Here is a 71,126-nt window from a genome sequence, read left to right as displayed (position 1 = left end):
TGGTAGCGGCGTTCAAAGTCCAGTATATCCTGGTGGAAGCGCTCACCTTGCTCCTCCGAGTACGCTCCCATGTTCTCCTTGAATGTATCAAGATGAGCATCAAGGATATGGACTTTGAGGGACATCCTACAGCCCATTGTACCGTAGTTCTTCACCAGAGTCTCAACCAGCTCCACATAGTTCTCGACCTTGTGATTGCCCAGGAAGCCACGAACCACTGTGACAAAGCTGTCCCAAGCCGCGTTCTCCTTACTAGTGAGCTTCTTGGGGAATTCATTGCACTCCAGGATCTTCTTTATCTGTGGTCCGACGAAGACACCGGCTTTGATCTTTGCCTCAGACAGCTTAGAGAAGTAGTCTTGAAGGTACTTGAAGGCTGCCGACTCCTTATCTACAGCTCTGACAAATTGTTTCCTAAGGCCCAATTTGATGTGCAGTGCTGGCATCAGCGTAGGCCTGAGTATCTATGCTGGATAGGGGCACCCATACTCGTCAGGTACTCGGCAAGAGGTGAGACGACATTGGTTCTTTTCACCAACCTGCACTGACCAGCCTGGTGAAGTATGGTCAAATACTACCACCCCCTCATCTACAGTAGCCCCGGAACAAGCAGCTGTGGCATCAGCTGAATAAGTGAAGGAGAAGGAGAGGCTTATATAATCACTGGGTGCGAACAGGACACTTTCTGGATCTCCGTATAGAAAATTAAACCTTCATAATAAAGCCTACTTGTTAAACTGACAATTCAACCTTGTTGAACTAGAAACATAATTGGAAAAAATGTACTTGAATATATTCATAATAAAGGTTTTGATACCAACTACTTGAATATAGTTGGTATCAGCGAGGCGAGAAGGAAAGGCTAACAAATGCCATACATAAAATAATTACCAACTCTTTCTATAATATAGGAGAGTGTGGTGTCGTGTCTCTCAACCTCAGTTTTTAAGTATATAAACTTCAAAAACAAGCCAGTATCAGTGATATATCTAATTTGGTGTGTTATTAATAATACTTTATCTTTTTAGTCATTTATATTGGTTTGATACAACTGATAAAGGAATCAAACATGACGTCAATAAAATCATAATCCCAGAGGAAATACATTGACATTTCATGACTGCTCTCTCACCCCTCCCCCAACTTCCTTGGGAAGTTTCTAGATCTGCTCTGACCACGAAGTAGCTAAATGTATAAATATACTAAGCAACTGATAAGTGAGGATTTAATTAATTTCAACATCATTATTGGTGACTTAAATAAAAAAAATTCAGTAAGAAGGTACAGAGATGAGAATAACAAAACATTAGCACATTTCACATGGGAGTGAGCGAAGAGAGTCATGATAATCTACTGCTAGATTTCAAAGCCAACAACGCCAAATGGTGAAACTGCGAACGAGATGGACATGATTGTCAGAGGTATCGTGTCCTCAATAAATTTAACACAGGAAGCCACCACAGAATAATACACTGTATGTTTCACTTCAACATAGCCAAAGAGAGGGGAATATAATTTCTGACAAAAGCAAGGTTTCTACATCATTGGACCTCCTTTGCCAGTACCAAAATATCATAATAGGGTTTTTCCCCTTTTTTCTGGCAACAAAACTGAAGCCTTTTTTTACGAGGATTCATGTCTGCATTAACCACAATACTTGCAGTCAAAATGCATATATTATCAGTGTGTGCTGAGTTAAGTACTGCTGAGGAGGTCTTGCCACTGAAAGGTAGCAAGGTATCTGACAGAAAACGTGCTAGCTTATAGGTAGGGGAGTTTATCATGGATACGATGGGTCGTAGTGGAGTGCCTTCTTTATGAATCTTGGGGAGACCATAGAATCTAGGGGGTCTTGCAGCAGAAGGTTTTAAGGAGGGACGTTTAGTTGGTTCGATTAGGGAGGTCTAACTTGTTATGATCTTGTTGGTTTTCATAGTTAGGCTATTAGTAGGGTCATTTTAATTTTTTGAGTAACTTCCATCGTTGAGTAGCTTCTGGATTTTGTTGTACGAATCTATATCCATAATTACAGTAGCGTTGCCTTTGTCGGCTGAGAGGATGGCTATATCACTTTTTATCACTTTTTTAATTCGCGAGTTCAGAGCGTTCAATTTTGCTGATGTTGATAATGGGTTTCTTAGCATTCTTAAGAATAGTGGCTATTTCAGCTCTCGCAACGTCTGCTTGGATGTGTCCTATGCCTTTAAGGGCCACATCGACCTGAGAGATGATATCATCTACAGGAATATGTTTGGGGGTGACAGCAAAATTTCGCCCTCTAGCCAGTACTGTTTTCAGATTGTCCGAAATCGGGGTGCTACTCTGATTAATGACGATTTTGTTAACGTCTAGTTTTGTTATATGTGGGACTGGGTTCTTCTTCGATAGGTGGTTGAATTTAGAAATCAGGTTAGCTTTGTATTTGACTGAAAGTGAATCGGCAGAAGAAGCAGTCATGTTGTCTACGTGGTTCAAATCAGAAGGTGACATTTTTTTGTGTTAGCGTTAAATGAGCTTGTAGGAGAGTCCTATCTAAAATATCGAGTTCAAAACGGAGTAGTCTTATCCTCTCTGAGATTAAAGATAGGCTGGCCTTAAACAGAATCTGTTTAGAATTCGGTGAGGATAGAGCAGCAGATGTGAGTGTGAAAGCGATGGGTATTACCTTGTCGCGGTATCTTTTGAGGAAGGTCAGCGTCTCGATGAGCTTTGACTTCTTGTCCCGTTTTCTGTTGAAAGCTCTAACAGATAGGTGAAAGCCCTCCCCGTAGAGGTTATCAATTCTAGATTTGAAGCTTTCGTGACTGCAAGGATCCATACTCTTTGGTTCTATTCGGTAAAGTCACGTGATTGTTTGTTGCATGCACTGTGCGCATGGATCCTGGTCAATGACTGGTGTCTGAATTGGATGGATACAATACTCGATCTAGAATCGGTTTCTGTCAACAGAATACTAGACGCAGATTAGTTCTAGCAGAATCTATTGTTCCCCTATCCATGAAGTGTATAGATGTAGGGTCATCCTCGCAGACCTGTCAACCCATACGGTTTATCCGTATTCTTGTGCAGGGAAATTGAGTTTTCAGGTCCACATGGTATACAGCAGTTTAAATAGGGGCAATGTTTTTGTCTATTTGTTTGTGTTTCTCCCTTAGGATGGGACTTTGTAGGATGAACGTCGAAATGTATGTGTACGGGTGACTAATAAGGTCTGAATTGGTCTGTAATAATGTTTGCACTGGTAAGGGGTTGCCAGGTTTGTTACTCGTCATGGGCGTCGTTGGGAATATAAATCTCAATATAACTCTGTTGTATATGTGGGTGTTATGAAAATTGCTGAAAATAATGAAAATTAAATGAAATTTGAAATTCGCATAATCAATCCGAAATTATGTTAATTTGCGTAATTATGCGTATAATTATGCGAATTCGAGAGGTAGTCGTATTAATTTATATGAGTGGGTGTGGTTATGTTAATGATAGCCTTTATGATAATCAGGCTCCGCCTCGTTGATGAGTTGGGGTTATCAATCGGGATAATGCAATCAATCGTATGCAGTTATGCTAGTGTCAACTCAGCTTCGTTGTCTCCCCTTGTATTATCGATCAGTGTAATGCAATTATTCTCGATTTAACATTTATTGAGTATGGATTAGTGTGTTTATATTTTAGGTCCCCAGGTTCATATAATTCTCGCTTTAACATTTACTGAGTATGGATTAGTGTGTTTATGTTTTAGGTCCCCAGATTCAGATCTCAACGCAGAACAATTCTTATGCCTAGATTTCAAGAAAGAATCACGCAATCGCTTCTGTATTAATCCATTTTATTTCCCAACTAAACATTAACTTATAATTTGTTAAAACAAGCAAATGCTATGCTAAACAAAAGCTTATACATTTTAATATGAACGATTATTATGCTTGAAATCGTCAGCACAGTATCACAGGCGATTGATTAACATGCAACGGTATTCATATAAAAAGACGATTAAACAATTATTATTTCCAAAGGCATAAATGTAACATCAGATCCACCGGACAGATTATAGGATTACCGAAATAGCTTAGTGTGAGGGTGTACGGTGGGACGTGCTATCTCACGGGAGATTAATTAATTCGTGAACAAGATTGTATGATCAGAAAATCGGTTTAGCACGATTCCTCCCCGGGAGCGTAGCTCCGTGGCGAAGGTGCCAAGGATTAATTCGTATTGATGGATCGGTTGGTAACTTATGCGATTAGAAGTACAGCCCAAAACAAAATATTAAAGAGGAAAATTATGAATATACTTATAAACGACGGAGTGTTCACCCCTGTTTGCTGTCGTGCCCTCACGGCAACTGATGATCTACGGACTTGAATATTGGCTTTTTGGTCGAGGACCCGTGTATGCGTAAGTGATATGAATTGTTACTCTTTGGTTCTATTCGGTAAAGTCACGTAACAAACAACAACAAATTAAAATAAAAAATTTACGACGTTTCGGCCACAACACAAGCGGCCTTGATCAGGTGAAGGGACCGTGCTGTCATGAGGACAGCGTTGGAGTGAAAACAGCCAAGCCCAGGTCGCGTCCTTTAAGCTGTGTGGGAGGAAGCAAAGCGCTTGACAAAGGAATTAGTATAGAAATGAGCACGATATACGTAGGAGGTGTATGGGCCATGACGGACCACGAGCGGGTGGGGACCAAAACGGACCAGCAGCAGGGGGGGGGGGGGGGTAGAGTGAGTGAGTGGAGTGGAGTGAGTGGAGTGGAGTGAGTGGAGTGAGTGAGTGAGTGGAGTGAGTGAGTGGAGTGAGTGAGTGAGTGGAGTGAGTGGAGTGAGTGAGTGGAGTGAGTGAGTGGAGTGAGTGAGTGGAGTGAGTGAGTGGAGTGAGTGAGTGGAGTGAGTGAGTGGAGTTAGTGGAGTGAGTGAGTGGAGTGATTAAGTGGAGTGAGTGAGTGGAGTGAGTGGGTGGAGTGAGTGAGTGAGTGGAGTGAGTGAGTGGAGTGAGTGAGTGAGTGGAGTGAGTGAGTGGAGTGAGTGAGTGGAGTGAGTGGAGTGAGTGAGTGGAGTGAGTGGAGTGAGTAGAGTGAGTGAAGGGGACAAGACTGTCCAGAGGACAGCGCTGGAGTGCACACAGTCAAGCTCAGACCGCGATCTCTAAGCTGTGTGAGAAGAAGCCGAGCGCCCTGACAAAGGAATAAGCATAAAAGTTAGCATTTCATTGGCGGACTTAGAATGAAGGACGATGTACTGGGGAGCATGGGCAGACAGGCGAGGGGAAGAGGGGGGAGCCCACATATTGATGGTGTGAAAAGGGAATTTAAGCAGCTGCGAAAGTTTGGGATACCACTGCTTAAAAATATATTGTACCATTGAAAATTAGCTTAATGTTTGGTTTGATTCAGAACATATTTCCAATTGTTGCTTAATTGATGGACCAGGAGCGGGTGGGGACCATGACGGACCAGCAGCGGGGGGGGAGTAGAGTGAGTGCTGGTCCGTCATGGTCCCCACCCGCTCCTGGTCCATCAATTAAGCAACAATTGGAAAGATGTTCTGAATCAAACCAAACATTAAGCTAATTTTCAATGGTACAGTATATTTTTTAAGCAGTGGTATCCCAAACTTTCGCAGCTGCTTAAATTCCCTTTTCACACCATCAATATGTGAGCTCCCCCCTCTCCCCCTCGCCTGTCTGCACATGCTCCCCAGTACATCGTCCTTCATTCTAAGTCCGCCAATGAAATGCTAACTTTTATGCTAATTCCTTTGTCAGGGCGCTCGGCTTCTTCTCACACAGCTTAGAGGTCGCGGTCTGAGCTTGACTGTGTGCACTCCAGCGCTGTCCTCTGGACAGTCTTGTCCCCTTCACTCTACTCACTCCACTCACTCACTCACTCCACTCACTCCACTCACACCACTCACTCCACTCACTCACTCACTCCACTCACTCACTTCACTCACTCACTCCACCCACTCACTCCACTCACTCACTCCACTTACTCACTCTACTCACTCACTCCACTCACTCCACTCACTCACTCACTCCACTCACTCCACTCACTCCACTCACTCACTCCACTCACTCACTCACTCCACTCACTCACTCACTCCACTCACTCCACTCACTCACTCCACTCACACCACTCACTCCACTCACTCCACTCACTCCACTCACTCACTCCACTCACTCCACTCACTCCACTCACTCCACTCACTCCACTCTACTCACTCCACTCACTCACTCACTCCACTCACTCCACTCACTCCACCCACTCACTCTACTCACTCACTCCACTAACTCCACTCACTCACTCACTCCACTCACTCACTCCACTCACTCCACTCACTCCACTCACTCACTCACTCACTCCACTCACTCACTCACTCCACTCACTCACTCACTCCACTCACTCACTCCACTCACTCACTCACACCACTCACTCCACTCACTCCACTCACTCCACTCACTCACTCCACTCACTCCACTCACTCCACTCACTCACTCCACTCACTCCACTCACTCCACTCACTCCACTCACTCACTCCACTCACTCCACTCACTCACTCTACTCACTCCACTCACTCACTCCACTCACTCCACTCACTCCACTCACTCCACTCACTCCACTCACTCACTCTACTCACTCCACTCACTCAATCTACTCCCCCCCCCCCCCCCCTGCTGCTGGTCCGTTATGGTCCCCACCCGCTCCTAGTCCATCATGGCCCATACATCTCCTACGTTTATCGTGCTCATTTCTATACTAATTCCTTTGTCAAGCGCTTTGCTTCCTCCCACACAGCTTAAAGGACGCGACCTGGGCTTGGCTATTTTCACTCCAATGCTGTCCTCATGACAGCATGGTCCCTTCACCTGATGAAGGCCGCTTGTGTTGTGGCCGAAACGTCGTGAATTTTTTATTTTTATTTGTTGTTGTTTGTTACGTGACTTTACCGAATAGAACCAAAGAGTATGGATCCTTGCAGTCACGAAAGCTTTAAATCTAGGATATGAATTGTCTTGGGGCGTCAGTGTTCGGAATTAATTCCTATGTCAATGCAGACACCTAATTTGTCGTGTAGTGGGGGGCAATGTGCGTCATACGTATACGTTGATTTTTCGATTTAAAGCTTTCGTGACTGCAATGATTTATCTTCTTTGGTTCTTTCGGTAAAGTCACGTAGAATGAGAATAAAATAATAAATTGATAAAATAAAATAACACAATAATATTCTCACGACGTTTCGGCCACAACACACGCGGCCTTCGTCAGGTGAAGGGACGAGACTGTCTGGTAGGACAGCGCTGGAGTGAAAGAGCCATGTTCAGATCACGACCTTTAAGCCTCAACTTTAGCACCACGGATAGCTACGGGCCCCGTTCAGACGTTGATTCTTTCAAGGTAGTCGGTTCGGTTCGGCCCACACACAGGTTGACAGGTTGACGAGCTGACACAGGTTGACAAGTTGACACAGGTTGAAAAGTTGACACGTTGTTGTAGTTGCGAGTTTATGTCGGTAGATGGCGCTCACAGCACGCTCGTAGCGGCGCGGCTGAGCGCTGGCGATACACGTTGTAGTTGCGAGTTTATGTCGGTAGATGGTGATCACAGCACGCTCGTAGCGGGCGCGGCTGACGGCGCTCTGTGGTTGACGGCGCTCTGTGGCTGACGGCGCGGTCTGCCCTGCTGGCAGATGCCGAGCTAGTAGAAGCCCCTCTGGGCTGATGAGCCGAGCTGCTCTTAGCCCTTGCTGATGATGAGGTCGTAGCAGAGCCGAGCTGACCCCTCGGTCGCAGCTCGCTCCTCAGCCGACCCGCAGGTCGAACTTTCTGATGAGCCGACCCAACGGTCGAACTGAATTCGCTTGTTGGAGCGTCTCACTTTATGTCAAAATCTCTCCCCTTGGGTCCCCCCACAAGGTGGGGCTTCTTTTGTGACGGCAAAATGTAGCCCTCTTGCCAGTACTGTTTTCAGATTGTCCGAAATCGGGGTGTTACTCTGATTAATGACGATTTTATTAACGTATAGTTTTGTTATATGTGGGACTGGGTTCTTCTTCGATAGGTGGTTGAATTTAGAAATCAGGTTAGCTTTGCATTTGACTGAAAGTAAATCGGCAGAAGAAGCAGTCATGTTGTCTACGTAGTTCCAAACAGAAGGTGACATTTTTTGTGCTAACGTTAAATGAGCTTCTAGGAGAGTCCTGTCTAAAGTATCGAATTCAAAACGGAGTAGTCTCATCCTCTCTGAGATTAAAGATAGGCTGGCCTTAATATGTCACCCCGAAACATATTCCTGTAGATGATATCATCTCTCAGGTCGATGTGGCCCTTAAAGGCATAGGACACATTCAAGCAGACGTTGCGAGAACTGAGATAGCCACTATTATTAAGAATGCTAAGAAACCCATTAGCAACATCAGCAAAAATGAACGCTCTGAACTCGCGAATTTAAAAAAACAGAAGTGATTTAGTCATCCTCTCAGCCGACAAAGGCAACGCTACTGTAATTATGGATATAGATTCGTACAACAACAAAATCCAGAACCTACTCAACGATGGAAGTTACTAAAAAATTAAAAATGACCCTACTAATAGCCAAACTATAAAAACCAACAAGATCATCACAAGTTCGACCTCCCTAATCGAACCAACTAAACGTCCCTCCTGAAAACCTTCTGCTGCAAGACCCCCTAGATTCTGTAGTCTCCCCAAGATTCACAAAGAAGCCACTCCACTATGGTCCATCATATCCACGATCAACTCCCCTATCTATAAGCTAGCACGTTTTCTGTCAGACACCTTGCTACCTTTCACTGGCAAGACCTCCTCAGCAGTACTTAACTCAGCCCAATTGGTCTCTATGGTCAAAGACGTTGTACTGTCCCCTGACGATAATCCTTGTCAGCTTCGATGTGGTCTCCCTGTTCACCAAGGTCCCGGTACCTGATACCATTGAAATAATTGAAAATTTGGTACAACATGGACTAGACCCCGATAAAACCTGCGCTGGTTAGACACTGCCTCACCAATACCTACTTTACTTGGAATGGCACCTTCTACAAACAAAATGAGGGTACCCCCATGGGTTCTCCCTTATCACCAGTGATAACCAATGTTTTCATGGAGAAATTTGAATCAGACGCCATCCAGACTTCCACACTCAGACCTTCCCTGTGGAAGAGATATGTGGATGACACTTTCGTCATTTGGCCACATGGCCTCCCAGCTTTGAACCTTTTCCTACACCACATCAATTCCAGACATCCCGCCATCAAATTCACCATGGAAGTGGAGAAAGATGGCAAGCTACCATTCTCAGATGTTCTGTTTGAGAGGAGACCTGATGGCTCACTGGGGCATTCTGTCTACAGGAAACCCACTCACACAGATTCCTACTTGAAACCTGATTCCCACCACCACCCAGCTCAAAAGAATTCTCTCATCAAACGTTATACCACGGGGCACATTGCATTTCGGATCAACACCACCTGACCAGTGAATTAAAACATGTACACCTGGCCCTCAAGAGAAACGGATACTCTGACCGTACCATCCGCAAAGCTGTTACTCCCTCCATACAGAAACAACCACTTGATACTCCGGTCAAAACCATCACACTACCATATATAGCAGGCATTACTAAAAAGATCTCCAAAATTCTAAACAAACACACGATCCTGGTCCGGTTCAATACAGTACACAAAATCCGTGACCTGATCCCATCCGTGAAGGATGTCGTTCCTGACTTACAGTACCTCGGGGTTTACAAATTGAGCTGCACTTGTGGTGATTGCTATATCGGGGAGACGAAGCAACATGTCTCTGACAGAATTCGCGAGCACAAATCAGATTTGAAACACGGCAGAACGAATTCTTCTGCCGTAGCTGATCACTGTTACAACACTGTGGGTGATCACAACATAGTTTTCTCCGATACCAAGGTTCTCTGCAAACCCACGGGTTTTTATCAGAGATTTGTCCACGAGGCAATTCAGATTTACAAACACAGACACAATTTCAACCGAGAGGATGGTTTCAAATTAAGCAATCATTGGAAAGATGTTCTAAATCAAACCAAACATTAAACTCATTTTCAATGGTACAGTATATTTTTTTAAGTAGTGGTATCCCAAACTTTCACAGCTGCTTATTTCTCTCCACACCAACATTATGTAAACTCCCCCCCCCACCCCCCGCGCCTGGTCCATCATGGTCCCCCCGCGCCTGGTCCTTCATGGTCCATCATGTACCTCCTACGTACATTATGCTCATTTTTATGCTCATTCCTTTGTCAAAGCGTTTTGTTTCCTCCCACACAGCTTAAAGGACGCGACCTGGGCTTGGCTGTTTTCACTCCAACGCTGTCCTCATGACAGCACGGTCCCTTCACCTGATGAAGGCCACTTGTGTTGTAGCCGAAACGTCGTGATTTTTGTTGTTTCATTTTTTACCTACGTGACTTTACCAAATAGAACCAAAGAGTATGGATCCTTGCAGTCACGAAAGCTTCAAATCTAGAATTGTCAGAAACCTGTGGAGAGTTTAATGACAATAACAACAACAATACAATGTCATTGTCACGTAGCGCATTTCGTTGAAAGATGTGAATAAATGCTGCTGAAATTATGCACTGCCAGAAGGAAGGCCGTGGGATTTGATGGGATGCGTACAACACATTGTGTTCTTATGTGGAGCAGCAGAAGATGTGGAGAATAGGGGAATTACTCTTTGGTTCTTTCGGTAAAGTCACATAGAAAGAAAATAAATTAAATAATAGAATACGACGTTTCGATTTACAACACAAGCAGTCGTCATTAGATAGAACTACATTTGAGAGACAAAACACAAACACGGAGACACACAGACAGACACACAAGCAGAGAGAGACAACACAGAGACACACAGAGAGAGACACACAACATAGACACAGAGACCCAATGCCTCTGTGTCGTGGCCTTCAATAGAAAGAGAGGGGGGGGTGGCAGAGAGAGAGAGGTGGAGTAGAGAAATTAGCATGTCTGCGGAGGGAGCTGGTAGGAACGTTGGGTTGCTCGGTCAATGGCCAGGGTCAACGGCGGCACCACGTGGTGTATTCCGCAAATATGCCCGACTGTGAGGGCGGGCACAAGCCGGCGTGAGTAGGTTAAACGTTGAGTTTTATAAGGGCACCACGGGGTGACCAGCCCCTCCCCACCTAGTCCCACCCCTCCCACCCCCCACCAAGCCCCACCCTCCCCAGCCAGCCCCTCCCCACCCTCCCGACCCTCCGCACCCAGCCCCTCCCCACACTCTCCCACCCAGCCCCTCCCCACCCTCCCCTCCCCACCCAGCCCCTCCCTCCCCACCCAGCCCCTCCCCAACCTCCCCTCTCCACCCAGCCCCACCCCTCCCATTTTTGGATGTACGACGGACGGACGGACACAATAATCCCCTGTGGGCTGGTGTAACCAGGAGGTTCCTACCAGTATTAGCATGTCATTGAGAGAGTTGTGTGGAAATCCACCCCGCGGCGGCAGGGGGAGAGAAAGAGCGAATGGACCTATGAGTGTCTGGTCAATATTAGAGAGAGAAATAGGCAGTTTGAGAAAACAAACTGAGCAAATTTTTCCACACAACTCTCTCATTGACATGCTAATTTCTCTGCTCCAGCAGACCCACCTCTCTCTCTGCCCCCCTTCTCTCTATTGAAGGCCACGACACAGAGGCAGTGGGTCTCTGTGTGTCTCTCTGTTGTCTCTCTCTGCTTGTGTATCTGGTGACTGTGTCTCCGTGTTTGTGTTTTGTCTCTCAAATTTAGTTATACCTGATGACGACTGCTTGTATTGCAATCGAAACGTCGTATTCTATGATTTAATTTATTTTCTTTCTACGTGACTTTACCGAAAGAACCAAACAGTGAGTAGTACTCTTTGGTTCTATTCGGTAAAGTCACGTAGGTAAAAAATAAAACAACAAAAATCACGACGTTTCAGCCACAACACAAGTGGCCTTCATAAGGTGAAGGGGACCGTACTGTCACGCAGACAGCGTTGGAGTGAAGACAGTCCAGCCCAGGTCGCGTCCTTTTAAGCTGTGTGGGAGGAAACAAAACGCTTTGACAAAGGAATTAGCATAAAATGACTATAAAGCACAAGAGGACCGGCACGGAGGGGGGGAGGGGGTGTGAAGTAGAACATAGAGGACCGGCACGGGGGGGGGGAGTTTACAAATGTAGGTGTGAAGTGAAATAAGCTTCTATGAAAGTTTGGTATCTCACTACTTGGATAAATATACTGTACCATTGAAAATTAGTTTAATGTTTGGTATGATTTAGATTATCTTTCCAATGGTTGCTTAATTTGAAACCATCTTCTCAGTTGAAATTGTGTCTGTGTTTGTAAATCTGAATTTCCTCGTGGATAAATCTCTGATGAAAACCCGTGGGTTTACAAAGGACCTTGGTATCGAGTAGTAGTAATTCCTTCTGTCACGAAAGCTTCAAATCGCACAGGGAATCGGGAATCGATCGTAGAGCGAGAATCGAATACGAAGGTAATATTACGAATCGATTCTTATGAGAGCGTATGTTCGTGTTAGAATCTATTAGGGATGTCACTACACGGATCGATTTCGCAACGTCACTTGCCAGGGGTGTGACGCGTAACATCGTGCGGACTCTACCAACACTGATCTCGTGCGGTAGTGGGGGTGGGCGATATTTAATAACAACTCAAACTCCTTTAACCCGGATTTTTACAAAATTGCATCAAGTAATTCCGCATATTGCTAAATAAAATATTACCTATATAAATTACTTCAGACGTGGGATTATAAAACTGCGCTGTTGGTAATAGGAATAGCGAGTGTGAGTCCCCGCCGGGATTGGTTTGGTCTCATTGTGGTGTAAAGCCGCCGCCATTTCGAGCAGAGGAGACCAGCGGACGAACTCGCGGCCCTCAGAGGCAAGAGGCTCTGGAAGAAGAGACACGGGGAGCTACGAGACGACGGGGGAGACACCGAGACAATGGCAGACACGGTAACGATGGCAGACACGGTGAGACGAGCGAGAGGCTATCTCCTTCGTTTGTGGTGACGCGGGGCCGTGACCGCGCGCGCCTCGGCGCCGCTTCTGCCGCGCGGCCTTGACTTCTTTGCCTTGCGCCGCCGCTCGCTGTTGTTGTTCGTGCTGTGTGAAAATTTTGCCGCACTTTTTTGCGTGCAACAAACATTGTCGCGAGCGTTGGGGCAACTTAGGTAAGGCGCGGCCTTTGATGTTCTCGTCGTCATCCAGCAGCGGATGGGTCGTGGCAGCTGCTGATAAGTGATTATCGGGCAAGCTCATTATACAAGTGCCATATTTAAAAAAAATCGTGCGGATGGTTCCGATGTTTGACCATACTTCACGCTGGTTATAGCGTGGTGGTGGTGGGTGGTGAAACGGGTTCAGATGTGTCTGCCCTTTCGTTCGTCGTCGCTTACGTGGGCCGGGCTTATTTCACCGCTCCACCGCCTTCATAGTAATTAGCATGGCGACAGGAGAAGTCCACGTAATGCGGCCATATCCCTATTAGCTACGGGTTTCCGCGATGTTTTTACTTAAGGAAATGTGCCGAGATAAAAACCAGGTACATTGGGCGACACTTGCTACGGAGACAACAGACAGCACTATCGAAGTTTCTTGAATTGAGTAAGGATATGTGAAGAGCTTGAGGGAGGAGAGGGGGAGAGACGGTGGAAGGGAATTCCACAATGGAAGTGTTGAGGAAAGAGGCAGAAAAAATTAGTGTTGTGACCTGCAGCGTGTTTTGGGTGGGTGAGAGCGATGGTGACGTGCAGTGAGGGTGGTAGGTGGTTGCACGTAATGGGGATGAGCTGATAACAAATCCTCAACACGGGAGGAGAGCATGAATCGACGAGTGAAGTTCACGGTGAAAGTGACCATAGTAGCAATGGAAGAGTACAATAATGTAGGTGGCTGACCACCAGTTGAGTGAGTAACTGGAGTTATTTGGTGAGTGCTGGATTAATTACACTAACAAAAATGTTCCTGGGTAGTAAGTGTTATTTCATAATTGCTTATGCTTCAAAAGTACAGAAAATGGCTTATTTTTTGACTTAAAGCTTTCGTGACTGCAGGAATTCATATTCTTTGGGTCTTTTGGTAAGGTCACGTAGATAGAAATAAAAATATTGCGACGTTTCGATCGCAATGCAAGCAATCGTCATCAGGTGGAAGAAAGAGGAGGGAAGCTGCTGATGTAGGCTGATTTTAAAGGTTAGAAATGGGCGTAGACCCAGAGTCACAAAGGACGTGGGCGGGGCTAGTGATGTTAAAGTGATAAATTTGCATGTAAATGTCAATGTGACGACGCGCTGCGAGCTTACATTGACCTGCTAATCACATTACACAGTACATTTACATGCAAATTTCTCACTTTAACATCACTAGCCCCGTCCACTTCGTTTATGACTCTGGGGCTACGCCCATTTCTAACCTTTAAAAGCAGCCTGCATCAGCAGCTTCCCTCTTCCGCCTGATGACGATTGCTTGCGTTGCGATCAAAACGTGATATTTTTATTTCTATCTACGTGACTTTACCGAAAGGCCCAAAGAAAATGGCTATTATTCCCCACGAACTTAGCTTTTGTGATCAGGACAGTGATATTTAGAAATTTACCTATTTTCAATGAGAAAACGTGGTGTGCATTTGTGTCTTTTGCTCACAAAGTCCTGGTCACAAAAGCAAACGTTCGTGGGGAATAATTGCCATTTTATATACTTTTTAGGCATAAGCAATTAAACAATAACACTTAGTACCCAAGAACAAAAATAGTGTTACATAGTGTTATCAACCCCTCCACCCTCGACTACTGGTTTAGGAACTTGGTGCTCCAGCCCAGATTTCCAGATTTGTATGACAGCAGCAGGATTCCAGCTTCGGCCTCATTTGTGTTTTGTTTAGCCGCAGTAGTAATGTTCATTGTGGCAGAACCCTACTGAAAGGCTTGAGATTCAACATTGCTTCCCTAGGTAAATGGTATCCGTAAAACATCCCATAACTCAAACATTAACGTCGGTGTTGTAAACAACATAGCAGCCATTTTACTTAACGACGTTAACGCCATTACGAACATCGTATTGAATGTAAATCTTCACATTTGTACACGTCACATTTATCAACGTAAACAACGTCTCCGTTACAACTCGCAGTTATCAGCGCGGCAACATCACACTCGTTATCATCAGCTCCCGTCATCAATCGCCAAACTGTAGGTCATGCTCACGCCCACTCACAAATTCACTGGCCCACTTGCACCCATTCACTCACTCGCCCGCTCACCCACCCACGAGTTCACCCACCGACTCGCCCACCACACCGAAGGTCACAGTACTGCTCTTCCTGCATGTCTGCACTGCTCCACTTTGGAAATCCCTGCCATTGTCTCTATAAAAGCCCTGACAAGGACTTTGCTCAATTCAAGCAAGGTGTTACACTTCGCTATTACAATTTATTTCTGATTGCCGGAATTTTTTGGCCTTGTTCCGCAGTCGTGCTGTGATGGTTACGATGTATAGAATTTTGTGTACTGGTCAAACCATTGCCTTGTTCAATTTTTTTTAAATATATACTACAGAAATGTCTTCAACGTGACACCCCCCCCCCCCCCCATATGTGTTATGATGATTTTCAATTTTGGCTAAGGTTGCATAATGTGCAGAACTACATGATGCTGCCAAGTCGCATAGGGGTTGCGGTTATCAAACAAACTGTTCCTTCAGTTTAACACGTAGGCTTTCGCGACCAATATTATTCATAATAAAGGTTTTTGGGTTAGATTGGTGCTCGTTACTGAACGTGTATGAATGCATCGTGATGTGAATCTTTATCTACTCTCTCCCGGCCTGACGGTTCAGTCCCTGTGCCACAAGCAGTAGGGCTCCATCTATTTGTGTCACAGATGAGCAGTTTGGTTTGCCCCCATGTCAGTAATTTATTTGCTTATTGGCACACAGACATAGACATTCACAATAACAACAGCCGCCATGCACCACTGAGTGGTGGTGCTGTCACCATGGCACTCTGAGGCCTCTTGAAGTGTCGACGGCTCACTGGCAGGAGGTCACGGGACCAACCCAGGTGGCATGGATTGATTGGCTGCGATTCATGCGGCAGAAACCATTCGCCACTAAGTGGTTGTAACATTACCACGGCGTCTATGCCAGGCTAGGTGTACTTTGAGGCCATGTGGAGTGTGCAAGGCTCTTGATGCTGCCAAGCCACAGTATAGACCCAGATGTTTATAGGTTGACTGAGGTGACTGGCAGATGCACCATCTGTGCTCCCCACTGTGCGAACTTTCTGCGTTTAGTCGCCCAGCGCTCTGTTCGTTGTAAGCGTCACTTCTTCGCCCTCCGCTGTTGTTGGAAGGCGACCGTCTCCAACTGCTCAGTGGTATTCCGCACAAGCCTCCTCTATGGAGGCCGATCCAGGCACCTCTGGTACCAGTCATTGGCAAGTCCACTCAGCTCCACATCCTCCTGTACCACATAGGTCCATCTATCTATTCTCTGGCCTATACTGCATCCGTTTAGCCCCCTCTATCTGACTAAACAAGCAGCTTAGGCATGGGGGCTGCATGACCCAGCCAATCGCAGACACAATCACCTACATATACGTCCACAGACGTACAAAGACAGAAACGGACACACCTCTTGTTTCGAAGGAGGCCTCTTGGTGAGTGTGCCAGCAGTGCAATCATCCATCTATTTCTGTCACAGATGGCCTGCTGACATTGCGCCCATGTTGGTCTTGTTTATGAAGATGGCTTCAGCGCCCCCACCATATCTACCACAGATCGTTGCTCTTGCTGGTAACCCATTGCTCCTGCTGGTAGTGTATGTGAATAATCTGCGTTATTTTTGAGGAGAGAAACCCCAGGATGAACGTGTAATTGACCGTGTGCGGTGAACGGGGGGGTTTCCAGATGCCGTGCCCGAAGCAACAGCGGCGGCGGCACCATCGCTCATCCGAACGAGACAGCTGCCGCTTTGAGGTTTCCAGCCCCTCTCGGAGAAACCGGCGCCGGCTCGATGTGGATGAGCGATTGGTGCGTGCTCGCCACCGGGACAGCTACCAGACCCGCTCACGCCTCTCATACAGGTGAACCCCGGCTGCCTCCTGCGCATTGCTAACCCCAAGAGGCTCACTCTCTGGAATGTGCTGCTGGTGTCAACCCATTTAAATCTTTAATTGAAACTCGGGCGACATTTGCAACTGCTTATTCTCGTTTCTTACGTTTGCTATCAAAGTCTATATCCAAGCCAATTAACTACTTATTCATCACAATTTAATTATCTTGGCTCGGCCTTCTCACTCCACAGTTTGTTTGTTGTGAGAAACAGTTCTCGACAAGGGGCAGCTGTCTGCTGGGCAGCTCCACGGTAGTCGCACGCAGTAGGAATGGCACACAAATCGACACGGTGCTAAGACGCCCAGAGCCACACTCTGACCTGTTGAGCCTGGGCTCGTATGGTGTGGATAGCTTTTTGTCTGGTGCCCAATGTGAACGTGTGGCAGACGGGCAGTGGAGGTGTAATGCAGTTCGATCTTAATCCCAGGCATTCTGCCACCACTCGGTAGGGAACTGACTGAACGAGCTCCTACGATGAGCAGCAGCCGAGGAGATGATTCCACAGATATAAGCCAGGTGAACCGTGAGCTGTTGTCACAAAGGTGCAGCCTCAACTTCGGCCTTGTTCACACTGGCGGCGCCGTGGCAATCGCAAGTGTTTATGCCGATTGGTGGGATTGGCACTGCATGGGTATCTGCAGCTGTTACAGTTTAGAGTACGTGCTGTATGAACTGCGGTGTGTACTACGTAGCCAATGGCTGATAAGGTGTAGCAACGGCAAGAGTTGAGTAAACATTACGGCGACCCCCAGCGAACCACATCTCATTGGTATTGGCACGGAACAGGGAGGTAGAGAGGGTGGCATTGAGAGAGAGGGTGGGGCAGAGAGATTTGGAAGAGAGGGGGGCAGGGGGGGGATATTGAGTGAAGAGGCTATATAGGGAGGCAGATATATTTTCAAATGGTGTTCTTCAGAGCAGCAGCAGTGTTATATTTCACCATCTGATGCCGTTGTTTTGCCATTGGTCTCCACAGCTCGGAGCGGTTGTGTCGCGCGTACGACGCGCCGGAACCCAGGAGGCGGAGGGAGGAGCGAGCCGCCGCTGCCGGCGCTTTCTGCTGCGAGCGGAGCAAGCGACCCTGCTGCAGCCGATGCTCGCGTTCACGCTGGCACTCACGCTCACGCCGGCGTACCCGCTCGCGCCGGCGCTCACGTCGCTGCCACGCGAGGGAGGGCAGCTGCTCGCCCGGCAGCTACGAACGGCGTCAAAAGAAGCGGAGGCGGCGGCAGCAGCGGTCGCGGAACCGGAGTGCATCGGTGAGTACCGGGGGGAGGGGCTGTCGTGGCGGCTGTGGTGGCGGCTGTGGTGGCGGCGCTGTTGGTGTTTGTTTGCCTGCCCACGCCGCGTAGTGCTAACGGCAACTGGCGTGCCATGTGAGATCTTGGAGAGCGGCAGGGTCGATCGTTAAATTAATTTCTGAAATGATTTGCCTTGTTTACCGTGCGTGTGTACGCATCGTGTGTATGAACTGAAAGTTTGATGTTTTTTCTGTGGTAGGGAGTTGATAGTGTGTAAAATTTACGATGAAGTTCTTGATTTTGTTTTCTGTAATGGATTAATGTGTGAGGTATTCATTTTCGTAAAAGTTTGTTTTTAACGTCTGTCATTTTTTTGTTAACTCTTAGCGGTGCTTTTAGGTGTAGCGTTACGTGCCAAAGATTAACTTGTTTACATTCATAAACCCGTTGCAGGTAAGTGTGTTATCGCTAGTGTAGATGATTGCCTATTGGTAGCCAGTGGTAGCCGATTTATTGTACTGTCCTGCATGCACTGACGGGTCGACTTGCCGCAAGTCTGTTTGAAAAAAAAGTGTAAGTTTGAACATATGACCGTGTTGTAGCCGTGCCTGTATCTTCACATGTCCCTTGCGATATCCCTATCGTTTATACATCCCATGTGCCACAAATGCATTGCCGGGCATCGACACAATGCCATTGCCGACCACCCACCACCTGCCGTCGCTGCCGTTGAAACGCGTTTTTGCGGACATCCCCGGGGCACCCTGCTCGCGTGTGCCACTTTGGCTGCCGCCCCCCTTCTGCCGCCGCGGGCGATTTGGCCGGGTCTTTACGGTGTGCCGCTTGACCGCTGGTCCGGGAAACTGGGTGGCGACCACAGAGGAGCAAGGAGAGGCATCAGCGGCGGGCCAAGATTGTTCAAGATGACTCAGACGGCCACCTAATCTATCGGATCGGCGACTGGCTGCAAGCGAGATGTACAGCTCCTTCCGTAACCATTTAGCGCTCTCTAGTGTCAATTTTTTTTTGTCAGAACCTGTCATAGCAGTATTTTTGTGTGTTTCTTCACATGTTTCCTCTCTCGCTCTTATCTGTTACTTACGAGCACCAGTTATTCAGATAACATGTTTTGATGTTACGATGCATTGCATCACAAACGCACAAGCATATAGTTTAACGTAAACCTCACACAGCAAACACCTTGTGCAGATCTGAAAGGCAATATTTACCTTTGCAGTAATTAATAATTGAAAAGTATTTTTGTTTCCGTACAGTTGTCACTGACTTTGTGTTTGTTTTCCTGTTTAGATGAAGTTATTTCCACCTTAGGGGAAGGGACCTTTGGTAAAGTTGTTCGGTGTGCCGACCACCTCGGGTAAGCACAGCGTCACACTGGTACCTCCCCTACTTGTGCGTTTTATATGCTGCATGAATTGCTTTAGTGACCATGTGGCTTGGCGGCAGAGCTAGCGGCTAGTAAACGGAAGGTCACAAGTTCACACCATAGTGGGGGTTGACTTGCTCCCCTCCCCCCTATCATTTTTCCTGAAGGGGTCCAAGTTATGAACTAAGTTTAACGACTACCACTTTGTGGGGAAGATCAACAGTGGTCTTCATGGATAGGCTTGCCCCCCCACCCACCATAAGAATGTGGAATTGCAACCGCTGCCTCCACCCATTTGAGCAGAAATAATTATTGTCTTGTTGCGAATGCAGTTTGCAGGTGACGTGTGTGTTCACGTTTCCTTTTTAATCATAAGTGCCAACTTTCTCGTTCACAGGGGCAAATCTGAGGTGGCTGTAAAAATTATAAAAAATGTGGACAAATACAGAGAAGCCGCAAAGTTAGAAATAAACGTGCTAGAAAAAATCAACGAGAAACATTGCGATGGCAAACAGTGAGTACAACAGCGTCCATCTCGTTTGCACCCCAGTCACTGGTGTCTGTCTGTGTGCGAGTGTCCCCTCCGATAGCTGAGGCATAGCAGTGTGCCCCTGCGTTGCATATGCAGGGTAAAGGAGCAACCCTGCAATTCCTTGTTCATGCCACTGCAGGCAGAGAGCCTCCTCCACTATTGGGGGCTCTGGAGAGCTCCTCTGGGAGGGTATTTTTCGGCCTACTCTTCCACGCTGGCCAGACTCTTTGGGAAGAGGTATAGAGGCATTTATTTATTTAACACATGTTCTGTTACATTTACAATTCGATACGGCTATTGCGAGGTCAGGAATTGGTGCCACTGATGTTGAGTGACAAGACACGAGTTGCTGGATGTGTCTTGACAATGGGCGGTGTAGGGACCTGCACGTACAGTGGTGGTGCCCGCTTAACAACCTCGGCAACTCTACAGCTCCTCGAGCACATCTCATCTTAACTTATGCCATTGCCCCACTGCAATCTAACCAAGGGAGGGACCCCAGTGGCAGCAAGCCCCTGTGCGGCACAAGGCGCACGCAAGCGTAGAGGGAAGTCGCCCTGCTTCGCTGGGCCTGCCGAGTAGATGCCATCGCGTGTGCGCGCCATGACGCCGCTGTGTCCTTGTATGGCAGGCTGTGTGTGCAGATGTACGACTGGTTCGACTACCATGGCCACATTTGCATCGTCTTCCAGCTGCTCGGCCTTAGCACCTTCGATTTCCTCCGGGACAACCTCTACCTGCCCTTCCCTCTCCATCAAGTGCGGCACATGGCCCACCAGCTGTGCCGCGCCGTCAAATGTGAGTGCATGAAGCTCCACCTTCACTACGACTACCGTTGATTGAACATACAAATTTGTAACTCACCACATGGTTCTCTTTCACACATGGAGAGAGTGGTTCGGAGGTGCCGGAAACCACAGGCCAGAATCTGTCAACAATTTCCCAAGCTCTTTGGCCCTCGATTGAGATGTTCGATTTCTGGCTCCGGCACTTTTATGTGTGGAGTTTGTATATTCTTTAAGATGTTCTTTGTTCATGTTTTTGTTTGTTGCGGTTGCACCCGAGTCGAGAGCCGCATGGCTCACAGGGCTTTACCTAATAAATTAGACTTCAACTGTTCTCTGGTTTCCTCCCATAGATAAAACAAACACAGTGTATCTGGTATTGGCCAAAACATCCCAATGCTGAAAATGTACCAGCAAATTACTCAATTTGGGATCATGCATACCAACATCACGCCCTACTGTGCAAACTTTACAGGACCCTTCTGGCTGATGTTATATTGGAATATGGTTCCACAATGAATGCCCGAGATTATTTGGCAATAGATAAGTTAATGTGAATGCTGGTATGGGTGGAGGAACAATGAACCTGGTCGTAGCAATAAAAGAGTGCTGAGGCGACTGACCACCGGTGAGCGAGTGAATGGAGTGAATCGGCGAGGTCTGGATCATTCATCAACAAGAGCGGCGTGGATGTCATAGGCGTGGCTGTCGGTCTGATGTAGCTGAGTGGAGTGGCTGGTGGACGTGCCATCTGCTGGGGGGAGGGTGTGAACAGCGACTCGGAGACGGCGTGCGTGATGGAGCTGTTCTGCCGCGCGAATGACCCCGTGGTGATTGCGCCGTCCCCCTGTTTTGTCTCCGCATCACAGTTTTGCACGACAACAAGCTGACGCACACCGATCTGAAGCCTGAGAACATCTTGTTTGTGAATTCCGACTTTCACGTGAAGTACAACTCCTACAAGGTGCGTCCGGTCACCCGCCCATCTCCCTGCCCACCGCCCCCCAGTGATCCTGATTTCAATCAATGAATCGAAGCACCCTTTCTTGCCTATTTACTAATATAACGGTTATAATAACAAGCGTAGGTTATTTCAAGTCATGATGGATGTCTGGTTGAGTACAATACATTTACAAACACTCATGCGCCCACAGCAAATATACAAAAAAAATCAATCTACGACTTGCACATTATGTATTGGTACAGTGAAAAATATGTACACGTTCACCAAGGATAACATTTTAATTGAAAAAAATTCGGTGCTTGCAACTTGATGGTGAGAACTGGTTCTGATGGCTGCACGGGTATGCGAGCTCGCACTGCAAGTCAGCGCGTGTGCTGGTGACGCGCTGGTGGCACCAGAGGTAACACTGGTGGCACTGGTGACACTGGTGGTGCGATGGTGACGCTGTGGTATGACGGCTCCGGTGCTGTTTTTTTCACAGAGAAGGGACGAACGCACAGTGAAGGACCCGACCCTACAGGTCGTGGATTTCGGCAGCGCGACCTTCGACCATGAGTACCACAGCACGACGGTGTCGACGCGCCACTACCGCTCGCCCGAGGTCATCCTGGGTGAGTGTGCCATGCAGGAGTGGACAACTGAGTTCACCAGGGAAATCCGAGGCTCGTGCACGAGGCTCGGTCACGAGACTCGCTCCTGAAACTCTCCAGCAAGACTCAATCTTGAGATTGACGCAAGAGACACACTCATGAGATTCCCTCCGGATACTACCGAGACTCACGCCAGGCTCTGCATTGGGATGTTTGACCAATCGTTACATTGAGTTTTTTTTTGCTATGGGAAGAAACCGGAGAATCTGGAGGAAACCCATGTAAAACAGGGGTAGAAGGCACATGCCACAGAAATATACCCAGGTTAGGAATAAAACTCAAGGCTCTCCCTGTGAGGCATGAGCGTTGCTTGCACATTACTTATTTGGGAAATACATCGAAGGATTGTTCACCTGACGCTGGGGGGGGGGGGGGGGCGGCAAGCCTTCTCGAGTGCAGCCCCAAACATCTGGAGCCACCAGACATCCGAAATGCGCCGAGCAATCTCTCAATTCCGTGTTCTGTGCGAGATACACCTCAGAATTCCCTTCCCATAATGTCCAGAATGTAAAATAAAAACCGTCTCTTTATTTTTCATTTAATTAAGTTTTATTTGCTACTTAACTTATGCTTTTCTTGGCACACGGCTGCACTTCATTTTTGTGCGTGGTTGCCATTTACTTTGCTCAGTCGGTTTTAGCCACTGAGGGCATGGGGGGTTTCTGTTCTCATTCCTGTTGCTGTATGGCCCCATATCGTTCCCGCTCCGTTGCAATGCGCACTGATGCCTACTTTATTGAGGGCAATGTTGGCACGTAAAATAAAGATCGACTGATTGAGCAACATCGTCTCTTTCTGCGAATACGTAACAACAACCTGTTAAATAATCTTGATACTCGGTACGGCTTTCCTGAGTTAACAAGCGCAGTACAGTAGACTCTGGATTATCTGTACTAATGACGAGGAGAACGATTCGCGGATAATCCAAAAATAAAAATTTTCCATGGATCTCTATGCCAAAAAACACTATTGGTATAAATTAAGAGTGAATACGAACGATCAACCAATCGATGCACATGCTCAGTGATAACACTTTTCTGCTCCCCATGTAGAATACTCCTCCCACTAAGTGGATAGCAGAGCCATGCCAATCAAAATTAATCAAACTGCCCGCTGTTATGAAGACTACTGTAGAGGCGATCACTTGGATTTCAGATTAACTGGAGCACATATGTTCAGGTTAAGCACGTAACTTGTAATAAACATGTCCAAGAATAACAACGTTAAACTGTTTTTAGATTGTTAATTTGGATTTCAGAGAAAAGCCATGAGTTTTGAATCCGCAAATCAGATAAACTGCACGCGGATAAGAGTCTACTGTTATAATAACAGAGACTTATTGCGCTTTGCTATTGGCTCAGGGTCTGGTTGCCATATTGTCCCCCCCCCCAACAGAGCTTGGCTGGTCGCACCCTTGCGACGTGTGGAGCCTCGGGTGCATCTTCTTCGAGTACTACACGGGCTACACACTGTTCCAGGTGAGACACCTGTGAGGTCAGACGGGCGCTGCGATCGGCAAGTGTTCATGCACAGGTCCCCAGGGGAGCGTTATTCAGCTCACGGGAATTGTGTGTGTAAAAGCGTGCGTGCTGTTTGAGTAACACTTGCTGATCCACAGGGCCAAAGGCCCAAAATGTTAAGCTGCCAGCAACAAAACAGAAAATTATAAGTTTTAACGGGTAAAGCGTGTGATGCGTTTCTTCATTTAAGCGGGGTTGTTAAAGTGTTGGGACCTGTGGTATGATGTGTGGGTGGGGGAGTGAGTAACTGCACAAGTAGGTGGTTGAGTGAGAATGGATTGGTGAACAAGTAGTTGGGTGAGTGAGCGAGTGTGCGTGGGTGGGTTAGTGAGTGAGAAGATGGATGAGTTCTTGTGACCATACTCTTTGGTTTTTTCGGTAAAGTCACGTAAGTAAAATAAAATTTAAAATAAAAGAAAACTAAATTAAATCACGAACGTTTCGGAGGCAACACAAGCTTGCGTCTTCATGTGGAAGAGTCACAGCAAGATAGCTGCATCAAGTGGGCAGCTCTGAGACTTGCTCGAGGGTCTCAGAGCTTTGAGTTTTCCACCTGAAGACGGAAGCTTGTGTTGCCTCCGAAACGTCGTGATTTAATTTAGTTTTCTTTTATTTTAAATTTTATTTTACCTACATGACTTTACCGAAAAAAACAAAGAGTATGAATCCTTGCAGTCACGAAAGCTTCAAATCTAGAATTCTTGTGACCAGTTTAGTGGGTGAGTGGGTGGGTAGGTGAGTGTGTTGTCATCTGCAGTGTGGTGGGTGAGTAAGAGTGTGAGGTTCGTGAGTTGTGACTAGCAGTTTAGTGGGTGATTAGGTGGCTGAATGGGTGAGTTGTGTGAACAATGGATGAGACGGGTGGGAGTCTGGACTCGAGACAATCATCAGCGTTCACTCGCTCGCTGCTTTCCCCTTGACAGACCCACGACAATATGGAGCACTTGGCAATGATGGAGAGGATTCTGGGACGGATTCCCTCTGACATGATCAGAGCGACAAGGTGAATGCTGGCTCAAGCCCGTTTTCTTCTCCTATCTGACGGCCTCTTCCCACAAAATGAATAAGCCCCCATGGTTTCTGTTTAGTCTTGAGATGCGGCCACATTATGTAAAACACTACATTAATCCACATTTTGGATAAAAATATCTTGAAAGGCTGATCTCCGTAACGCTTTGTGTCAGTGCCGCTCTGGATGCTGATACTGCATGCCACTACCTGTATTGATTGTCACATTCTCTCTTTAAATATATCCTGCCAATTTTAAAATGTTTAATCCCATATTTAATTTCCAATGCGGCATCAAGTCCTGAGCCAAAGTATTCATTTGGGAACTCGCAGTGCAGCACAACCCCTGTGTATTATCTATATAAAATGCAAAGTTGTAAATGTGTGTCTGTTCAAAATGTTTAGCTTACTTCCCGACATGTAACAAACTTGAAATTTGCCACGTGGGTACTTTCCAGACTGTACACCATGCAAAAATTATAAAAATACACTTGTTTTTTTTAGGGAGGGGAGCTCAATAATGCATATTTTTTTGCACAGCAAGTGAGCTGTGACGTCAAATCTGTCACGTGATCCTCGCATGTGGAAGCGTAACGCATTGTAGTAGTGTAGTGGTTAGCGCGCCGCGCTACGAACCCATCGATCCGAGTTCGATTCCCGCTCATGGCCACCACCGGCGACGATTATTTGAACCGGTCCTGGGCCTCCCCTAGATCGACTCGGCCTCAAACGAGTAACTTGTGGTGTGAACATCGCCACTGGGGAGACAAAGGCGGCCGGGTGTGGTGAATCCAAGTCCCGGGCAAAGCCGGGTAGTACAGCTAGTATATTATATAATGGCTGTCGAAGGTGGATAGCATAGAGCTACCCTCTAGTAGTGGGCAGAAGTTGCCACTCACACTGCCACTGAGAGTAATGCTTGTGATTTCCGTTCTTCTGAATGTTCTGTGTAGGAAGCAGAAGTATTTCCGTCACCGGCGGCTGGACTGGGACGAGGATGGCATGGCCGGCAGGTTCCTGCGTCAAAACTGCAAGCCCCTGAAGGTACCTGCTGACTGGCCAGTCCCCTGTCTTTGTGAATGTTCTTTACATGTATACACACACACAGGAGACGAACCAGGGTAACAACAACATCAAGGAAAATTGTGTTTTGGGTAGAGCCCGCCCTCCTTTATGCTGGGGCATCTTGGCTTCACATGCGTTAAGTGACTTTCATCTCATTGCAAACGTTTGAAAGGGACACCTCCAGTGGGAGTTGTCCCTCTAGCACAAGGTGACTCGGCACATGGCCTGCAGGGGGTAATTAGTCGGCCAATATTGGGCGATGATTGATGCCCATGTGTGATCCCCATTGAGTAATTCGCGGTGTAATTTTTTGGGCATTTGGAAAATTTGGACCATGACACTGGCCCACAATGGCGGACTCTTTTTGAATGACGTCACGGGCTCTTTATCGTCCACCACTGCAGCAAAGGACGTGCGGTGTTTAACAGTTAATAATTCACTCTCTGCATCGCCGTGGATATTTAAAATCCTGTGACGTTCTAAATCGAGTTGTTCTTGCGTTCTGATGTCATGTTCCAACAATGGATTTTCACAAATTACTTGATTGGAAAATCCAATCGCAGCATTGCCCCTTACTGACAGACGCATTCCTACTCACAGGCCGGTGCTGGGTTCACCTCACGCCAGACAAGGGACACCTGGACAGGGAGTCCTCTGGGCTAAACTTCGGCAGGGTAGTGGAATAGTTGAAATTTACAATTTTAAATACAGTGAGGGAAAAAAGTATTTGATCCCCTGCTGATTTTGTACATTTGCCCACTGACAAAAGAAATTATCAGTCTATAATTTTAATGGTAGGTTTATTTGAACAGTGAGAGACAGAATAACAAAAAAATCCAGAAAAACGCATGTCAAAAATGTTATAAATTGATTTGCATTTTAATGAGGGAAATAAGTATTTGACCCCTCTGCAAAACATGACTTAGTACTTGGTGGCGAAACCCTTGTTGGCAATCACAGAGGTCAGACGTTTCTTGTAGTTGGCCACCAGGTTTGCACACATCTCAGGAGGGATTTTGTCCCACTCTTCTTTGCAGATCTTCTCCAAGTCATTCAGGTTTCGAGGCTGACGTTTGGCAACTCGAACCTTCAGCTCCCTCCACAGATTTTCTATGGGATTAAGGTCTGGAGACTGGCTAGGCCACTCCAGGACCTTAATGTGCTTCTTTTTGAGCAAGTCCTTTTTGCCTTGGCCGTGTGTTTTGGGTCATTGTCATGCTGGAATACCCATCCACGACCCATTTTCAATGCCCTGGCTGAGGGAAGGAGGTTCTCACCCAAGATTTGACGGTACATGGCCCCGTCCATCGTCCCTTTGATGCGGTGAAGTTGTCCTGTCCCCTTAGCAGAAAAACACCCCCAAAGCATAATGTTTCCACCTCCATGTTTGACGGTGGGGATGGTGTCCTTGGGGTCATAGGCAACATTCCTCCAAACACGGCGAGTTGAGTTGATGCCAAAGAGCTCCATTTTGGTCTCATCTGACCACAACACTTTCACCCAGTTGTCCTCTGAATCATTCAGATATTCATTGGCAAACTTCAGACGGGCATGTTTATGTGCTTTTTTGAGCAGGGGGACCTTGCGGGCGCTGCAGAATTTCAGTCTTTCATGGCGTAGTGTGTTACCAATTGTTTTCTTGGTGACTATGGTCCCAGCTGCCTTGAGATCATTGACAAGATCCTCCTGTGTAGTTCTGGGCTGATTCCTCATCGTTCTCATGATCATTGCAACTCCACGAGGTGAGATCTTGCATGGAGCCCCAAACCGAGGGAGATTGACAGTTCTTTAGTGTTTCTTCCATTTGCGAATAATCGCACCAACTGTTGTCACCTTCTCACCAAGCTGCTTGGCAATGGTCTTGTAGCCCATTCCAGCCTTGTGTAGGTCTACAATGTTGTCCCTGACATGCTTGGAGAGCTGTTTGGTCTTGGCCATGGTGGAGAGTTTGGAATCTGATTGATTGCTTCTGTGGACAGGTGTCTTTTATACAGGTAACGAGCTGAGATTAGGAGCACACTCTTAGAAGGTTCGAGTTGCCACTCTTAGAGTGCTCCTAATCTCAGCTTGTTACCTGTATAAAAGACACATGGGAGCCAGAAATCTTTCTGATTAGGAGGGGGTCAAATACTTATTTCCCTCATTAAAATGCAAATCAATTTATAACATCTTTGACATGCGTTTTTCTGGATTTTGTTGTTGTTATCCTGTCTCTCACTGTTCAAATAAACCTACCATTAAAATTATAGACTGATAATTTCTTTGTCAGTGGGAAAACGTCCAAAATCAGCAGGGGATCAAATACTTTTTTCCCTCACTGTATTGTGGGTTCACTCTCCAACACACCAGTGTGATAAACTAGTCATGAATTGGCATGTTTTGTTTCTGTGACAAACCTTTCTAATTGGCTATGGCGAGTTTAACGACACGTTTATATTTATGAGATCCAACCTTAAAAACCTCATGGATTATATTGGTCGCGAAATCCTGCTAGTACGTGTTCAACTGAGATTGGATGTTGAGGCACTTTGAGTTGTTGAGGCTTTTAAGCAAGCACCACTGAACATGCGCCTCCTTAAATCCTTATGTATGACTATCTTGAGTCGTTGGGCCTCTGAGTCTGAGTCTCTACGTGAGTTTGTCTTCATGAACCTGTGGATCTGTGAGTCGATAACCCTGTGCGAGTTTCTGGGTTTTTATGTGTGTGGATCTGTGCAAGTTTATGGCTCTTGCCCAGTCTGCGTCTCGATGTGAGTCTAGGTTGCTGTGCGAGTGGCTGTCTGTCAGTGTATGGCTCTCTTACTGAGTCTGTGTGTGTCTTTGGGCTTCTACGTTAGTTTGTGGCTATCTTTGTGAGTTTATGGCTCGTTCTCAGTCTGTGTGTCTCTGTGAGTCTGGGTGTCTTTTGTGAGTTTGTGTTTCTCTGCAAGTCTTTAGATTTATGTTCTTCCAAACAACTATGTTTGGCACCTGGACTATCAGTAGAAGAATCCGTATCCCCGTGTGTGTGTGTGCACACAGCGCTGCATGCTGGCCTCCAGCCAGGAGCATTTGCAGCTGCTGGACCTGCTGCAGCGCATGCTGGAGTACGAGCCGTCCCGACGCATCACGCTCGCACAGGCGCTGCGCCACCCTTTCTTCAGCGGCATGGATCCCTACTTCCCTCCCTCCGCGTGCGATCTGAGCGCTGGAGTCGGCGCTCGCGACCTCAGCCGGTGACTGAGCCGTGCTCGTTAGCGTCGCCCAACAATGCCGCGCGCCGGCGCCTCCCGTGCCTGTCCTTCAGCCGGCGGTGCGCTCGCGCATTTGTCTTTGCCACTGGCGCGATACGGCCGACGCCCGTTGTGGCAGCTTTGCCTGCCCCGAAGCTCACTTGGCTCTCCCTGAAGCTTGCTTGACTTTCTGCAGGAACTGGGGGGGCCACTTGCGAGAAATGCCGCAGCTGCTACTGCTGTGGCCAGTAGGGGGCCGTTGTTGCAGAACTAAGACTCGCGAGGAGTGGTGAAGCCGTGATGAGGAAGACGTGTGCCAAAGCAATGGAGGCTGGAGTGCTGGCCGGGAATTCTGAAGACTGCCGTTAAAACAATTGCTCAGCACCAAGTCACGTCGTTTGTATTGCGGAGTTGATTGGGGCTTTGTTTTGGCGGTTCTGGTTCGTACAAAAAAAGGTCTCCCCAAAAAATAATTTTGGATAAATCAGAAGTGTTTTTAACGATCCGAAGGGGGCTTGGTCCACATAGCGTGAGGGGAGGCTCATATTTTCTCGATGTAAAACTCTCATCTCAAGTTGAGGTCGTATCACTCGTGGAAAGTTTGAATGTTTTGTTGATGAAAACAAGTGGAAGGTAATGTACATAAGTATGCCTTGGAGGTTGGTGTGTTTTTTTAAGTGTGTGGTGTCGGTGCCTGGTGGCATGCATGCGTGTGTGCGTTGTGAATAAGAGCTGAGAATCTGCATCACCTCCTCGGTAGAGGCCCTGTGATGCATGCAGTTCAGTGGCTGAGAGGCTTCTCATTGCGCTGGCATGGAAGTTAAATGGGTATCAAGTGTTACGCGCAGAGCCACGGCCACTGCCTCGCACGGGAATCCCCTTATCCCTCCAACCTACCTCCACCATTTAATTGGCAAGAGAGCGTGGGGAAGTTCCCATACCTAGGCAGTGTTGTTATGACGAGCCCTGGTTTGGCAGTGGAGGTTCGTGTTGCATCTTTCATTAGCTGTGTAACACTTTGGGCCTGGTTAATTGCTAAATTCCAAGCTGCAGGTTTTCTTTGCCAGTTTTTCCCGCTCTTTATGTGGAGGAGGCTTGTGAAGAACACTACAGCAGTAGTACTACAACAGTTCGAGGCAATCGCCCTCCGATAACGGGCTGAGGAGCGACGCTCGTTAAAACGAGTGGTGTGTTTGGTGGACAAAACGTAAATTGGCACAGTGGGGAGCACAGGTGGTGCATCTGCCAGTCATCTCGGTCAACCTATAAACACCTGGGTCTATCCTCACTTGGCAGTAGCAAGAGCCTTGCACACTCCACATGGCCTCAAAGTCCACTTAGCCTGGCATGGGTGCCGTGGTGATGTTACAACCATCTATTGGTGAATGGCTGCTGCCACAATCGCTTAACGTAGTGAAGTTCTCTGAAATGCCCCCGGCTTGAAGGGTGGGGGTGATTATGAGTTGAGTAGTCACTATGAATCTACGTGGAGTGGCTATGCCGTTTCATGCCTGTGTGCATTCGTGCAGGTGCGTGAGGCTTATGTATGGTTGGTTGTGGCTGTGCGAGAGACGGCCATTATATTGCCTCTCGCCACAGCCAAACCTGAGAATCGGATACACCGGATGTTTGGCAAGTGTCGGATATCAATATATTTGTATACAGTTTTTAGGAAACGGTGTAAATAAGTTTTGGAAATAAAGGCGGCTCTGTTTACACGAAGGCGCTGGGCTTATCCTCGGGGTTTTCCAAGAAAGGTAACATGGAAATGGTCATTCTGAGTGAGTGGTCCCCAGTAAAGTGGTAATTCCACCCTGCCCTGCCCATTCCTTCAGGGCTTTCCACTCGCCCAACACTAACCCTCTGGCTATTCGGTTGTTAACCTTGGGGTGAATCTAGCGGCCACTAGTGGCCGCAGAAGTTGCACAGCAAACCCATATGCATCACCGATCATTCCACTGCCGTGTGCAAGCCTTCCCACTACGTGCGGGTCGTGGGGTTTGTTTGACCATACTTCGCTACGCTGGGCAGTGCGTGTTTGGTGCAGGCGGGCAGCGTAGACGTGGGAGCGTCGATCTTGCTGCAATTGATGTTACGGCACTGCCCTCTACTGGCCACTAGCCCTGCAGCAGCCTCACACTTACACAAGCGATCCAATTCACATGGGGTCAGTTTACACGACTACAACAAGCAGCCGCCCATTCGACGCTCCGTAGCGGTGACGTCGGCACTGCGTTTGTGCCAGGTTAGGTGCACTTTGAGGGCCGTCTGCGTGCAGTATGGAAAGCTCGCTGCTGGCAGGAGGTAACGAGACGGGCCCAGGTGCTGAGGTGACCGGCAGGGAGTGCATGGACCCGTGTCACTGCACATAGGTACACGGACGTTGTACACACTCGGGAAGTTAAGTTCATTTTCCAAGTAAAGGCCATTGAGCTAATAATCTCCTTTTCAAGGGGGGCGATTCGGCCGGCATACAACATCAAAGCATGTCACTATTACACTCGGGCTGTTAACATCGGGCATTATGTGTTGTCGGTAACTGCATGGAACAATCTGTTCCTGGCTTGCCACACATCTCTAGCAATGACCACGACAGCTTTACCTTGTTTTGGTTAGCTGTCGTGTGGTGGGTAGCACACTAGATTCGTAATCCAGAGGTCGTTGATTAAAATTAATCTTCCGGAGCGGCATTTGAAACCGAGGTGACTCCCCCCGTGACCCCCCTCCACCTCTCTTCGCCCAGCTGCATAAACGGGGTCACACCACAGTCGATCGCAAGCTCGCGTTCGGTGCGATGAATTCTGGATACGCCCACCTCTTACGAGACGCCTGGGAGAGTAGACCCAATACACTCTTAAGAGCTCCCCTCTCGTGGTGGCCTTTCTGCCAGCAGTGGTGTAAACGTGCACTTGCAGGACTGCTCTTTTACAGTCTAGCTAAGAACGAGGGCAATTGCACCACAGCATCACGCCCGGCCGCCTTTGTCTCCCTAGTAAGCGGTTTACACAATGTACCAGGTACTCGTTTTGAGGCTGAGTTTACCTAGAGGAGACCCCGGGCCGCTTCAGATCATTGTCGCTCATGTTGGCAAGGTTCGTAGTGCATTGGGTTAATCGCTACCCTACCGCTATCGTTTTACAACCCAAGTAACCCCACACAGCTGCAGACCCGCGTGACCGGCATCACGATCTGGAGTCCAGCCATAGTGGTTGCGTTCTCTGGGCTGATGCTCGTGAGACAAGGCCCCAAGGAAGTATTTATCTGGTATAGGCCAATCAATTTCAATGACAATGCATATATCAGAGCATGATTGCATGTTCACAAGTATATGTAGTTAATTCAGACGTAATTCCTTGCATAAAGTTTCTATTTGGTGTTTGAACATCTTAACACCTGTTTTATTACCAGAAACGGTGAAACCGATTCTTATTTTTTCATACTTTGATACTGGCAAAAGGTCCCATTTTGCGGCTGCGCCCTCCTCACGACCGCCCTGTAAGTGGCGTGATAACGCCACACAACAGGTCCCTCCGCATAGCCTGCAACAGGCTGTTGGGGCAAGGTCTGTTCGCGAACACTCGACACGCAACGACATTCACATTATGGTGAGCATGCTCTTTCCCCTGCTGGATGAGAGCCACAGTAGCAGCTGCTGAAGAAAAGACACCCATTCAGCAGCTGTCTTGGTTAATCCGCTGATGGATGATGGCCACTATCAAGTCAATGACAATAACACGTAAAATAGTACGGGTAATACTACAGTCCCATATTTAACTGATTCTTATCCATAGGAAAACCACGACTCTGCTTTGCACAAACATTTTTGCTTGAGCTATCGAGGACTGGCTGCATCTTTAACCTGGGTGAGGAGGCACCGAAGCGTGGTTTTCTTTTCTGTGCCAAAGCTGCTCTACCCGGTGCACATAAGACTGAAATAGGCATTCTGCTGCTGCTGTCGTTCCTGGGCTGGGGCGCACGGCTCCTACCCCACTGCATTGGACATCATTCAGAGGACTGAAGCAGTCGGGGTGATTCACGATCCAGCACTGACGTATTCACTCCAAATAAAGATTCCCTGTATAGCCCTAACAGACTTGCAGCAAGTGCGAGCACCTATGAAGGTGCTGCATCGCACACGAGGGGGTGGGTGGCCAGCACCACACCCGGCCGCCTTTGTCTCCTGATTGGCGATGGTTACACACCGCACCACGTACTCATTTGAGGCTAAGTCAGCCTAGGGGACGCCCAGGATCGGTTCAGATAATCGTCGCTGGTGTTGGCCGTGAGCGGGAATCGAACTTGTGTTACTGGACTCGTCGGACAGCGTGCCAACCGCTCCACTACCGCTCCACTACCGCTCCCCAGTCACTCGCTCACCGGCAGTCAATTGCCTGCTGATCACCATTCTGTCCATGCTACCATGGTCACTGTCCCCGTGAACTTTACTTGTTGATTCATCCTCTAGCGTTGACTCGTTCCACCATACACTTTAGTTTCATCCACACTGCTTAACCACCACACTGCAGGTCACAACATTGGCCAGTCAGTCGCCCACTCATCCAGCACTCACTCGCCACACTGCACGTCACCTCACCCCTCTCTCTGCATCTTCCCTCGCACTGTTGCAATTCAATAATTAGGGATACATCCTTAGCTATTACAGCTTTAACGGTGCTGTTTGTTGCTGGCTGCTCAAGTTGTGGTTGTGTGCTCAGCAGCTGTGTAAACCGGAAAAGACCAATGCGTGTGGCATGCGGCTAGTACAAAATGTTCGGAATGGCGTGTATTTGTCACAAGGGGTGTGTGTGTGCGCGCATTGTGTGTGAATGTTACTAGGCGTGTGTGCGCGTAGTTAGGATTTTGAGTGAAGGAATGTGTGCGGCTGTTATCTAATCCAGAGTGGTGGCGCAATGTTTAGCACACCGCATTACGAATCCAGCCTCCCAATTTAGATTCCCACCCACGGCCCACATCAAAGCGAGTTTTATCTGCACCGATCCTTGAGCCTATATTGTATGCAAGTAGGTGAGTATGTGTTCGCATGTATAGGTCAACTCAGCCTCAAATTAGTACCTGTTGCTATGTGTAAACATCGCCACTCAGGAGACAAATGCGGCTAGGCGTGGTGCTTGCCCGGCCAGCACCACCACCATGATGCTGGTAATGGGAGGAGGGAAATAAACAGTGCAGCAGTGCGAGGGAAAATGCCGAGACAGGTGAGGTCACCTGCAGTGCCGTGATTGGGTGGGTGAATGAGTGTTTGTCGGTGAGTGAGTGCGTTTGTGACCTGTGACTTGTGTTCTTCACAACGACGCGAATGATGATTTGTGCCAGTATGTGCGGTGGTTCAATACAGTACGGTGGATGGGACTAAACAGTCGGTGCCTCGTATACCGAATCCTCGGCACGGGTGGATGATTCAATGAGTGAGTGGATGAGCGTGTGTAATTGCTCCGGGCGTGTTCAGTTGTATTTGAAAGCCACGGGAAGAGGACTGGAGTCACAGAGGGGGTAAACCTGATCTGAGGCACGCGCGTCCTACGATGACAAAAGCGATGTTGCTGCTGGTGGGGGTGACGATGCGCATTCCAGGCTATTAAGTCACATTCGCTGTGGAGTAAGGGTCGTCGAGTTGTAAGTTTATTTGTACGACCCCCAGGTAAGGACCCCACGTGAAGTTGGCTGACGTAAACGGAACTGCAACGCGCACATCGCCATACATGGCAAGGAACGCAGTTAATGGCTTCACACGGTGACGGCAATGGCCCAGAAATATCCGGAAGCTACGACTGCTTGCACAACCAACAGACGACAGAACAAACACGCCGACTATTCTATCTCTATCCCGCGATATAGGAAAATAAAAGTATCTAATTGACAGATCCCATTAGCTACACGGCCTTCTGGGAGCGTGGAATATATAATCAGCGTTCGTTCAACAAGCAAACTTTTGGATGGGTTTCAACATCGCCTTATAGTATCCACAGCGACGCTAATGATTGCGTCGAGTTGTGTATTACGCACGGTTTTTACATGGAACTAGGAATCACGTCTAACAGAGAGCGTTCGATGCCCTGAGCATTTCATGAGCATCGGTTCAAGCGAGTCGTGCTCTGCTGACGAGACACCGAATGTCGAAACCAGTAAAGTTTTCTTGCGGGGTATTCCGTTTCCGTTCAAATAACCAGAAAGTAAAACAACTACTTTTAGTCTAGCTGAATTGGAAGCAAAATATTGGCGCGTTTTACCACAGCAAGCCGAGCCGAGTCTCAAGACTCTCTCTCTCGGGAGGGTCCTGCCAAGTTTCCGTAATCGGGGACGGGGGGCGATGTTGTTGCTGCTGGAGCTGCTGTGTTATTTTAATTGGCAGATCATTTGTCGGAATTGAGAGATGTTCGGCCAGTCGTACCAGGTTCACGGTGTGGGATTTACTCAATGTCACAATGTGCCCCTCCCTCTCCAAAGGATGGAAAGGGTGAGAACATCGTAAACGTAGCGTTTTGAAAAAAACATCTTCCAGCTTTTTAAATATTTAGGTACACATTTTCTCAGACTTAGGTAAAAAAAGGAAGTAAAAAAATACCCCGCTTCTAAAACAATTATGAATGGAGAGAGCAAAGTCGGATTTTTTTTATTTCATGCGATACCTGGAAACCGCGTTCTTCAAAACCTTCAGATACAAAACATCCCCGAAGCCTGCCCTTCAACGACATCAAGCGCTTTCCGATGCGATGCGAGTCAACTCGACCCCCCTCGTATAGAGTCTCGGCATCCACTCCACCACCACCCGCCCGCTCGCGCTACGAACTCCCCGCCGGCCTGGCACAGTTGCCTAGGTACGGTGCGAAAGACGTTCAACATATACTACATACTGTACACGTCCAAATTAATTTGCCTCCCGCATTTTTTTGTTGTTGGGGGGAGTTAGAGGAGGTGCGGTGGGAAACTCGGAAATGTAGAAATTTGAAACCACGATTTTCTTTAGGCTTCAGAACCTCCGCCGGGCAACTTCGTTATATCCTAAGCACAGGCGTAAAGCACACGCGCCACCCCGGTTTATATATACTGTTACTATACATTATTTGCGGGCGAGGTCAATTAAGGTTTTGACGTGCGCTCACTTGCGGCGTAGAACTCTCAAATATTCTCCTCGTGCTAAAAATGTCAGCTCTCGAGCCCCCCCCCCCGCGCCCCCATGTAGAAAATATACATTGTCCTGAGTCGCTCTTTAAACGTATAAGCAGTACTGATGTAATGTTTCGAAGGTTCAAAAAATATATACATCTCAGTGAGTCTCAAGACTCGTCACGTTTGGTCAGATCGGACGTTCGTGAAACGCAGTGGCCTGGTTTCCTGTTGGGAGGAACCCAGGAGTGAAACTGGGAAATCCCAGTGCTCACAAGCTGCATCACACCAACAGCACCCGCCTATTTCTTATCTCTGGGCATTTACTTTATGTACTTTCTCCCTGTGCCACTGGGCCATTCGCGTGTCGGAAATGTGCCCAGCGCCAAGGTTTTCTTGCGAAGAAGCAGGCGGGGCACAGACCCCGTCCGAACTTTTCAGCTTCCTCTGCCCCAAGCAGCAGTCTCGGCAGGGGCGTGGTGGGTGAGAGGTTGGGGTTTTGTGGAGCGATATATACGCAATCACTCGCAGTCCTGCACACACACACACAGAGTCAGCGCTAACCTTCACACACCGCCACGCACGCAGGGACGCGGAGTGACAGCCGTACAGAGATACCGACAGAGAACACGGGGAGACAGCCATACATACACACACACTCTCAAACGCACAGGGACACACGGACACAGCCGTATAGCAGGCGCACTCGCGCAACACAGCCCGCAATGTGTTGGATGTGCCGCCCGGAGCTCAAGGTCGACTCTTCCACGGGACTTACGGACGACTCGAGCATGGAACCTGTGGGCGACTCGCTCACTGAGCTAACGCAGAACGACGCGATCGGGGCGATGGACAAAGGGTCGCGGACCCTGGAAGTCGACTTGAGTGGAGACCTGGAGGTCGACTCGATACCCCCGCAGGTGGTCGCGGACCCCTCCTCTGGCGCGGGGCCCCCCTCCCGGGCCCGGCCTCTCCCCTCACCCCCGCTGGTGCTGCAGACCCCCGCTCTGGTGAGACACTTGCTGCTGTGGACGATGGAGCCCAGCGGGGGCCACCGGGCGCCGAGCGCCGCGGCCGAGGCGCTGGAGGCGGCCGCGCTCGAGATGACGTCTCGCTTCGGGGCGACGCTCGCACAGATGGCGGTGGCCATGGAGGCGGCAGAGGGCCCCGTGGGGTCCACGGGCGACGTGGAGCGCACGCTGCGCGCCGTGGCCGAGAGGATGTTCGAGGACCGCGTGACCAACTGGGGCCGCATCGTGAGTGTCGTGGTGTTCGCGGGCTTCGTGGCGCGGCGCGCGACCCTCGTCGGGGTCGCGGTGGACGCCGAGGCACTCGCCGAGGCCGTGTCCCGATACCTGCTGGAGACTCACGGCGCGTGGATGAGCAAGCACGGAGGATGGGTGAGTGGAGTAGAAGAGGGATGGATGGCGGACCGATTGGGTTGGAGGGGAGGTGCCCAGAGGGGGACGCGAGCAGAAATGGGCCACGTGCCCCGGGCCTCACGACGACTGGGTTAGAAATGGGATCGCGGCTTCGGGTTTTGTTCGACTTTAGTTGGGGGTTAGGGGTCATGGTTGCGATTGCGCACGCACCATCTCGGCATTCACAGCCCCGTTTGACAATCAGCTGCTTTGGTCGATGACTCCAAAGTAGCCTCGGATCGCCATCGAAATCATTCCGTGCTTGTACTGTACCGCCGTTCAAACTATGTGAAGCGTCTTCAGCGAAAGACGCCCGAAACATATCAAATAAGATGACATGTGGGGACGTGGAATTTCCATCACCGGTGGCGGTACACGGATGAGCACCAATGCCTCATTCTGTGTTTGTCGATACATTTCTGGACGAGGGCCTCCCGACACCGTGCGAGTCGTGGGGTGGGAGGTGTTGACCATACTTCCCCTCCGCCGGTGAGTGCGCGGTAGGTGAAGGAAGAAGGCCACGCCGGTGTGGTCGCAGTCGTGGTTGAAGCCACCGGGTTTAGTGCATGGACGGGTCCAGTCATGAGGTTTGGGCCATGGATGGGTCCGGTCATGAGGTTCGGGGTTTGGGGGGGGCTCCAGGTTGGGAATTGAGTGTCCGTTTTGGTTCAGAGGCTGGGACCCGACGTTATTCGAGGCGTCGTCGCTGGTGATGTCGGGGGAGGGAGCGGGGGGTGAGAGAAAATGAAACTCGCGAGAGGGCAGCGTTTCTCGTTTCGCTGAACGCGGTCGAGGGGGGAAATTCCTCGGCGTGGGCCGCTGGGGGGGGCGAGTTTCGAGGATGGCAGCCAGAGGCGGCACCGCGCTCTTTGGAACCTTGTCCCCTGCTGAGCGCGGTAACGCTTCACCCCCATTATTCATTCTGTTTACTTGGGCACACCCGCTGTCACTTTGACCTCTGCTGAGTACAGTACGCTGCGACCTCCAATTGGATAGTCTCGTTTATGTTGTCCGCGATCCCGATACGTATGGCCTCGTCAAATGTACAGTGTCAGAGGATTAGCAAAGCGTTTACACATCAGCATCGTCGTCTTCGCCACGACGTTGACTCACGTCGTTCACCTGCTGTAGTGCTGTGAACAGTCGCGTGGCGAGCGCGCATTGCCTGGCCTAGTGGCCGTGACCCCGATCGTTTCCGAGTGGTCGCTTTGATGACGGCGTCCTTCGTCTCGTGGTGAGATGAGCGACAAAGCGCCTCTCGCGTCGTTGCCATCGGAGGTTCGCGGTTCGAATCCAATGGCCGCCCCGATTATTACTGCGGAGGAGGCTTGTGAAGGACACTCCTGGCCAGTTGGAGGCAGTCGTCCTCCAACAACAGCGGAGGATAGAGGAGCGACGCTCACAACAACGAGCGGAGCGACGCTAAAATAGAGAATCAGAATATTTATACTGCAGTAATCCGATGAGCTGTGAAGCTCTTTTTCACAGATGCAGCTTGGTGGCACAGCGGGGAGCACAGGTGGTGCATCTGTCAGTCATCTCAGTCAGTCAACCCATGGCAAATGGGTCTGTTCCGTGACCTACCAGCGCTGTGGTGACATCACCACCACTTCGTGGCCAATGACGATTGTTATTATTAAGCATATAGCAATACTATTTGCCGTCTGCTTCAAAGTAGACGTGAAAGATCCCCTGACGTTATTTGCAAGAGTACAGCCCATTGTGTGGCCATTCGCAAAATTACTCCGTTGCATGTATGTTGAACTTCTCTCGCACCTTACGTAGCCAACCATGCTACTTCCGGTTGTACAGCACAACCATCGCCTCCTACCTGGCTGACTCACGCCGCCGGTCGCCCTTGCAAATGAGACCCTTCATGATCGCTTGAGGCCTAAAACCTGTTTCCACAAAGTGAACCTGACAACTCGTTAAACGTCTCGATTTGGTATGGTGATGACGACAATGACGATGATGATCCACCTGGTGTCTGTCTGCAGGAAGGTTGCGCCAGCCAACTCCGAGGAGCCAGCCCGGAGGACGCCCTGTGGAGCGGCCTGCTGAAGGTGGTGGGCATCGGGTTCGGCATCGGGGTCCTCCTCACCACCTGGAGGGTCCTGCGGGGGATCTGAGGGCGCAGTTGGTGGGTGGGCGAGAAGCCATCGCCTACGTTTGAAGGACTGCGTGAACGCGCTCGAAGTCAATGAACGTGTTACGCTCTCGCCCTCTTGCAACTTTGATGCGGTGTCGTTTGCGTGCCGACCGCCGGATGCGTCGGGCCTTTGGGCCTGCGTCTCAGCAACTGTGCAACCCCCCCCGAGGGACTGCACGCAGGGGCTCCCCGTGTCGCCCGTCTCCACAGCTCTCCGGAAGGAACGGCGGGAGAGAAGAGCGTGAAGTCACACGGATTCAATCCCTGCTCAGCCACTCGATACCCTGCTGTGGGTATAGCCAAGGGGACGCCCCCCTCCCCCAAAGGCGGCTGTCTCTACCTCGCCCAGCACATGCGGCATTCGTGTGCTGGCAGCGGACGATGAACATACAGACGACTGGTTTGGGGATGCGAAGATCAGGAGCCCGTGGCCTCTGAAGTTTGCACGCAGGTTTAGGCACCTGTTGTGTGCACGTGTGATGCTCCAGCACTTTGGAGGTGGTGGTTGGTGGCACGCTTCGAGATCTGTGAAACGCCCAAACCCTGCTGGACTGCCAGGTGGTGGCCAAGAGACGGAAGCACAGGAAGTGGAATTAAGGAATCGATCTGCACGGAGCCTTGAGCGTCACCCCTTCGTCGACAGTGGCGCGGTGCTGGGTTTTCTCAGGGGTCTCCCATGCGCAGCCAAACGCTCACCTCTCATGGAATGTATGGCCACGCGTCCCAATGTATAAGCACCCTCTGACAATGTGGGTTCCCGAATCAGAGACGACTCGTTAGAAACGTCGTTGTGCACTACCATGCATTTGTGCACAGAGATCGCCAGAGTCGTTTTATCCTACGCGCGCGATGATTGGTTTGTGTTGTGGCCACTATATTTATTTATTTATTTGTTTGCCCGGCCAGACGAACCAGCTGTGGAGCTGTGGCTCACGGCAAGCGGAAGGTCACGAGCTCAAATCTCATCGTCAGCACCCTCCGGGGATCGATAAAACGAGAACCACTTTGTGGGGAAGATCAACAGTGGTTGTCTTATGGATAGACTCGCCACCGCCATAGGAATGTGGAATTCCAACCACTGGCTCTGCGTGGCTGTGAACTGGAAATTCGAGCACCCAACGCCTCAATGCTAACTTGATCACGAAGTCACTTCTACTTTTTAATTTAACCGTTGTAAATCTAAGCACAATATCGCGCGTGGTACACACGGCTATGGCGATGCCAGTGTGCGTGTGTGCGAGTGAGTGAGCGAGTCAGGTGTAAACTTTTTTTATTCCCCGCCGATTGACTGTGCACTTTATCCTCATTTTTTATATATTTGTTTCACACCTTAACCCAATGCGCTTCAAGCCGATTGTGAAATTGTAAATTGAGTTTATCGTGGCTCTGTGTGTTTGTCGTGACCGAGAAGGTTTCTCTCCCCAGACGCGATTTGTCCTAGCCGTGTTACCCGATGTTTGACTACGTTATGAAAATGCGGTAATTCCAAACTTTCAAACAAATACAGGAATTGGAAAGAGAGCTTCAGAAAGTGATCGAATCTCTGATTATTGCCGCGGGGAAAACATTTGGTCACGTATATTTCGTTTCCTCCGAGATTAAATGTCAAATGTAGTAAATAGGTCATCATCGTTACCGTGGGCCCCCGAGTCCGAGAGTGAGCTCTGGACTCGACTCGGTAGGATGAGAGTGGCCCAAGTCAGCGCTCGGATAAGTGCAAGTTCTCATCTCGACGCTGTGTGCTGAGAGTGTCGACCACCACAGTGGTGAGATGTTAACTCACTTGCCTGATATGCAGGTCGTGGGTTCGATCCCGACCTTGATGCCTGCTGTATATTTGGAGTTCGCATATTTTCTCTTCCCGTGGTCGTGTGTATTTTTCTCCTGCTCCTCCGGTTTTTCCCTCCACATTTAGAATCAACATCACGCGTTTCGAGTAGTTGGCCGCTATAAAATTCCACATGATAAGCCACTTCGTTGAGCTATCATTTGTGGCCAGGTCACTTCTTAAAAAAGACCTACGTAGCTTAGTGGGCCTTACCTGGTAAAACAAAATGAATGTTTTAATAGTTTTAATAAAGAAGAGTTCTGTACTGTGCTGGGGCAGGACACTTCACGGCGATCAGGAGCGATAAGCCAGTGGACGAGGCTAGCTCGTGAGCGGCAGCCAAAGGAGGGCGTTCGCCAGCGTGGGCATCCACTGAGCAGCACGGAGCGACGAGATCACGCTGCATGTGGGACCGTGAGAGATGGGAACGTTTTGCGAACGCCTTTGTCCAGCAGTAGATATATCATGATGCTGTCCAGAGTGAATGAAGGATGTCTGTGGTGTTAATTTAATGCGCGTCTGTTGTGAATAAAGCTCGAATATATTCATCGTCTCAGCGTGGTACTCATGGGACCATCGACACAGGGAAAGAATCAACATTGGAGTCCGCGCCGAGTCGGGAGTCAGGTGTGCCACCTGCGCCAGGTGTGTCACCGGCGCCAGGTGTGTCACCGGCGCCAGGTGTTCCAGCCGCAAGTGAGGTGTGAACCGGTGAGGTTCTCACTGACATCACATGATCAGATTACCTAGAATGCATCGCGAACCCCTCAACGAGTCCCCCTGGCGACCACGTGCCAGGGGGACTCGTTGGTTGAACTCCTAATCCGGGCGCCGTATTCCACCAAGAAGCAACAGCAGCACACGTCCCGGGTTCACCGTCTACCTGCTCCTGTACCTGCATTCCACCTCCAGCAGGCCCGTGGGCGTGGCGAGTGCGAGGTTGATCACGTGGCGCTGTAGAGTGAGACATTCTGGTCTGTTCACCTGTCTGTGCTTGGTGATGCTGCTGGTTGTCGCGATGAACCCAATTCTCGTGTGTGTGGATCGCTATCCAAAAACATCATCAGCTATGGTGTTGGTGGTGTTGGTGGTGCCGAAGCGGTAATAAACTTGCACGTGACAACTTTATTAATTGGCCGTGTCAATTAGCTGTTAGCGAGTAGCACCTATGAAGGCCGGCACGGCACACGATGGCGTGGGTGGCGTGGGTGGCCAGCACCACGCCCGGCCGCCTTTGTCTCCCCAGTGACAATATATTTTTTTAACACCGCATCAAGTACTCATTTGAAGCTGAATCAACCTAGGGGAAGCCCAGGACCGTTTCAAATAATCGTCACTGGTGTTGGCCGTGAGCGGGAATCCAACTCGGGTCACTGGGTTAGTAGCGCAGCGCGCTAACCGCTACACTACCGCTCCCCGCACACATCCGTCCCCCAACACAGACACCGGACGCACTGATCCCACAGTGGGTCATTGATCTCACCCACCCACCCCGCGTCTCTGCGTCTGTGAGTGTCATTACATCACTCGCCATCACTCGCCTTGTCATCATCGTCATCGCCCACCGCCCCTCGTGACCACCCACGAAGCGCTCAGCAGGGGGCGACCTCGCACCGCAGCGAGGCGGGGGAACAGAAATCACTCCGCGGACATTGATCAGCCCCCCTCCCTCCTTCCTGTCCCCAATACCAATAACCCCGCCACATTCGCCACCAACTGACGTTGACGTCACCACGGCGCCTGTGCCAGGCCAGGTGCACTTCGAGGCCCATGTAAAGTGTCGAAGGCTCGCCGCTGACAGGAGGGCACGGAAAAGAGCCTGCGTCATGGGTTTGGCTGACTGAGATGACTGGAAGATGCACCAGCTGTACCCTCTACTGTGCCAACTTGCTGAGTTTTATCCGCCCGGCGCTCCGCTCGTTGTTGTGAGCGTCGCTCCTCTGCCCTCCGTTGTTGCTGGAGGGCGACTGGCTCCAACTGCCCAGTAGCAGCATCGTCCTTCACGAGCCTCCTCCATAGAAGTCGATCTTGACGACCACTCACCCCCATACAAACAGCCACCGTGACGTGACCACGCGCTTGTGCCAGGCAAGGTGCACTTTGAGGCCACGTGAAGTGTCAAAGTGTCCCTGGAAAGGAGGTCACGGGACAGACCCACGTGCTACGTACGGCGCAAAAGAAGTTCAACATGGATACATACAGGGGTTGACTGGCTGAGATGACTGGCAGATGCACCACTTGTGCCTCCTTTGACTCTCCGCTGGCGCTCCGCTCGTTGTTGTGAGCGTCGCTCCTCTGCCCTCTGCTGTCGTAAGAGGGTACTGCCTCCAACTGCCCAAGAGCAGCGTCTTTCACAAGCCTCCTCCACAGTCCGACCTTGACACCGTTGATCATAATATGTATTTATACTGGAGGAATCCGATGAGCTATGAACCTCTTTTTCACGGATGTTCAGTAGTTTTCACAGATGTCCAGATGGTACGGGTCATCGGCAAGTCCACTCAGCTCGACGTCCTCCTGTACCACACCAGCCTATCTCTTCTCCAGACGGTACCGCGCCCGTTTAGCCCCCGCTATCCAACCAAACAAAAGCTGCTTGACCATGCAGTGGCTGGGCATGCGGGCTACATGACCCAGCAAACGCACCTCATTCATAATTATGAACGGGTGACGTCACTCCGCATGGAGAACCCCCCTCATTAATAATAATGAGCAGGTGGGGTCCTCCAAATGGACACCCCCCCCCCATAATAATTAGCGGGTGACGTCACTCCACATGGGGGGGCGAGGCGCCTCCTCCCCCCTACCGTCAACTTACAACCCTCACTACAAAGGCAGAACCCTCACGTCACGTGATCTCTGTCACGCTGTTGTTGAGACATCAATGTAAAAAGGACGTCATGATGAACAAGGCATTATAACCTTTAAATGAAATAAGTGTCACCGCGCCCTTACAAATTGCACACGAATGGATGCAATGAATATCTTACGTCGCGCTCTGCTTTTCGCTTGCAAGTTTCAGATTTACTTCAATCCGCTCGTCCTTGGACGGGCTATAGGCTAGTGTATATAGTAGTACTATACTGCCTTCAACTTTTATGAACGACTCGCGATTTGTCGTATTATCTGGCTGTATAGCAAATAAAAAAATACAATTACTTTACTATGCAAGTAAAAAATGTGTGTTTTAATATTTATGTGTTTTTGAAAAAAAAATGTAGGGCCCCCTTTATAACATATGCTACAGGCCCCACACTACCTTAATCCGGCACTGCTCACATTCTCCACCGCGACGCGAGCGAGTGTTGTGCGTCGCGCATTGAGTAACGTTGGGGGGGGGGGGGGTTCTGTCGAACTGGGGACCCGTGCCGACAGAGAGAGGGAGAGAGAGCGACGGAGAGGCTCCTTCCCCCCTGTAAGCAACTGGGAGCGGTTGGGCAGCATTGGCTCAAGCGAACCTGCACTGCTGGGAAGGCGCACCACGAGGTTTTGATGTCGCCCCGACTTCCACCGCCTCTCTGCCCTCCGAGCCTCTGGGTGCAGCTCCGCACTCCTGGCGGGAGACGCCGACTCTGGGTGCGGGGAGCAGAGGAGAGAGCGCCTCGCGGAACCCCTCCGCTGAGCGTGGCCGAGACAGCGAATTCACGGAGTCTAGGGGAGCCATCCAACGCCCCCCCCCCCCGCTCGCCTCCTGTCCTCGCCTTCCCATGCCCCCCTCCCTCGACTACGCGTGATCCGAGTCGCTTGAATAAAAAAAACTACCGGATAGAACGCAAATGGGAATCGGCACAGAAACAATCGCATTACAGAACACATGGACACCGTTGCTCCAACCTATTCAGTGTTCAGTTTAATACCTTTCCTGTCACAAAAGTTGCCTCGGGTAAACTTCTTTATATTTTTGACGAAAAAATCCTAGTTAAATCACGTGGCAGAAACATGAATCAGATTGATTGATTATTGCACTGGAAGAAAACTGACAATGGCGTATTCGAGTCTGCTTGGAGAGTGGGGGGAGCAGTGTGGGGGGCGAGTGTGGGGGGGCGCAGAGTGGGAGGGGAGCGGGGGGGGGGGCGAGAGTGGGGGGGGGCGAGAGTTGGGGGGCGAGAGTGGAGGGGCAAGAGTGGGGGGGGGAGACAGGAGGGGCGAGAGTGGGGGGGGGGTGAGAGTGGGAGGGGGGCGAGTGGGGAGGCGAGAGTGGGGGGGAGAGAGGCCGCGACTCTCACTGCCAGCGAGAATCCCAACCCAGGGGACGGGCAGAGAGAACGTGACTATGACGCACATGATGACAACACCACCACCACTAACATCACTACCAGCATCACTAACATCACCACCGCCACTACTACCATCACCATCACTACCAGCATCACTACCCTCACTATCGCCACCACTACAATCACCACTACTATCACCACTACCAAAGACAAAGATCCCCCGTTTAGCCTTAACAGACTGTTAGGACTATGACAACACCATTACTACCACCACCACAACCACTACCAGCACCACCAGCACCACTACCATCATCATCACCATCACCACCACACCACCACCAGGCTGCCGACACGGCAGTGGGGACATAATGAGGGGGAAATGAGACAGAAGTAGCTGCTGCGCTGATGCGATTTTGGTAATGGGCGCGTGATTGGATTGCAGCGCGCGGCACGCGACTGCGATGGGAGCGGAGGTCGCGACTCGGGCCCTGGGTCCCGGGGTTTGGAATCGGAGCGGATCGGGGCTTAAAAGCCACCCCCACCCCCTCACCCACCAGCACTCACCCCGCCATCCACCCCAGCCAGGCAGCCGGTAACCCAATCACGAGTGAATAATTCAGTGAGACTCTCAACGACTCTCGACGCACCCCCCCCCCTTCCTTTTATAACAATTACCGATAGCCCCCCAACTCCACCCTAAGACCCGCTCACCCCCTCCACCCCGCCCCTTCGACCCCCGCCCCCCACCTCCACAGTGTAGCGCTATGATTCATGTCGATCGCTGGTGTGTGCCGAGAGCTGCTTGTGGGCGGTCTCTTGAGTAGTATGAGTTGCTGGTGAGCTGTCTCTTGACGAGTATGAGGGCTGCTGGTGGGCTGTCTCTTCAATAGTATGATAATCATCGTAATTATCATCATCATGAGTAGTAATATCATATGATAAATGTATCCACTGCTGGATGAACGCCACCTTGGCCAAACCAACGCCCTTTGTCACGGTCCGGCGATCTATCCACAGAGCCGGCACGTGCGCACTTCATCCCCACAGTCTACTGGGGACATTAGCCTCCACCTGTGTGGTTTGGACACGCACACACAAGGACACGCCTGACTACATGCCATGCGTGTCTTTGTGTGTGCGCGCATGTGTGTGTCTTTGTGCGCGTGTGTGTGTGCGCAGTTAACGGAACCAAGCTCAGACTCACTCGAAAGCGTGGTTGTCGAGGTGAGTTTTTAAGTGTCTCCTGAAGGAGACGATTGAGGTGATGCTGCGAATGTGCAGAGGGATTGCATTCCAAACTATTGGGGCAGCCACCAAGAAGCGGCGCATCGACATTACCGTCCTGGATCTTGGTATCAAGAGGAGGTCGTGAGTCGCACTGCGCAGGCATCTGCCGTGTGCTGTGCTGCAAGTCGTCAATAATGAAGAGAGGTACGGGGGGCAGGCAGATGTGAAGGCGCGGTTGCAGAGGCAGGCGATCTTGCATGTGACCCTGCTGGCGATGGGTAGCCAGTGGAGGGCACGGAGAGAGGCGAGCGAGTCGAGACGGGGATGAGTGCGGCCAATGACGACGCGCGCCAGGTCGTTTTGTAGTCTTTGAAGTTTTTTTAGGTTACCAAAGGAGGACCTGACTAGGACGGAGTTGCGATAGTCGAGACGAGACCTAACTATGCAACACGCCAATGTGTTGGCAGTTTCGGTGGAGATGAGAGGACGTAGGTGTCTGAGAGCCTTCAGGTGAAAGTTACATGAACTGATGATATGATTGGTTTGACGGTCGAAGGATAAAGTTTAATCTAGGATGACACCGAGGTAGCTGAAGTGATCGGTGAACCTGATGCTGAGATCAAACATGTATCTGTGTGTTGGGAGCGCGGATTAGTGGAGACGTTGCCTGGTACCTAACATGATGGCCACTGACTTTGACGTTTTAAGGGCAATGTTGTGTGCAGAGAGCCACTGTTGCAGGGCGGTGGTGCATTCCGAGAGCCTCTCAAATCCAGACGCATTGGTTGAATTGATGGCAGTGAACAGAATAGTGTCGTCCGCATATGAGTGGTGCTTGACACCGAAGCTTGCGATGAGGCGGCCGATTGGGGAAGCGTAGGCCGTGAACAGCAGGGGACCGAGGACGGAGCCCTGGGGGACGCCACATAACGCTTTGTTTCGGGAGATGTGGACGAGCCCACCCTGACTGAGGATTGCCGATCAGAAAGGTATGAGAGTATCCACTTGAGTGCTGAGCCACATATACCGAAGATTTCAGGAGGGAAGTAAGGAGCGAGTGGCTGACAGGGTGTCAAAGGCCAATAAAATGTCCAGACTTACAAGTGCAACGATAGAGCCGGAGTCAATAATCATTAAAATGTCATCGAGCACTCTGGTGAGTGCTGTTTCTGTGGAGTAGTTTTGACGGTGAGCTGACTGGGAGGAGCAGTAGTTTGGGGAGGAGGTGATGTGTGGTTTGAGCTGGGCGAAGGCTGAGTCGTTCAAGGAGTTTAGAGAGGCTCGAGAGATTAGTGATGGGACGATAGCTAGATGGGTCATCAGGGTCGAGACTTGGTTTCTTTAACAGGGGGGAAACAAGGCCAGATTTGAGGTGGGACGGAAAACACCCCATAGAGAATGAGACATTTGCGATGTTCCTGATCATGATGGCGAGTTCCGGAGCACATTGCTTGAACAAGGAACCTGGGAAGACGTCGAGTGGAGATGACTTCATGTGAAGTGATTGAATCAAAGAGTAAACGTCTTTTGAAGACACCGGCTTGAACGTGGTTAGAAAGGTGTTTGGGTGAGTGCTTACAATTTCAGAAACGGGAGCGGGGTACGATGGTGCGATGTGAGGGAAGACGTGCAGGAGTTTTCGATGGTGATCAGCTTGTTGGTGAAGTAAGTTTTGAAAGAGGTGGCAAGTTTCAGTGAGGCCAGAGGGTCGCTAAGGTGAGGGACCTACCAGGATATAGAAGATCCTTGAGGGTCTACATCATTAGACCTCCTTTGCCAATACCAAAATATAATAATAGGGGTTTTCCCCTTTTTTCTGGAAACAAAACTGAAAACTTTTTACAAGGATTCATGTCTGCATTAACCACAATACTTGCAGTCAAAATGCAAAAAGCCACACTCTGCTAATATATGCATTGTCCTTGAAACTGATTGGTCCACACCAGAGACAGCTTTCTTTTGAGCCTCGTCTCAATTGGTGCTCGACCAGATGACGCCAAAAGAAGTACAGCTCAAAGACTGGCGTCTTTTGGTCGATCACTAATTGAGACGAGGCTCAAAAGAAAGCTGTCTCTAGTGTGGACCAATCAGTTTCAAGGACAATGCATATATTATCAGGGTATTTTTTGTTTGCATTTTGACTGTAAGTATTGTGGTTAATGCAGACATGAATCCTTTTAAAAAGGTTTCAGTTTTGTTGCCAGAAAAAAGGGTAAAAACCCTATTATTATATCCTTGAGGGTCTTCCAAAGGATGCGTGGTTTTCTGGTAGCTGTTCTGATGCGTTCCTCAATGTAGGAGGAATGTGAGGCAAGGATAATTTCGTTGGTTTTCCTGCAGGCAGCTCTGTAGGCAACTCGATCAGCAGGAAGACCACTGCGGGACCCGATCATTTCAAGGCACCTCCTGATTCGCTTAGCAAGGATGGCGTCTCTTGAGAGCCAGCGAGCGTTGTGGGAAGGCTGCAGAGTGGTTCGTGGTTTCAATGGTGCCAGTTTGTCCAGAGCGCCGCCCTCAGGTCAGCTTCTAGTTGAAGAGCGCAGGCAGTTGGATCGGAAAACTTGATACCCTTGAAATGACGGGAGTGGCGAGTGATTTTGATGGTGATTAGCTTGGGAATTTGAAGGGAAAATAGCATGAGGTGGTGGTCGGAGTAACCAGTTTGGAAAACTCCCAGTGCAGAGATGCGACGATCCAGGTCAGGTTCCAGAATCAAGTCGAGCATACTCTCAACATTTATTGAGGATGCTCTGGTGGGGCCTGAGTTGGTGATGACCAGGTTATGGTAGGCCAAGTTGACTCGAAGTGGCTATCAATAGAGGCTGGAGTATTGCCGGGGCAATTAAAGTCTCCAGTAAAGCACGAGCCTGTGAGGTGGGTTAGGAAATGAAGTAAATAAATTCGGAAAGCTCGTTTAAGAAGGTAGTGATGCTGCCATCTGGAGGGCGATAGATGGAAACAGGGAAAAGCACTCGGTGTTTGTAGTGAGGGACACGGACTGGACCTCAAAGGTGGCGGGAGCCATCGGTAGATAGAGCTCTTTAATGTTCAAGTGAGCATTGTGGACGACCGCTAAGCCACCATCCCACTGGTTAGTTGCGTGAGGTTTGTGAAGAACCTTTTATCCCCGGGGGCGCGACTTCCAAAGAGAGGGCTGGTGGGGAGTCTGGCCTGCACCAGGTCTCGGTAATAAGCAAAAGGTAGATGTGGTGGTCCAAGATGGTATTTGAGAATGAGAGCTGATTTGTTGGTAATGGAGCGTGAGTTGAGTAGGCCGAGGCGGATGGGTAAAGGTGGATGTGAAGATCCGAAGAGGCGCGGTGTCGAGAGGTCAGAGGAGATGGCTGGTTGAAGGTTGACCTGTGAACAGCGGCCCCTACCGCCTCTGCAACCACGGTGCCGATGCAGTCTCTGACGTTGACCACGAAGAAGCCCGTCCTCAGGAGCGCGGATTCCAGGTGCAGGTGATGAAGAGATGATGCGTGTCGAAGCCCTGTTATATGGGGGGGGGGGGCAGGATTCGGGTAAACTCCGATCAGCGGCTGTGCTGCCCGGAACAGCAAGCCCAGGTAGTGGTGGCCAAGATCCACGCCGTCAGCACGCGCTCCCACGCACGCGGCGGGCGCGTACACCCCGACGTGAACACTCGCTGAGCACGCACGCGGGCGGACACGACCACGCACGCGGGCGTACGATGGAGCGGCCGGAAGAACACGAGGTCCAGTGGAGTAGCTGACTACGCGCTGTGCTCCAGCTCGCAGGTGATGCAGCAGGGTGGACGAACCTCGCCGAGCTCCCATTTGCTGATGGCGCTGGGCAGCAGGCAAACCGACCCTCTCGTGTTGAGCGGTGGACAGTCCCTGGTGGTGTTGAGCAGTGAATGTTGCTGTTGTTGTGTGTGAGAATGCGTGTGTGTGCCGAGGGAGGCTGTTATGTTATAACAAGCAGACACTTCGCTTCACCACATTGTTTCATTACACTGCATTAACACTCAGCACGCTCGTCAACAACACGGCCTTAAGAAGAAACGGCATATGGCCCTTATTCACAGCACATAAAGATACCAGAGAGGTAGTCAAAGTCTCTGAAGAAGAGCTATTGCCCAATACGTTAGAATTCATGTCGTTAAGACCGCGTTATTCATGAATGTGTTGAGGTATGGTGAAGCTGCGTTACGGATCATACACGGATAACGATGGCCTGTGTTAAACCGCCTTTATATTTTGAACACAGGCGGTGGTCGAACTTGGGTGTGCGAGGGTGTGAGGGCAGTGGGGAAGGTTGGAGGGGTGTGGAGGTGGGGTGAGGAGGAAAAGAGTGGGGCGGGGGGGGGAAGGGGCTGTGAATTATTAATGGGATCGCGGTAGTTGGGGTCAAATTGCCGAGCGCACAGTTCACTGCCTCTCCACACGGGGGTGGGGGGTGCATGGGAGAGCGGGGAAGATGCAGGAAGAGAGATAGGAGAGTGGGGAAGATGAAGGGGAGAGCGGAATATGGAGGCAGAGTTGTAAGGAGTGGTGAGAAAATTCGGGGACGCCTCAGGACCGATTCGGACGTCGCTCAACGCGGGTGTTGTTTCCGTGGTCAGGAATCGAACCCGCTGGGTTCGTAGCGCAAAAAACGGCGCATGTGAACACAATCTATGACCACGTGGCAGCCCCCCTTGAGGCGCGGTCTCGTTTGAAGAGAGGGGCCCCGTGTCGCCACCGCTGGGTCATTTGGGAATCGTGCGCGCACGGTCGAGCCTCGCTGGTGGTTGGCATGGCCCTGTGCGCAGTTGTACCGCCGGCGCACTGGACAACTGACGCCATTCGCGGGACTTGTCGTCTGTTCTCCGTCACCGCCAACCCATCATCCTCTTCCTTCTGCGTGGGACGCGCAGGAGTAAGCGGACGCGTGGACACGTTGAGGTTGGGGGATCCGAGGGAAGGGGTTCGGGGAGAACTGGGGGATGAAGGGAAGCGGTAATTGGTGAGGGAGGGGGAAGGGTTGCGCTCTGTCCTTTCCGCGCCGATCCTAATTGGGGAGTCGAGGGGGTCGTGACCTTAACATTACGGGGCAGCCGTTCCCACTCCCCCCCTCCCGCCCTCTTCATTATTCCCGCACCCCCCCCCCCCCCCTCTCTCAACATTGTCTCGGGGCACCCTCCACAACTCAGACCCCCTTGGCTTTTGACTGCCCGAGGCGAGCGCTGTAAGAGACCACCTACTACTATTGTTGTTGTAACCACATGCGGGGGGGCAGGGGGGCCTTCCTCGTCCTCATTGCTCCTTCTCGTTCCTCCGACCTCCGCATTGCTCCTCCTTCCACCTCCTCCTACATCCTCCTACCTCTTCCTCACCGCCCCTCCCTCCTCTTCATCCTCCTCCTTGACCCCCCCCCCCAATCGTCACCCTCGTCAGTGCGGACAGTCCTCGACTTACGCACATAATTCGTTCATGATGCCCGTCCGTAAGCCGAACGGTTCGAAAGTCGGAACACAATGTACCGTATTTCAATTTCATTTTTATTTCAGTTTCATTTATTTGGTATAGCCCTGTGAGCCATTCGGCTCTTGAATCGGGTGCAATCGCAACAAACAAAAACATGAACAAGAAAACATCTTAAAGTGACTATGTGACTGTGCAAACAGAAAATGCAGGAACAAACAGCAAAATATTCCTGAAAAAGCACCGTACACTAACGCTGTGTGCAAAAATTCCAGTAGGATGCAAGTCAAACAACAAGAACAACCACAAGACAACTTAGATTAAGGCCATCAGTCTAACTCCGTACTACAGCAAACAAACATGGCCAAACCAAAAAACTTTTCGAAATCACCAAAATAAAGCCATAAAAGCAATGTAACAGTGATCATAGGAACTGTGACCGAATTTTCACAATAAACAACATAAACAACATGTACCACCAAACCCTGTAGCCATAGCTGGCTGCATGAGTCACTCCACACCAACATGAGCATCAGTCGGAGTATCACATTTTTCAATGCACCTTTAAGATCAGCACACTAAATCAAAATACAGATAATACTATGCAGCGGTCATCCGGAGCGAAACATTTTATTTTATTTAGGCCACTGAATAGCAGTGGCAGTTAGGGGTGTACAACTCTTCTAGAGCAGTTTTGAGAGAAGATCTCATTGGTAGCGATTCAAGTTGCAGTTGATTGGCAATAGCATTCCAGACTCTGGGGGCATCAATAGCAAAGGCCCTTCCTCCAGTTTTTGTACGGCAATAGGGAATGTGAAGCTGGTAAATGAGCGAAGACCTGAGGTTAAATTTGTTCTTTGAAACAGAGAGGAAATCCAGCAGGTAGTCTGCGGATTTTTTTTGTAAGTACATCGTGAATAAATAAGATCTGGTGCACAAGCCGTCGTACATTAAGATATGTTAAGTTTGACCCAATGTAGAGATCACAGTGGTGAGTCCTATATGGTCAGAATCAGAATCAGAAAGGGTTTTATTCGCCATGAAAGTTCACACCGACACGGAATTTACTTTGGCAGGATGGTGGATACATTCAACATATAGGAATCTAAAATCTTAAATAAGTTTTAAACAAGTCTTACTATAATAATAAGGGTTAAAAGTCTAACTAACACCAAGGGGCTGAAGTATATAAAATTGAATAAATATCGAATATAAAATAGCTTTAAGATATAATTTAAAAAATACAAATAGGTTAACATAGTTAATATCAGCATGCTGTCATTATGTAGATAAAATTTTAAAATCAGTGTAAGCCCTTGGCCTTGTTTAACAGGCCAGCAGCAGATGGGAAGAAACTGTTTTTATGGCGTGAGGTTTTGGTCCTGATGGACCGAAGCCTTCTGCCGGAGGGGAGTAGCTGAAACAGAGAGTGTCCAGGGTGGGATGAATCGGCCATAATCTTCCTCGCTCGCCTCATGGTCCTTGTCGTGTGCAGGTCCTCGAGGGTTGGTAGATTGCAGGCAATTACCTTCTCAGCAGTGTGGATGATACGCTGCAGTCTGCTCTTGTCCTTGGCAGTGGCAGCAGCGTACCAGACGGTTATGGAAGAGGTGAGGATGGATTCAATGATCGCTGTATAGAATTGCACCATCATTGTCTTTGGCAGGTTGAATTTCTTCAGCTGCCGTAGAAAGTACATCCTCTGTTGAGCTCTCTTGGTGAGGGAGCTGATGTTCAGTTCCCACTTGAGGTCCTGGGAGAGAATAGTGCCCAGGAAGCGGAAGGACTCTACAATTTTGACTGGGGAGTCTAACAGGGTGATGGAGGTGAGTGGGGCTGTATTCTTCCTGAAGTCCACAACCATCTCAACTGTCTTTATAGCATTTAGCTCTAAGTTGTTCTGGCTACACCAGGTCACCAGGTTGTCAGCTTCCCACCTATAGTCAGACTCATCCCCACCAGAGATCAGCCCAATGAGGGTGGTGTCGTCCGCAAACTTCAAGAGTTTGACGGACAGATGATTGGAGGTGCAGCTGTTGGTATACAGGGAGAAGAGCAGTGGGGAAAGGACGCAGCCCTGAGGAGTTCCGGTGCTGATGGACCTGGAGTCAGAGATTTGTGTTCCCAGCTTAACGCACTGCTTCCTGTCAGACAGGAAGACTGTGATCCATTTACAGGTGGTGTAGGGCACGTTCAGCTGGAAGAGCTTGTCCTGAAGCAGGGCAGGGATGATGGTGTTGAAGGCAGAGCTGAAGTCCACAAACAGGATCCTGGCGTAGGATGCTGGGGCATCCAGATGCTGTAGGGTGAAGTGGAGGGCCATGTTAACTGCGTCGTCCACAGACCTGTTGGCTCTGTAGGCAAACTGAAGGGGGTCCAGGAGAGGGTCTGTGATGGCTTTGAGATGTGCCAGGACCATGCGCTCAAAATACTAATTTACCACAGATGTAAGGGCGACCGGTCTGTAATCATTTAGTCCTGTTGGCCTTAGCTTTTTGGGCACAGGGATGATGGTGGAGGACTTGAGACAGGCTGGTACATGGCATGTCTCCACGGAGGTGTTAAAGATGTAGGTGAACACCGGAGACAGCTGGTCAGCGCAGTGCCTGAGGGTGGCTGGAGAGACAGAGTCCGGCCCGGCTGCTTTGCGTGGATTCTGTCTCTTGAAAAGTCTATTAACTTCTCCCTCCTGAAAGGAGAGAGTCGTCTCTGTAGTATGGGTGGGGGGTGGGGCCTCTTGGGTGGGAAGGGGTGGTTCAGGACAGTCCAATTGTATTTCAAATCTACAGTAGAACTCGTTCAGGTCGTTGGCTAGGCGGGAGTCGTTAGTGGTGTGGGGGGCTCTGGGTTTTGTAGTTGGTGATCTGCCTGAGCCCTCTCGAGACAGAAGCAGCGTCGTTAGTAGACAACTGGTGTTTTAGTCTCTCTAAGTACAGTCGTTTAGCCTCTCTCACCGCTTTGCTAAACCTGTTCTTCGACTCCTTGAATCTGTCTCTATCCCCACTCCTAAACGCTTCCTCCTTCTCCAACCTCAACCTTCTGAGCTTTGCTGAGAACCAGGGCTTATTGTTGTTAAAGTTCACCCTGGTACGTGTTGGGATACAGCAGTCCTCACAGAAGCTGATGTAGGACGTCACAGCCTCTGTGAGTTCATCCAGACTATTGGTAGCAGTCGTGAACATATCCCAGTCAGTACAGTCTAAGCACGCCCGCAAATCTTCCACAGCCTCACTGGTCCACTGTTTAGATGTCCTCACAGCAGGTTTGCAGAGTTTTAGTTTCTGCCTGTATGCAGGAATCAGGTGGACCATGGCATGGTCAGAGTGTCCTAGTGCTGCTCGGGGGACGGCGTGGTAGGCTCTATTTACTGTAGTGTAGCAGTGATCCAGAGTGTTCCCTTCTCTGGTTGGGCATTTAATGAATTGTATGTATTTGGGGAGTTCGTGGCTGAGATTACCTTTGTTAAAGTCGCCAAGTACGATAACCAACGAACCTGGATTTGCTCGCTCCACACTCAGAATCTGATCAGCGAGCATGCGTTGGGCCTCTTTAACCTGAGGACAAGGCGGCAAATAAACTCCGACCAAAATGAGCGACGCGAACTCGCGAGGCGAGTAAAACGGTTTACAGGTTATAAAAATTGATTCAAGGAGTGGAGAACAATGTTGCAGAATGACTGTGACATCTACAAACCAGCCACTGTTAATGTAAAAACAAATACCACCTCCTTTCGTCTTGCCGGAGAGTGCTATGTCACGATCCGATCTTACAAGATGGAATCCTGCTAGTTGTAGCGAAGTGTCCGGAATCAAATCACACAGCCATGTCTCCGTGAAGCACAAAACAGAAGATGAAAGAAAGTCTTTGTTTTTTACCATCAGTAGCTGAAGTTCATCCATTTTGTTGTACAGTGAACGTACGTTGGAGAGAAAAAAGCTCGGAAGCACTGTTCGGATCCCGCGTCTGCGTAGCCGTACTAGAGCCCCCGACCGTTTACCCCTTGGGCGGCGTTTCGCTGCTTGAGCAAAGCCTAGCGCGGCATTGACTAGAATGCCTACTAATTCTGCCACTGGAAGCAGAAAAGTAGGAATTAAATCCACAGGAGTTGTTTCCCTGATATTTAAAAGTTTGTCTCTTGTTAGAGAACTCTGAAAATCTTGGCAAAACACTGAATTGTCAGACAAAACAAGACAAAACAGGGCGCACCGACCGGCTGAGGCTACCATCATCGGCGCCATCTTCGCACCAGCACGGGTGTGCTGAACAGCAGGACTCTCTCACCAGCACTGGTGTGTTGAACAGCATCTCCTCTCACCAGCACGGGTGTGATGAACAGTAGGCCTCTCTCACCAGCACGGGAGTGGTGAACAGCAGGCCTCTCTCACCAGCACGGGAGTGGTGAACAGCATCTCCTCTCACCAGCACGGGTGTGATGAACAGTAGCCTCTCTCACCAGCACGGGAGTGGTGAACAGCACGCCCCTCTCACCAGCACGGGTGTGATGAACAGTAGGCCTCTCTCACCAGCACGGGTGTGATGAACAGTAGGCCTCTCTCACCAGCACGGGAGTGGTGAACAGCAGGCCTCTCTCACCAGCACGGGAGTGGTGAACAGCATCTCCTCTCACCAGCACGGGTGTGATGAACAGTAGCCTCTCTCACCAGCACGGGAGTGGTGAACAGCACGCCCCTCTCACCAGCACGGGTGTGATGAACAGTAGGCCTCTCTCACCAGCACGGGTGTGCTGAACAGCAGGCCCCTCTCACCAGCACGGGTGTGTTGAACAGCAGGCCCCTCTCACCAGCACGGGTGTGATGAACAGCAGGCCCCTCTCACCAGCACGGGTGTGATGAACAGTAGGCCTCTCTCACCAGCACGGGTGTGCTGAACAGCAGGCCCCTCTCACCAGCACGGGTGTGCTGAACAGCAGGCCCCTCTCACCAGCACGGGTGTGTTGAACAGCAGGCCCCTCTCACCAGCACGGGTGTGCTGAACAGTAGGCCCCTTAACACGGGTGTGCAGTTCGATACAAATCTTAAGGCCGAGTGATTGATGGAATCAAGCTGCTTCAGTACAGTACTTGGGGCTGATTTATACACGATATCACAGTAATTAAGTAGAGGCAGTATGGTAGCTTTGATCAATTCCAAACGGAACATAGGGGACAAGCAATGCTTGTGTCGATACAGAAAACCAATTTTTATTTTTGTCTTTTTACCAATATAATCAATGTGATCTTCAAAATTCAGTTTTGAATCGAGGATGACCCCAAGATACTTATAGATCTTGACTTGCTCTATTTGATAATTATTTAAGGAATGTAATTGGGGGAAAAAAACGTCCTGCTTTAGTCCTGGTGAGAAGCATAGCACTTGGTTTTGGAGGTATTCAGGACTAGTTTAAAAGCAACTAGCTGATGTTGTAATTTGTTGAAATCACCCTGGAGCTTAGCAATCACATCATCCGGAGAGCGGCCAGCAGTAATCAGTATCGTGTCATCTGCAAAAAGATTTACCCTGGAATGATCCAGGTCAGTGCCCAAGTCATTGACATAAAGAGAGAACAAAAGGGGGCGGAGGATGGAACCCTGTGGAACCCCTTTTGTTATCTTAACACTGTTTGACCTCCAACCATCTGTGAATACAGTTTGGGTGCGAGAAAAGAGGTAATTTTTTAACCATTTTACTGCGTTTTCGGAAAAACTGAGGCAACTTAGTTTACTAAGCAGGGTTTTGTGGTCTACTGTATCAAAAGCTTTGGACAGGTCAAGAAAAAGACAGGCACAGTACTGCTTATTATCAAGGCTACTATGAATGTGATTCAGAGAGGCTCATGCAGCAGATGTGGTGCTGTATTTTTTTCGGAACCCAGATTGTTTTAGATGTAGTAGATTGTTGGTGGACAGGAAACTGCTAATTTGGTAGTTCAATAATTTTCAATAATTTTCATCAACAGGGACAAAATTGAGATAGGTCGATAGTTATTTGGATGATCTTTAGGGCCCCCTTTGTGAAGTGGACGGACATAGGAATGTTTCCATTCTAGAGGAACTGATGCTTCTTTGATGGACAGGTTGAAAATATGGGCTATAGGTTTGTATATTAGGTGACCAACAGTTAGTAGAGCAAAGACGGGAATACTATCTGCTCCGGTAGAGGAGGACCCTTTGAGGTAGGACAGTTGTTTCAGAACATTACTTTCGTGGATTAGCTGGAAACTAAATTCGTTTAATGTTTTGACAGGGGTGTAGGAATTTGCATGAGCAGGGGTGACTCCCAATACGTTATCAATGCCCACGCGCACAAACGCTCACTAACAGCGCGAGGCTGACTCGTTTACATCTCGCGGAGGATTGCTCAGCCGGACAAAATAGTGCCGCGGTTCAATCTGCAAGTGCGAGTTCACGTTTTAAGTCGATGTAAAAAATAAATGTCACGGAAGCTGGTTTAACACGAAGACTTTGGCGACCAATATTATGCATAATAAAGGGTTTTTTTATCGCGTAAATATTTATGTAAATCATTTTTTATTAAGTAAATGATAAATCTAATATTTACCTAAATATTTACGCGATCTAACCCAAAACACATTGATTATGGATTCATGGAAGCTGGTTCGTAAGTCGGGTGTTCATTAGTCGAGGACTGTCTGCATTGCGAGCGACTCTCCCCACCACCCCCCCACTGCGCTATTCGCTGGGCCATTCGGTAGGGGGAGACAATGGCGCGTGAAGTGACGACGAGAGCAGGCAGGACGTTTCCTCTCGGTCATCATCACTAACCAGGTCAACACCACCGCTAGTGTTAGTGATCAGGTGACCAGGTCACACCACCACTATCACGAGTACACGTGACAAGGTGACCATCATCACTAACCAGGTCACACCACCACTATCACTAAGTATTACGGACTTGATCATCATCAATAATACCAAGGTGAACACCAGCATCAGTACTAATGTGATGTGTAATATAGGGAACCATGTAATATATGTACCGTGTAATATAGTGTACTGCATTATTTAGTGTACTGTGTAATATAGTTTACTGTATAATATAGTTCACCATGTAATGTAGGCGCTATTTAATACAGGGTACCGTGCAGGGACTCGCGGTCAGGGTTAGGCAGGGGAGGCATGGCACAGACATTTAGACTAAAGGCATCAACTAAGGTAACAGAGGTCCCTGGAGCTCTTCCCTGAAAATGACCCAGAATTAGAACCTTTATTTATTACTGGAGGAATCCGATGAGCTATAAAGCTGTTTTTCACAGATGTTCAGTAGGAGCGGGTAAGAACGTTTCTACAACAACAAACAATACCTCATATTCTTAGCTCTTTCGGTTATATATAATATATATTTTATTATTTTATTGTTTCCCTTCAACGTTACTTTACCGAAAGAGCTAAGAATATGAATTACTGCAGTCACGAAAGCTTTAAATCAAAACAATACCTCGTCTCCCACCTCGCCTCCCATCTCGTCTCCCACCTCGTCTTCCACCTCATCTTCCATCTCGTCTCCCACCACCGCCTTGTAGGAGTAGAGTAGAATGCGCTCGCGAGTACAGTGCAGAGTACTCACTGATGCTATTCCATTAGCGTTCACTTCTCCAGGAACGCATCTCGAGCGCTAAGTGAGGCCCGCCTGCACGAGGCACTGAGTGTGGCATCGTCGCGTAGCGCGCGGGTGATAGCGCCTCTAGGGGCTGACCGGCTCACTCCGTGCCGGCTGCTCCTGTCTGTGTCGCGTGTTGTTCCCATTTCCCGCTGTGAGTCTCCCAAGACGAAGTCGCGGGATGATGCGCACAGAGGGCACCCACCCCTCCCTGCCCCCCCCCCCAGGATGATTTACTCGCGAGAGCAGGACCGCTTTTGTCTCCCCTTCCCAAGGGACCCCGGGTCACAGCTCAGCGACCCCGAATGCATTATACTGGGGTCCGGCGCGACCCTAAAAACCGACCCCTTCCGCCCTATATGAAGACTCGCGCCAACGGACACACACTGCTCTTAATGCTAAAATATCAAGCGGACAGCAACAAATAGCACCACGAAAGTTGTCCTGGAGGGATGGGGGGGGGGAGGTTGAGTCGGGTCCAGGAAGAACTTGATCCCGGGTATCCATGGAGATGCGCAAGCCCTCGGTTGCCATGGCGACTGCGCGTGCCGCTATTGATCCGCGCTTGGAGCGGAGAACACAGAGACACAGCCGGCAGGGAAGGGGGCAGCGGGGCAGGAAGGATGCAGACGGAGAAGGGCAAGCCGGGTCACGGAAGAAACAGTCGAGGCAGGGCAGCGACGCGGGGGAAGCGCTTTCCCTGCAGAACAGATGCCCTGGCCGTACCGCATCAGTACCATGCCGACAGTATACGTGTACTGTCAGTGCTGTGGTGACGTCACTGCGGTGATGAATTTCGAACTCACGGAGTGACGCCACGTGCTGCCTTGGTTTACAGTCGCCTCATCGGTAAAAACGAAAGGTTTCGTCTCAAATCAGATGTGATCCGAGCTGTGAGGTTTAGCGCTTGAATTGTAGGGCATGGGTCCAGTGTAAGCTGAATCTGGGAGAGGGGCGGGAGACATCGGAAATCAGGGAATTGGGAGGACCTGGGGAGATGGGAGGACCTGGAGAAATGGGAAAACCTGGGGAGATGAGAGCACCTGGGGAGATGGGAACACCTGGGGAGATGGGAACACCTGGGGAGATGGGAGGACTTGGGGAGTTGGGACGACTTGGGGAGATGGGAGGACTTGGGGAGATGGGAACACCTGGGGAGATGGGAACACCTGGGGAGATGGGAGGACTTGGGAGGTTGGGAGGACCTGGGGAAATTGGAGGATCTGGGAAGTTGGGGGGACCTGGGGAGGTGGGAACACCTGGGGAGATGGGAACACCTGGGGAGATGGGAACACCTGTGGAGATGGGAGGACCTGGGAAGTTGGGAACACCTGGGGAGATGGAGGACTTGGACAGATGGGGGGACCTGAGGCATTGGGAACACCTGGGGAGATGGGAGAACCTGGGGAGATGGAAGGTCCTGGGAAGTTGGGAGGACCTGGGGAGATGGGAGGACCTGGGGAAATGGGAGGACCTGGGGAGATGGGAGGACCTGGGGAGATGGGAGGACTTGGGAAGATGGGAGGACTTGGGGAGATGGGAGGACCTGGGGAGAAGGGAGGACCTGGGGAAATGGGAGGGCCTGGGGCAATGGGAGGACCTGGGGAGATGGGAGGACCTGGGGAAATGGGAGGACCTGGGGAGATGGGAGGACTTGGGGAGATGAGAGGACTTGGGGAGATGGGAGGACTTGGGGAGATGGGAGGACCTGGGGAGAAGGGAGGACCTGGGGAAATGGGAGGACCTGGGGAAATGGGAGGACCTGGGGAGATGGGAGGACTTGGGGAGATGGGAGGACTTGGAGAGATGGGAGGACTTGGGGAGATGGGAACACCTGGGGAGTTGGGAGGACCTGGGGAGATGGGAGGACTTGGGAGGTTGGGAGGACCTGGGGAGATTGGAGGATCTGGGAAGTTGGGAGGACCTGGGAAGGTGGGAGGACCTGGGAAGTTTGGAGGAGCTGGGGTGATGGGAACATCTGGAGAGATGGGGACACTTGCGGAAATGGGAACACCTGGGTAATTGGGGACACCAGGGGAGATGGGAGGACCTGGGGAGATTGGAGCACCTGGGGAGATGGGAGGACTTGAGGAGATGGGGGGACTTGGGGAGATGGGAGGACCTGGGGAGATGGGAGGACTTGAGGAGATGGGGGGACTTGGGGAGATGGGAGGACCTGGGGAGATGGGAGGACTTGAGGAGATGGGAGGACTTGGGGAGATGGGAGGACCTGGGGAGATGGGAGGACCTGGGGAGATGGAGGACTTGGGGAGATGGGAGGAGCTGGGGAGATGGTAGGACCTGGGGAGATGGGAGGAGCTGGGGAGATGGTAGGACCTGGGGGGATGGCATCACCCGGGGAGTTGGGAGCACCTGGAGAGATGGGAGAACATGGGGAGATGGAAGCACTTTGGGAGATGGGAACACCTGGGGAGATGGGAGGACCTGGGGAGGTTGGGAGGACCTGGGGAGATGGGAGGACCTGGGGAGGTTGGGAGGACCTGGGGAGATGGGGGGACTTGGGGAGATGGAGGACTTGTGGAGATGGAAGGAGCTGGGGAGATGGTAGGACCTGGGGAGATTGGATCACCTGGGGAATTGGGAGCACCTGGAGAGATGGGAGTTCCTGGGGAGATGGGAGGACTTGGGGAGATGGAGGACTTGGGGAGATGGGAGGAGCTGGGGAGATGGGAGGACCTGGGGAGATGGTAGGACCTGGGGAGATGGGATCACCTGGGGAGTTGGGAGCACCTGGAGAGATGGGAAAACCTGGGGAGATGGAAGCACTTTGGGAGATGGGAACACCTGGGGAGATGGGAGGACCTGGGGAGATGGAAACACCTGGGGAGATGGGAGGAACTGGGGAGATGGAAACACTTGGAAGAGGAGGAGCTGAGAGAGTTGGACCGGGGGAGATGGGCGACATTTGAGTGAGAAAAATGAAGGCCTCATCCTTCTCACTTCCTGTGTCTCACCCCCCCCCCCCCATCTCTAACTCCCATCCCTCCTTCTCCTCTCCCTGCAGTGGAGGCTCCTGTAAGTGGAGCCGCCACTCCGCGGATGAAATGGAGACGTCGCGCGCTCTGGGGACCCTAAGCGCTCCGCGCGGTTGGGGGAGGGGCGGGTGGGGGGTCTGGGGAGAGGTGGATGGCGATAGGGGGGCGGAAGGGATGATGATGGTGGTGATGATGGTGATGTATGTTGAACTTCTTTCGCGCCGTACGTAGCCAATCGTGGTGATGTGCTGTATTTAGGGAGAGTGGCCACAACGCTACCGTTTGAGGTTAAGTTTCGATATCAAGTCAAGAGCTCTGGGTAGTCACGGAGTGGATTTTTGAGGCTTTACAACAGAGCAACTGTGGAACACGACAATTCAGCTGCAGGCGATCCTCCTGCTTCACACATCCGTCTCTCCACATAAACAATAAAAGTGGTTTTACACATCGGAACAGCCGCACGCCCTTCCCCCCGTGGGAATGCAGAATTTCAGAAGCATTACCCACGGCGGCAAATCATCATGGCCCCCTACCGGTGAATTAATTCCCGTTCGCAGTCCAGGTGCTAAGTCACTTTGTGCCGCACAGGGGCAGCTAGCACTGGGAGTGCCCTTCAAAATAGTGGAGATGTGGTGTGACGCCAGGCCCTTTGTATTTCCGTGGCATTGAATGACGATGAATCTGTGATGGACTGCGCGTGTTCACACCATGCAAACACAGCGCGGTTCACTAGAATAAGCTGCACCTTCACTAGAACAAGCTGTAGCTTCACTAGAACAAGCTGCAGCTTCACTAGAACAAGCTGCATCTTCACTAGAACAATCTGCAGATTTACTAGAACAAGCTGCAGCTTCACTAGAACAAGCTGCAGCCTCACTAGAACAATCTGCAGCTTCACTAGAACAATCTGCAGCTTCACTAGAACAATCTGCAGCTTCACTAGAACAAGCTGCAGCCTCACTAGAACAATCTGCAGCCTCACTAGAACAATCTGCAGCTTCACTAGAACAAGCTGCAGCTTCACTAGAACAATCTGCAGCCTCACTAGAACAATCTCTAGCTTTACTAGAACAAGCTGCATCTGCAGCTTCACTAGAACAAGCTACAGCTTCACTAGAACAAGCTGCAGCTTTACTAGAACAAGCTGCAGCTTCACTAGAACAAGCTACAGCTTCACTAGAACAAGCTGCAGCTTTACTAGAACAAGCTGTAGCTTCACTAGAGCAATCAGCAGCCTCACTAGAACAAGCTGCAGCCTCACTAGAACAAGCTGCAGCCTCACTAGAACAAGCTGCAGCTTCACTAGAACAAGCTGCAGCCTCACTAGAACAATCTGGAGCCTCACTAGAACAATCTGCAGCCTCACTAGAACAAGCTGCAGCCTCACTAGAACAAGCTGCAGCTTCACTAGAACAAGCTGCAGCCTCACTAGAACAATCTGGAGCCTCACTAGAACAAGCTGCAGCCTCACTAGAACAAACAGCAGTTTCACTAGAACAAGCTGCAGCTTTACTAGAAGCTGTAGCTTCACTGGAACAAGCTGCAGCCTCAGTAGGACAAGCTGCAGCCTCACTAGAACAAGCTGCATCTTCACTAGACCAAGCTACATCTTCACTAGAACAAACTGTAGACTCACTAGAACAATCTGCAGCTTCACTATAACATTCTGCAGCCTCACTAGAACAAGGTATAGCTTCACTAGAGCAATCAGCAGCCTCACTAGAACAATCTGCAACCTCACTAGAACAAGCTGTAGCTTCACTAGAACAATCTGCAGCCTCACTAGAACAATCTGCATCTTCACTAGAACCATCTGCAGCCTCACTTGAACAATCTGAAACCTCATTAGAACAAGCTGTAGCTTCACTAGAACAATCTGCAGCCTCACTAGAACAATCTGCAACCTCACTAGAACAAGCTACAGCTTCATTAGAACAAGCTACAGCTTCAGCTAGAACAATCTGCAGCTTCACTAGAGCAATCAGCAGCTTCATTAGAACAATCTGCAGCCTCAGTAGAATAAGCTGCAGCCTCAGTAGGACAAGCTGCAGCCTCACTAGAACAAGCTGCAGCCTCACTAGAACAAGCTACAGTCTCACTAGGACAGTCAGAATTTTCACTAGAACAAGCTGCAGCCTCACTAGAACAATCAGCAGTTTCACTAGAACAAGCTGCAGCTTTACTAGAAGAAGCTGTGGCTTCACTGGAACAAGCTGCAGCCTCAGTAGAATAAGCTGCAGCCTCAGTAGGACAAGCTGCAGCCTCACTAGAACAAGCTGCAGCCTCACTAGAACAAGCTGCATCTTCACTAGACCAAGCTACATCTTCACTAGAACAAGATGCATCTTCACTAGAACAAGCTGCAGCCTTACTCTAACAATCAGCAGCTTCACTAGAACAACCTGCAGCTTCACTAGAACAAGGAGGAGCGGAAGCTACCGCTTGTTCTTGTGAAGCTCCAGCTTCCGCTCCTCCCTGAACACAACCTCCATCTCTTCTCCGTAGTCCATCCTACTCTACTCCCTGCCCCTGCCCCCGACCCCTGTCACTACCCTTATTACTTCCTCTACCCCTATCACTACACCCTCCCACTACCCCTATCACTAACCTTATTACTACCTCTATCACTACCCCAATCACTATCTCTACCCCTAACACTACCCCTAACACTACCCCTAACACTACACCTTCCCACTACCCCGATGACTACCTCAACCCCTTTCACTACTCCTATCTCGACCCCACCTTAACCACTCCCGCCTGCTTCCCGGTCACCATAACCACACCACCACTTTCTGATCTCAACCACTGCCATCTCATGTAGACGGGTACGTGTGGTTCATGTCGACTTGATACCTTGAAAACGGTATCTATTTGGTATTTGAACATATTAACATCTGTTTTTTTGCCAGAACGGTAAAACCCTCCTCTTTTTTAATAAATGTTATAACCGTTGTAAAGCACCTTGGATAAACTCGCTATATACGGTAAATATATTTAAGAGAAGATCACTCCTCCTTGGGGGTTTTCCTTATAGCTTTTCCATTGCCCTGCGGTAGCCAACTGGACCCTGGAGAGGCAGCTGTCTCGAGTTTGCCAGTAGGAAAGATGGACATTGTGGGGGGGGGGGGTCGGGGGGGCTGCCTGTATGACTCCACACGCAGCGATGATGTTGGCGACCCTCCTACTGCTGCGTTACCAGTGGCGCACAAGCACCGTGAGCACATTCTCAACACATTCGTCGATAACTCTGTGGCCTTAAACCAGATTTTTTTTATGAGAGGCGACGTTTCGGGTAGTAGTTCTTCTGCATCACAAAGTGATGCATGCTGTGCTCATCATGTCATGTATGAGTTACGAAGCACGGCCATTGCTTAAAGGCCACCTAATAAACACTTTCATTCCTTTTAACGCCACAGCGTTTGCGACGAACATATTTGTTTTTTGGGTCGGCCCACTTGGCGGTTATATTACCAAATTATTATCGTCAGCCTTCCACCACCCCACGAGATTGGCACTTTAACGAAGCCGTTGTTTACACGCGCCAATGCATTTATCAGACTTTAACCGACAAAAGCAGCTCCTCCTCACCGACGCCTTGAGACCTGCCCGTGGCCGAATCTAACACCAAACGGCACGACTTTCCACAGAAACTGGCTCTGAGCTTCATCAAGTGGTGAACTGGGTAATCCATGTCATCAGAATTTGGCTAATGCATCGGAACGTCTAAATAAATATCTCTCTGTAAACGTGCCAGTCTCGTGGGGGTGGTGGAGAGCCAATGGCACGAATTTTTACATAATGCCACTTGGCCGAACCCAAGAACATAAACACTGTACATGGACCACGTGGCGTGTATTAGAGTTGCACGGAGGCGCCCAGCGCGGCGCTACTTTAGGGGGGGTGGCTGCGGGGGGGATGGGTGGGAGGGGGGCGTGCACCCCCACGGATGATGACGGAGTTTGAGCTGCCAGGCCATCAGTGCGACTGACTTGGCCCCCCCTCTCCCCACCTCAACCCCCGTCCCCCCGCCTCGCCGCTCTCTTCCACATGCAGCTGATTTTTATTCCCTCCTCACAACCCCCCACCATCAATCCCCCAAACCCCCTCCCCAATTTTCATCCCACTTGCCCCCCCTCACCCCCATCCCACCCCTCACTCGCGTCCTTCCCCGAGCTCTCTATCCTGCCCCCCAAGGGCTTATTAAGATCATTTTCCGTGTTATCACTGCCACGATGCATCCGTGCGCCGTGTTGGCTTCCTCTGCAAAAAGCATTTCTCTCTACCCCCCCGCACCCCACCCTCCTCGTGGCAGAAGAGATGGAGCCGGGAGAGCTTTGATGGACGTCGGCGAAGGAGGAAGAGGGTGGATGCTGATTTCATTATTAAACAGTTTTGAGCCACAGTGGCCCGACGGCGCAGAAGGCTAGGTGGCCAGCAACAAACAGCACCATCGAAGCTGTAATAAATAATAGTATAACGCGTTTTTTTTTATTCAGTGAGGTTGTTGTTGCATAATACCTTGGGGGAGACAACGGGAGGGAATTCCAGAGTGCAGCAGTGCGAGGGGAAAAGCAGAGAGAGATAGAAGTGAGGTGACCTGCAGTGTGGTGCGTGTGTGGGTGAGTGAGAGGGTGCGGGGTTACGTATGGGGTACGGTAGTGCAGCGGTTAGCGGCGCTGCGCTTCAAACCCGGAAACCCAAATTCGATTCCCGCTCACGGCCAACACCCGCGACAATTATATTAACTAGTCCTGTACCTCCCGTAGGTCGACGTAGCCTCAAATGAGACCCTGGTGCGGTGTGTGAATATTGCAACTGGGGAGACAAAGACGGTGCTGGCCACCTACCCCCTCGTGTCCCCTGGCGTCCTTCATAGGTGCTCGCTAACGTACTTGCTCCAAAAGTCTGTTGAGGCTATACGGGGGATCTTTGTCTTTTGAGGGGTTAAGCGAGTATGTGAATGAGTGAGTCGGTGAGTGTGTTGTGACTCGTTTTTTGTGTCCTTTACAACGATGCGAACGATAATTTAGTTTGAAGCGTTCTGGCCAGCAGTGTGGTGAGCGTGGGTGGTGAGTGGGTGAGTGAGATAGACGGTGGGTGGGGGAGTGAGTGAGTGAGTGAGGGGCGGGTGGGTGGGTGAGTGAGTGGGTGGCTGGGTGAGAGAGTTAGAGAGACGGTGGGTGGATGAGTGGGGGAGTGGGTGAGCGTGAGTGAGGGGCGGGTGAGTGGGTGAGTGGGTGGCTGGGTGGGTGGGTGGATGAGAGAGTGAGAGAGACGGTGGGTGGATGAGTGGGGGAGTGGGTGGCTGGGTGAGAGAGTGGGTGACGAGACGCCGTCTCTGGTCGGCGTGGAGGCAAATCGCTCGTCACTCAGACTCCGCCGCTCTCGCGCTATTGATCAAAATCGTCCAACAAGTTTCATTTGCCGGGTGTAATTTACTTTACCGCACTCATTTGATATTAGATCGTGTTCTACAACAAGGGAAGTGATTTCGAATGTTGATGGGCGAGTCACTCAGACTGGAAATCAAAGCACTTACTCCATATTATCCCTTTATTGGGCATTGTTTGCCAACTCGAGTTTCCGACTTTGCCAGCGAAGCGATAAATCAGAAGCCGCCTCCTCCTCTGGGAGCCTCGTGCCCAGCGCAACCGCGGCTCAGCGAGGAGGGGGGGGGGGGTGACGAGGAGGATGACGGAGTGGAGGAGAAGAAGCGGGAGGATGAGGGTGGGTGAGGAGGAGGTAGTAGGAGGTAGGAAGAGGTGGGAGGAGAAGCAATGAGGTGTTAGGAGGCGCGAGAAGAAGCGAGGAGGACGAGGAGCAATGATGAGGTAGGAGGAGGTAGGAGGAGGTGGGAGGAGGAGCAATGAGGTGGTAGGAAGAGCGAGGAGGATGAGCAATGAGGAGGTCGAAGCAATGAGGAGGTAGGAGAAGATTGGAGCAATGATGAGGTAGGAAGAGCGAGGACGAGGAGCAATGAGGAGGTAGGAAGAGGGAGGAGGAGCAATGAGGAGGTATGAGGAGGTGGTGGGTGCAAGCGCAACACGCGCGGCCGCGAGGAAGCAGCATTCAGCCACGGCTGTCGGCGTGGTTCAGAACCACGGACAGCGCCAGCGCAGTGAACGTCCCTCGCGCTCGCACGCATTGTTGTTGCTCTTAAGTGGTCACAATGCGTGGAGGGCACGGGGGTGGCCGCAGGGTGGGAGGCGGAGGGATGTGAGGCGGGGCGTTGGAGCTTGTCACGTGGGGAAAGGGGCCGTGTGTACTGGGGGGGTAGGGGAGAAGGGTGTGGGGGAAAGGCGGGGTGGGTTGGTGGGGCCATGCACACAGTTGTGGATGCCTATTGAGTGGGACGCACGGCCTCGATGGCTATTTCTGTACACGGTCTGCGGACAGTGTAATTATTATATCAACGCCCATATAAGTGGTATCCATACAAGTGTTAGAATCAGATTGTTATAACACTCGCGGTCCACCCTCCTCCCACAGTCCCCCATCCTAACCTTGTGTCGATGAAGTTTACGTCACGAAATTGAAACAATGGCATTTTAAAATTTGTTCAGTAAAAATGAAAAAAATATTGCGTCGCGGAATCGGTAGATATGGCACGATTTGGGGAGAGGTCTTCATCTAGCAGCAAATAGATCACGGCTGATGTTGACGACGGTGATGAAATGAATACGGGTGAATGATGTCAGGGTTTAATTTTTACATCTCTCGCGGTTCCATTCCAGTTCGCAGCGCCGCCACGAGACGAACGCACCTTCATCCGCACGCCCCCCCCCCTCGCGAGAGATTTGCCTCTGGGCCATGACGTCACAGCGACGTCTGACGCCCCGTCGATCGCTTCTTCATCCACCTCGCGCTCTCGCGATCTGTTTGCCTTTTAAACGAAACGATCCGCGACTTCTCGGCCATCCTCTCCGCGCTGTGCCGCTCCTGGCGTGTGGTTCAGGGTTTGTTGAGCCGGAGTGGTTCTCTACATCAGTGGAGGAAACAAACCATCCCAATAAAAAACAGCAGAGATTGATGCCAACGCCACCGAGGTTCCGACAACTATCTCTCTCTTGCTCCACAGCTGTGGGCTTTATTAATCCAGGTTGTAGTTTATGGGGCCGCGCGTTTCGATCCGCCGAGCGCGCGTGAGGGATGATGCCGCGCGATGCCCGCGCTTCGTTAGTGAGCAGCCGGGCTAGCCAATTACTCCGGGGGCTAAAGGTCAGGGCCCCGAGGGGTCGAAGGTTATGGGGCAGATGGGCAGCACTATGCCGCGTGGTCGGGGCCTAGTGTCTCTGCGAGGGCGGGCCGACCGGCTCCTGCCCGCGCAGTGGCGTGGGATTCTTTTTTGATAAATTCCCCTCCTCCACTCCCCTCTTGCTCTCCCCGCCCTCGCGCCGCTCACCGTTTCGGGGGGTTTGTGACAGGGGAGCCCAGCGCTAGCGCTGTCGCTGCTCGTTGCAGAGGTTCGCGGTTCGAATTCAGCAGGCCGCCCTGGTTATTGACCGCAAAATAAAACTACTACGCGCCGTCTGCTTCACTCACCAGTGAAGGTGAAAGGTTCCGTCGTATCATTCGGAACGGGTAGG

The 71,126-nt window shown here is 50.2% G+C and overlaps 3 protein-coding genes across 5 annotated transcripts; all 3 read left to right on the top strand.

Moving 5' to 3' along the window:
- Window positions 1-12,622: 12,622 nt before the first annotated feature.
- LOC116950812 (dual specificity protein kinase CLK2-like) lies at window positions 12,623-31,245 on the top strand. 3 transcript variants are annotated; one of them, XM_032968898.2, is made up of 13 exons: window positions 12,623-13,011; window positions 16,962-17,137; window positions 18,145-18,427; window positions 19,290-19,386; window positions 19,718-19,784; window positions 20,191-20,307; window positions 20,957-21,123; window positions 21,980-22,074; window positions 22,556-22,685; window positions 24,120-24,202; window positions 25,168-25,247; window positions 26,206-26,296; window positions 29,339-31,245. In XM_032968898.2, the coding sequence occupies exons 1-13, from the start codon at window positions 13,000-13,002 to the stop codon at window positions 29,534-29,536; spliced, it is 1,596 nt and encodes a 531-aa protein (XP_032824789.1). In that variant the 5' UTR covers window positions 12,623-12,999; the 3' UTR covers window positions 29,537-31,245. The 3 variants fall into 3 exon arrangements, with proteins under 3 accessions (XP_032824789.1, XP_032824788.1, XP_032824790.1); XM_032968897.2 differs by having other exon boundaries at window positions 12,623-13,029; XM_032968899.2 differs by lacking the exon at window positions 19,290-19,386 and having other exon boundaries at window positions 12,631-13,029.
- A 138-nt stretch (window positions 31,246-31,383) lies between these two features.
- LOC116950813 (anti-apoptotic protein NR13-like) lies at window positions 31,384-42,598 on the top strand. The gene is made up of 2 exons (XM_032968900.2): window positions 31,384-38,054; window positions 40,073-42,598. Exons 1-2 carry the CDS (start codon window positions 37,380-37,382, stop codon window positions 40,202-40,204), a joined length of 807 nt encoding a protein of 268 aa, XP_032824791.1. The 5' UTR covers window positions 31,384-37,379; the 3' UTR covers window positions 40,205-42,598.
- Window positions 42,599-61,556: 18,958 nt separating this feature from the next.
- Window positions 61,557-62,563, top strand: LOC142930502 (uncharacterized). The gene is made up of 2 exons (XM_076072994.1): window positions 61,557-61,958; window positions 62,312-62,563. The coding sequence occupies exons 1-2, from the start codon at window positions 61,557-61,559 to the stop codon at window positions 62,561-62,563; spliced, it is 654 nt and encodes a 217-aa protein (XP_075929109.1).
- Window positions 62,564-71,126: the final 8,563 nt, after the last annotated feature.

Source organism: Petromyzon marinus, chromosome 40, assembly GCF_048934315.1.
Source record: "Petromyzon marinus isolate PM22_M1 ecotype Great Lakes invasive population chromosome 40, UKy_Petmar_22M1.pri1.0, whole genome shotgun sequence".
Classification (NCBI taxonomy): Eukaryota; Metazoa; Chordata; class Hyperoartia; order Petromyzontiformes; family Petromyzontidae; genus Petromyzon; species Petromyzon marinus.
The sequence above is the reverse complement of the archived record's forward strand: the minus strand, read 5'-3'. Positions and strand labels throughout refer to the sequence as shown.

Excerpts from the sequence above, each read along its gene's own strand:
- LOC116950812 (XM_032968897.2), top strand. The coding sequence starts at position 13,000 with ATGGCAGACACGGTAACGATGGCAGACACG. Across the intron at positions 19,387-19,717 it reads CGACTGGCTGCAAGCGAGAT|ATGAAGTTATTTCCACCTTA; the intron begins GTACAGCTCCTT and ends TTTCCTGTTTAG. Across the intron at positions 22,686-24,119 it reads CTCGCCCGAGGTCATCCTGG|AGCTTGGCTGGTCGCACCCT; the intron begins GTGAGTGTGCCA and ends CCCCCCCAACAG.
- LOC116950813 (XM_032968900.2), top strand. The coding sequence starts at position 37,380 with ATGTGTTGGATGTGCCGCCCGGAGCTCAAGGTCGACTCTTCCACGGGA. Across the intron at positions 38,055-40,072 it reads TGAGCAAGCACGGAGGATGG|GAAGGTTGCGCCAGCCAACT; the intron begins GTGAGTGGAGTA and ends GTCTGTCTGCAG.
- LOC142930502 (XM_076072994.1), top strand. The coding sequence starts at position 61,557 with ATGGGAAAACCTGGGGAGATGAGAGCACCTGGGGAGATGGGAACACCT. Across the intron at positions 61,959-62,311 it reads AGAACCTGGGGAGATGGAAG|ATGGGAGGACTTGGGGAGAT; the intron begins GTCCTGGGAAGT and ends GGACCTGGGGAG.